A 72,089-nucleotide genomic window follows, 5' to 3' on the forward strand; every position below is an offset into this window, starting at 1 on the left:
TCTTCTTCGAATAACAATAATTCCTAGCAATCTTTGAGTTGAGCCCAAATTTTCTTCCCTCTCTCTCTCTCTCTCTCTCTCTCTCTCTCTCTCTCTCTCTCTCTCTCTCGTTTGGTGCTAGAAAATGAAAGTTGATGGTGTCAAAAACATGTATTAAGGTGTAAAAGTGGTCTTGCATAAGCCCACTTAATGGCAATCAAGTAAATAACTTAAGCTAAATTAAGTAGCATTTTTTTTTATTCTAATTTAATCGTTCCAAATCGAATTTTGATTAACCTTACCATAAAATTCTATAATTCCTAATTAACATATAAATCAAGTCAATTTCTGATTCTAATGCCGATAAGGCCTCCAATTCACAAACTGAAACTCAAACAAGAACAGATCTTTCTACGCTAGACAGATATAAGCACAAAATGATGCAATGCACATATAATTAATTGAGGATTTCTTCTTAATTACACATTTGACATACTTAAACATGAATTAGCGTTAATCATAGGTCGGGGTTGTTACACCTGGGGAGTATGAACCTATAGCGATCCCGGGTTTACCCTTGTTGTACAGAGATCCGGACATGTGTCCGTGGATGTTGGTAGTTGTTTATTATCTTGTTTGCATCCTTTTTACTTTGTATATTGAGTTATGGGATGTGTTGGGCAGGTTTGTTACAGGTTGGTTGTGTTTGGGAGCCTAGTGTTGCTGCCCAGATTTTTGGACCTTCGCTCGAGCGAGGAGTTGGTCGCTCGAGCGAGAGTGAGGTTCGTGTCTGGTGGGTCGAGCCAGGGTGGCTTCGCTCGAGCGAGTGTTGCGTCTGGTTCTGGACCTGAGAGTTGCCTTTCTTGGCTCGAGCGAGCTTCCTTCGCTCGAGCGGTCTGGGTTTTTCTTCGCTCGATCGAGAACTTCTTGGCTCGAGCAAGAGTTTCTGTGTCTGGTCGCTCGAGCGACAAAGGCTTCGCTCGAGCGAGAGTGTTTTATATCAGCGGACAGTAGCGATTTTGAACTTCAGTTTTTCACTTCTTTTTTTGATCAAACCCTAAATCCGAGACTCTCTCTCTCTAAACTTACACCCTCTCTAAGATTTGATCTCCCTAGAGTGTGAATCTAGCCTAGGGCTTTTGTTAAAAAGATAGAGGGCGTTGAGAGCTTTGATTTAATCTGAAAAAGTTTGGATTTGGAGCAAGTTGATCTTCGAGTCTTCATCTCCTTTTTGGCTCAAACTTCGAGGTAGGGATACCCTACTCCTCTCTATGGATTTTGTCTTTAAATTTTGGTATTTTGAGATGTTGGGCTTGGTTTGGTAATTTGGTAAAAGTTTGGTGCTTTTGTGTAATTTTACAAAAGTTGGGGTTTTATTCATAATACACCTAGATGCATGTTTGGCATAGAGAAATGGAATAAATGTTGAATCATTGATGAAAATGGGACCTAAGGGTTGAAATGTTAATTATGGGAATTGACCTAATTACATTGTTTAATTAATTGGGATAATTAATGGTGAGAAATGAGGAAATGAAATGTTGATTGAATATCCATTTGTGCATTTATTTTCTGTTTAGAAATAACTGCTTTGGGCTATCGGTGAAGGATAGTCGTGATTGTTGTAGACAATGCATGATGATTAGGCGAACTGAAACTAATCAATGAAATGTGTCATGAAACTTGACGGTTGATAGAATACAATAACTGTATGTATTGGGTGATTGTATATAGAACCAATGTGTTTATATACGTTATGTGTAGAGGAGGAGATGGGGGATGTACTCCGCGGTTTAGGGGAAGATAGGGGATGTACCTCTAAACCGGATAGTGTTGGGAGAAGATAGGGGATGAACTCCGTAGATACAGCTCATATGCTTGTCTAAAGAAGTGAAGATAGAGCTTATATGCTTATCTTTGTGATGTGTGGATATAGCTTTTATGCTTATCTGTGGATATTGTGGTTATACATATCTGTTGTAGAATGTGGATATAGCTTTTATGCTTATCTGTGGATATTGTTGTTATACATATCTGTTGAGAATGTGGGTAGTGCTTATATGCCTATCCGTTGAAAAAGGAAAAATGAAAGGTAACTTAGACTCATAAGTTGTATGACATAAATGTGTAATTTATGTGAATGTATCTGTGTTAGCCATCTATCAATTGCTAATCTTTTAGTCATTGTTCATGGTTGGTTTAGTATATTTCTACTGGGCTGTGGCTCACCCTATATGGGAATATCATTTTCAGGTACAGGTAGCATGCCACCTCCAAGGACATAGCTGTGAGGCTAGAGGCGGACATACTTTTGTCGCTTAACTTTTGATGTATTACATGTAACTTCAAGCCAAGGGCTTAATGTGTAAACGAGTTAGTACTCTTTTGTTGTAACCAAGTGTTAACTTGGAAAGCTGTAAGCCCGTAGGGCATTTTGTTTTGATGTTAACATGTAATACTTATGTAATGGAACTCTAATGAATAAAAGAATGTGGTTAGTTTATATGTAAATGCATGTCTTATCTGATGGGTTTAATGTTGTCTTTTTGAGGGCGTTACAGAACCTCCATTTTAGGGGCGAGGGCTACCCTCACTTCAGTAAAAGAAGCACTGGTGACAGGATGAGGGGATAGAGATTGCTCCATCCTAGGAGAATGGACATCAATAGTAAGGCCTGAAAAAATAAGACTAGAAAATAAATTAAGTACAGAATGGTCGATGGAAAAAGGAAACAAACATGTGGAAACATATGACATAAATAAGGCAGTAAATACCTTCATGTTGTTCTGGCATGGATTGTACAAGAAAAGTTATAGTAGGAGCTCTGGAAACAAGCTCAAGAATGATCTCAGAGCCAGCAGTTACACATGTCCCAATATGAAAGGGGGAAAGTAAGAAAGCAATGAATGTGAAAGGCAAGAGATAAGGAAATGGTAAAGAAACACACTTGGGTGTGGCAAGATATGCTTTGGAGGAAATGGGGTGGCAGGTTGAGCTGATTCACGGGTTAACTCAGCAAAGTCTGCCATAAGTTGCTCAGAAGTAGTGGCTGGTGTTACATTGAAGGCTTGCCTTGCAAAATCAATAAAAAGATCTTCAAGCCTAGCCTCAAAAGGGGGATCTTCAGTCTCAAGGCTGAAATGGGGAGTTTTCTCTTCTGGGCTTTACATTTCAGCTTCAGCACCAGCCTCAGCCATAGCCCTAGCCCCAGCCATCGAAGATGAAGCACCATCTTGTCGACGGAACCTCTGTCGATTAAGTTGGAGGGCTACATTATCACTACTTAAAGACTTAGAGCTAAAGTAGTGGTAGGCTCTGACCTCATCATTCCCAAGAGGAACGAATTGCAGAGGAGGAACAAGTACAGAAGTTGCAACATAATGTAGCAACTTGGTAACTATCTTTGCTATAGAAAGGACAACTGCATCCTTTTGTTGGGGGTTCAAGTTAGAAGATGGAGGAGCAAAATCCCTAGAAGAACTGCCGGTATCCTCAGTCACCAGCAACTTTCTCCTCTTCGACTAAAAAGAAAAAAAAAATAGAGGAGTTTAAATGGTGAACTAAGCAAGAAAGGAAAAAAGAGAAAGAAAGAAAAAATAAAGACCTGAGGGATTTTGGCCTTCTTGGCAGACTTTGCAAGAAGGGAAATGATAGGAACATTGTCCTCATCAGACGAAGGGTCTTTCTTGGAAGTGTCCACATGAGCTGTTGAGGAAGAAACAGCCTTATAGACCAGTTCTTGCTCTGGCAAGGACAGACCTTCAAGTACAAATCTTTGTACTTCAAAGGTGAGGTCATCTACATCAGGACCTTGGCCAGTCTCTGTGCCTGGGCCAGTTTTGCTAGCCTCATTTGAAGTAGTTGGTGCCTTGGAATGAGAAGGATTTTGCTTGGTTTTCCTCTTCTCAGTTTCTGCATCATAAGTCTTAAAAGTAGAAGCCATGAAGGAGTCATTCAAGGGATTCCTCATTCTTTTAGGCTTCTTGGCATAAACCTTGGGAGTCTTGTCATTTGCTTTACTAGAGGTCTGAGCCAGCAAAAGAGGTAGTGGGTAAGGAATATTAGCGGCACCAAGCTCTCCAGGAGTATCAGCTGATTAAGAAATAAAAGGCTGTAAACATAAATAAAAGAGTTGGTGAAAAAAAAAAAAAAAAGAACATGAGTAACTTACAAATTTGAGTCTATCGATGGGAAGGGGAAAGGCAGGATAAATATTACTCTAGTGACTTCTGGAATATGACTGCACTAAGAATAGTCCACTAGTCCTTAGACCTATTGCTAGCACTAGCATTGACCACAAAGGCAAAAAAGCTAGGCTTGTGCAAAAGTTTTTGGTTCTCTGTCAGAATAGCGTAAGCAGAAGGCTGCTCATCGATCTGGACCTTGACATTTACATACTCATGAATAGTAGGATGGACATAAGGAAGAGGAATGCTTTGGATGAGGCAAAATTGTCTGGCCCATTGACTAGGGTTGTAACTCTCAAAACCACAGGTAGAGTGCCTGTTGCTGGAAGTCTATAGTACAATTTGTTAAAAAATGTACGGTACATAGAAAATCAATGGCTAAGATTGAGCCACATCATTAAAAGTGACCTGCTAAACAGGTCACTTTTTATATGAGCCAAAATCATATTTCTTTATAACTATAATCAAATTGATCATAACTTAGTCATAACCACATCTCATAACCAATACCATTTTGTTCATAACTAATGTCATATATTTCACAAACACATCTCATAATCAACACCATTTTGTTCATAACTAATATCACATATTTCATAACCATAATCACATATCTCATAACCACATCTCATAACCAACCCTTTTGAGTCATAACCAACATCACATATCTCATAATCAACACCTTTTTTTTTTTTTTTTTATAACCAACATCACATATCTCATAATAACTAGTCACATATCTCATTACTAACACCATTTTGCTCATAACCACACTACTTTGTTCATAACCAATATCACATATCTTATAACCATTGATCACATATCTCATAATTATTACCCACATGAATCATAACCACATCTCATAACCAACTCCTTTGAGTCATAACCAACATCATAGATCTCATAACCACTAGTCATATATCTCATAACAAACAATCATTTTGCACATAACTACACCACTTTGATCATAACCAATATTCCATATCTTATAACCACTAACACATATAGCATAACCAAACACCCTTTGGCACCCCTTTGCTCATAAGCAAAATCACATATCTTATAATCACTAATCAAATATCTCATAATCATTACCCATATATCTCATAACCAACATCACATATATCATAACTACTAATCACATATCTCATAATCGCACTACTTTGATCATAACCAACATTACATATCTCATAACCACTAATCACATATATCATAACCAAACACCCTTTGACTTATAACTACATCACTCTACTCATAACCAAAATCACATATCAAATAATCACTAATCATATATCTCATAACTTTTACCCACTTATGTCATAACCACATCTCTTAACCAACACCATTTGCCTCATAACCAACATCACATATATCATAACCACTAATCACATATCTCATAACCATTACTCACATATAGGGGTGTAAATTTGGCCCACGAGCTCACAGCACACCCCAAGTCCAAAAATTACTCTCTCTCTCTCTCTCTCTCTCTCTCTCTCTCTCTCTCTCTCTATTTTGTAGTATACATTATACTACAAAATATATAATCACACCATTAATTGGCGGAATAAAAATATTTAAAATTTTGGAAACCACAAATATCATAATCAAGTCACAAAGTTTTGTAATATAAAACACAAAACACATAACGCCATCACTAATTCGCTTAACAAAATTGTTTAAAATTATAGAAAATCACAAATGTCGTAACTAATGCCCAAAATTTCGTATCATTAACCAAAAATTATGTAACTATCCACTAATTGGTGTAACAAAAACAGTTAAAAATTTTAAAACCACAAACGTCATAACCAACTCACAAAATTTAATAACATCAACTACAAAATGCATAACTGCACCACTAATTGCCATAATAAAAATAATAAAAAAATTTACAAATCACAAATTTCATAACCAACCCAAAAAATTTCATAACATCAATCACAAAATGTGTAACAACACAACTAATTGATGTAGCAAAAATATCCTAATTTTTTATAAACCACAAATATTGTAATCAAACAACAAAGTTTCATAACAATTATCATAAAATGACTAAACAAATCACTAAAATTCTTAAAATCACCAATCGAGATCTCTCATAGTACAGAGAAAACAAAATGTAATGACAATCATTAAATAATTTAATCAATGACTTAAAGCCATGGACCAAAAAATGAGAGTTAGAGAAGATTAGCTAGTAGAGCGAGAGGAAATGGAATACAAGAAAGAGAGACTGAACGGACTTATCGCCTGTGAAAATGACTTCAAAGGTGCTTTCGTTTCCGATAAGGAACATTGGAGATATCTACAATGACAGTAAAGAATGAGAAAGATGCTTGAGGGATAACACATGTACAAATTGATGATAACAAAATACAACAGTTCAACAAAATACGTAATATTCATTTTTCAACAGTTCTATAACACATGTACAAATTGATGATAACAAAACCTTTCAAATCATAACTACGGCCAAAGGTTTGTGCATGTATGACATATTAATGTGAAAAAGCTTGAGTTTTGAGATAGATGCATTTACTAGATAGAGAAATATCACCATAATGAATAGTATTGAAATAGACAAAGAGAGTAGTGACAAGTTCAACGATCTATTGCAGAGACACAAGAGTAGAGAGAGGAAGAATCCCGTAAGGAAGAACTATCAACAATGGTCGTTCAATAATTTGAGCGAAATAAAGAAGTCTAATTAAGAAATAGAGAGAGCTCAGGCACAACTAGAACAAATCAAGGGAAAGAAAATAGAGTAGAGAACAATACGAAGAAAAGTTGGGGAAAAAAATTAGGAGAAATATTATTTAGTAGAACAAAATAAAATCACGTCATAGATAATTTTTTCCAACATATTTTTTATTAGAATTTAGTTAAATTATATATATATATATATATATATATGTCTATAAGTGTATATAGATATTTTAAAAAGTATATCGCTTGTATATTACTATTTCTATTATATTTAATGAAGATACTATGACTAAAAATAAATATAAAATAGAGATAAGTGATCAATTACAATTGTCACTTAGGGATGACACTTCAAAATTAATTGAGAGAGTTGAGAGTTCGGAGATAATGAGAGCTTGAGAGACGGATTTGTCTGTGAGAAATAAATATAACTCAGGTAATCCCTAGGCCGATGTTTGCAAGTAGGCATATAAAGTACTACCAATCCCTACTTTATTGGCTCCTAACGGGAAGGCACGTGGTACCCACTCCGCCCATATTTTTAGCCTTTCACCCTAGATACTCAAGTAAATTTAAGCAATACCAAACTATACCTCTCTATCTGGACTTATCAACGTATTTACCCCAAAACCAAACTATACCTCAAGATCAATCAATTGTTTTCTCAAAACAATAAATTCATTTCCAAAACATAGCCATAATAATTAGTGTTCAAAGCTATGCAAATGAATGTATGTAAATGAAATTTTACAATTTTCATATTTTTTCAACATTATGTCTTCAATATAATGCAATTATCAACATCTCTCAATTTAATAACCAATAATTATATCCATGTGACATATGGCACAATCTATATTCACAAATGCTACACAATTTCCAATTATACCATGATCCAAGTATTCTCATCATACTATCCATGGCAATTTCTCAACAAAAATTCATCCATTACGTAGATGATTTAGCAACATAATAACATATGATCTTTCTTCTATAATTCCAACCTTTTTCCAAATTTCAAAATCTAGGGTTTCCACCCAACATGAATTTCTTTCATTTTTAAGAAGTGTTTTAACCAATGGACTTCCAAGAGTCACACATTTCATAAATAAGAATCAATTTCATGGGAGGGAATAGAAATACCCATTTTAAAACACATTCAAAACCCTCACTCAAATCCTAACTCATAACCCGAAGATAACATCAAGAAAAAGACTAGAACATGCCAAAATCATATATATAACTCAAAGAAATTTCCTACCTCAAGATTTGGAGAAGAAGAGAAAAGACATATCAAAATGGATGGTGTTGAAATTCAATTTCCACCGTACAAAATATGACCCCTGATGGGCTCTCCAAAATTAATGTAGAAAATTGGGTCAAATCTTCAATAGATTTGAAGAAATCAAGAATATATGGTGGTGAATGGTATTTGTAGAGAGAAGGGATAGGACATATGTTTTTAGAGAGAGAGAGGGAGATGAGAAGAAATGAGATACACTCAACCCAAGAAGAAGAAAAAAAAAATTGGACATTAGTATTTTCAGCACGTGTGGTACCTTCTCCGCACGTACAGAGCGTATTATTTCGCATGTGCGGTACTCACCCCCGCACGTGCAGTTATTTTAGCGACCAACCTCATAGAAACTCCACATCTCTGCACGTGCAGTGCTTATTCCCACACGTGCGGTTATTTCAGTCCCCAACTGCCAAAATCTCCTCCTTTCCATACGTGCGACTCCCCCTCTTGTACGTACGACACGTACAGCTCCAATCCCCGCACGTGCGATTTTGCTACCACTCAGGTTTCGCAAGCTCAACAAGCCTATGACCACCTGACTCCACTATACTTCCGAAACAAGAAAAACTAAACTTTGAAACAAAACAAGAGATGTAAATACGAGAAAGCTTTCAAGAGCGATGGACCTAAATGGCCGATGAGGCCTCAGATTAGTTCCCAACATCCCCAACACTAGTAAAACAAACCTGATTAAAGAAGAATAAGACAAGTTATATACCCGGACATCAAAGAAATGGATGTGAGAGAGAGAGAGAGAGAGAGAAGAAAGACCCAAATATGTAGAGAGAGAGAGAGAAGAGAGACCCAAATATGTAGAGAGAGAAAAAAGAAGAGAGAAAAGTGAGGGTAAAGTTATTATTTTTTTTTAATAAAATAGAAGTAAATGATGTAAGGGACCTTATCTAACAGATTTTATTTTATTTTTATTTTTTTTGTGCAGACCTTTCTTACTACCTAAAGTTAGAGAGGGCCGTTAAATTAATTTTTCCATCATTTTATATCATTACGAGTAACGTGTGTCTAAATTTTTTCTTTAGTTCTAGATGTCAAGAGCGGACTCTAACTTTTTCAAGGTGTCTATAGCACTAGTATTGAAAAAGGAAGTAACTTTGAGGCTTATACTAAGTGATTAGTGGGTATACTCTTCGTATAATTGTTTAGGATTCAGTTCTTAGGATCAAGTCATAAAGAATTTCTTATTTGACTAGATTGAAAAAGAATTAATCGAAATACACGTAAATTGATTTGAACATCTTTACCATTGAAAATAAATATATATATATATATATATATATATATATAAAGGTGGGTGTAACATTAATAGGCCCCACATGGTAAAACATCCTTTCCATTGAAAAAAAAAAGAAAAAAAAAAGAAAAAAAAGAAAAGAAAAGTGTAACATTGTAGGTCGAGTCTTGTCACCGGGTGGCCATCTATTTTTGAGATAGATATTTGTAAGTATACACTTTTAAATTTAAAATAAAATAAAATAAAATATCTTTGTAATATGTCTAGATTCTATACTGTCCAATTAAAGAATTTTCACTTAAAACAATCTTTGACTACCAGAAAAGTCAGCAATTTTTAAAATAATTTTTAATTTCTAAGTTATCTTCTAATCTAATCAATTGGGGCAGCTGTTCCAATTCATATCTAAAATAGTCTAGTTCGGCTCATTAAATCGATTTTTGAGTCTTTTTTTAATAATCAAAATTATTTATATTTTAAGATTTGTTAAGTATATTATTTTTATAAATAATTATGTCAATCGAATAACGAATATTATGTATTTGGATATTTTTGTTTATAAAAAAAATAGACGGTCAGAAAATTAACGACTTATAAAAAAATGATTTGAATACATAGTATCCGTTATCCAATCAATATGATTTTTTACAGAAATAATATACTTAACAAATCTTAAAATATGAATCATTCAAATTATCAAAAAAAAAAAAAAAAAAAAATTCCAAAAATAATCTCAATAAACCGGACTGAATCCCCTAATTTAAATGGTGGACTGATGTAAGCACAGCCTTTACAACTATTTATTTGTTTTCTGTGCACTAATCGGTTACTTTTCGCACTCCATTTTCTTAAACGGCGATGCTATGGCCTTGCCACGACAAGTCCTCTCTTCCAGCTTTTTTTTTTTTTTTTTTTTAAATTTTATTTTATTTGTTGGTGTTGGTTTGGGTGTTATTCTTTGGGAGCTTTTTTGATAAATTCATTTTCTAAGAGTTTTACTCTATCTAATTCATATTCTTTTTTACTATTCCATTAGGTCCAATTTGAGATAAGAAGACCAAAATACCCTTTTCATCTACTTATGTTCCATTTAGTTCACATTATTTTCTTATGTTTCAATAAGTCCTATGGGTGACATAATTACCAAAATACCCTTAATGTGAATGTTCACAACGTTAATATAAATGTTTATATTGTCAATGTGTAGGGGCCCGGCTCATGTCGATCCTCGTGGGTGCCCGGAAAAATTCGAGTCGGACCGGGCTGGCCCACAAGACAAAAAAATAGGCCCGACCCGGCCCGTTGATAATATGAATATTCACATTGACAAGTTAACATTCACATTGATAGGAGTGTAAAATTGGCCTGCGGCCCGTGGGCGGCCCGAAACCAGCCCGTCGCCCGGGCGCGGGCCCGGGCCAGCCCGTTCACAATATGAATATTTATATTGACATATTAACATTAACATTAACATTGACAAGAGTGTAAAATTGGCCCATGACCCGTGGGCAGCCTGAAGCCCGGGCCCGAGCCCGAGCCCGGCCCGTTGACAATGTGAATATTCACATTGACATGTTAACATTCACATTGATAGGAGTGTAAAATTAGCCAGCGGCCTGTGGCCAGCCCGAAGCCCGCCTGCGGCTCGTGGGCTGCCCTGGGCGGCCCCGGCCCGACCCGTTGATAATGTAAATATTCACATTGACATGTTAACATTCACATTGATAAGAGTATAAAATTAGCCTGCGCCCCGTGGCTACCCGAAACTAGCCCATGGCCCGTGGGCGGCCCGGGGCGAGCCCGACCCGGCCTGTTGACAATGTGAATATTCACATTGACATATTAACATTCACATTGATAAGAGTGTAAAATTGACTCGCGTCCCATGGGCGGCCCGGGGTGAGTCCAGTCCGGCCCGTTGACAATGTGAATATTCACATTGACATATTAACATTCACATTGATAGGAGTGTAAAATTGACCCGTGGCCCGTGGGCGGCCCGAAGCCCGCCTGCTGCCCAGGGCGGGCCCGGCCCGGCTCATTGACAATGTGAATATTCATATTGACATATTAACATTAACTTTGATAAGAGTGTAAAATTAGCCCGTGACCCGTGGGCAGCTCGAAGCCCGGCCCCGGGCCGACGCGGGCCCCGGCCGTTGACAACGTAAATATTCACATTGACATGTTAACATTCACATTGATAAGAGTGTAACATTAGCCCGTGCCCCGTGGCTGCCCGAAACACGCCCACGGCCCGTGGGCAGCCCGAGGTGGGCCCGGCCCGGCCTGTTGACAATGTGAATATTCACATTGACATGTTAACATTCACATTGATAAGAGTGTAAAATTGACTCGCGTCCTATGGGCGGCCCGAAGCCCGTGGGCGGCCCGGGATGGCTCGGGTTTGGGTCCGGGCCTACCCCGGGCCGCGGGCGAGCTTCGGGCAGCGGACAAGTTTTACACTCCTGTCAATGTTAAGGTTAACATGTCAATGTGAATATTCACATTGTCACGGGTCGGGCCAAGCCCATCTCGGGCTGCGATCGAGCTTCGGGCCGCCCACGGGCTGCGGACCAATTTTACACTGCTATCAATGTGAATGTTAACATGTCAATGTGAATATTCACATTGCCAACGGGCCAGGCTAGCCCTGGCCCGAGGTCAGGCTTCGGGCTGCCCACGGGTCACGAGCCAATTGTACACTCTTATCAATGTAAATATTAACATGTCAATGTGAATATTCACATTGTCAACAGGCCGGGTCTGGCCCGCCCCGGGCCGCCCACGGGCCGTGGACGGGTTTCGGATAGCCACGGGGCGCGGGCTAATTTTACACTCCTATCAATGTGCATGTTAACATGTCAATGTGAATATTCACATTGTCACGGGTTGGGCCAAGCCCGCCTCGGGTTGCGGTCGGGCTTTGGGCCGCCTACGGGCTGCGGGCCAATTTTACACTCTTATCAATGTGAATGTTAACATGTCAATGTGAATATTCACATTGTCAACGGGCCGGGCAGGGCCCGCCCCGGGCAGCGGGTGGGCTTTTGGCCGTCCATGGGCCGCAGGCCAATTTTATACTCTTATCAATGTGAATATTAACATGTCAATGTGAATATTCACATTGTTAACAGGCCGGACCGGGCTCGCCCCGGGCCGCTCATGGGCCGCGGGCGGGTTTCACCCCGCCACGGGACGGGGGCCAATTTTACACTCCTATTAATGTGAATGTTAATATATCAGTGTGAATATTCACATTGTCAACGGGCCGGGCCGGGCCGGGCCGAGTCGAGCCCGCCCTAGGCTGCTGTCTAGTTTTATACTCTTATCAATGTGAATATTAACATGTCAATGTGAACATTCCCATTGTCAACAGGCCGGGCCGGGCCCGCCCATGGGCCGTCGGCGGGTTTCGGGCAGCTCCGAGGCGCGGACTAATTTTACACTCTTATCAATGTGAATGTTAACATGTCAATGTGAATATTCACATTGTCAACGGGCCAGGCCGGGCCCGCCCAGGGCAGCGGCGCGGGCTTTTGGCCACACATGGGCTGCGGCCCAATTTTATACTCTTATCAATGTGAATGTTAACATGTCAATGTAAATATTCACATTGTCAACGGGCCGGACCGGGCCCGCCCTGGGCCGCTCATGGGCCGCGGGTGGGTTTCCCGCCGCCACTGGACGAGGGCCAATTTTACACTCCTATTAATGTGAATTTTAACATGTCAATGTGAATATTCACATTGTCAACGGGCCGGGCCCGCCCTAGCTCGCGGGCGGGTTTCGGGCCGCCCGCAGGCCAATTTACATTCCTATAAATGTGAATTTTAAAATATGAATATTCACATCATTAAATTGCTAATCGTTGAAAACATATTTATAAGGGTATCAAAATTAAATATAAGGGCATACGTGTCCAAGAAAATAGTGTAAATCAAGAAAATGGACTTTATGGAATAAAACTATACATACATGGGACTAAATGGGTTAAAAAATTCCTTCATGGACTTCTTGGGTTAAAACTCTAAATTGGACTTATCAATAAAAATCCCGTTTTTCTTTGTTTGCTTTTTTTTTTTTTTTTTGAAAGATAATTATGTGTAAGGATGTGTTAAAAGATTAAATATTTTGCATTAATTCAGCTTATGTTGAACTAGTTGGATGATAAAATTAACTGATTAGTTAAACTATTGGTTAAAAATTATTAATTTCTTATAGTTTTGTACAAGTTCCTACTAATTGAAATAAAAATATAGCAGGAATTCGTACAAAATTATATAAAATTAATAAATTTTAACCAACAACAAATTGATTTGTCAATTTTATCATTCAATCTAACTTAACTCACTCATCTTATTAAACAATATAGACTGAGTCAGTGTAGGGTGTTTGATTTTTTGACGTATCCTTATATATAACCACCCTTTCAAAAAAAAAAAAACCAAATCAACACAGTCCAACAAATAAATTAAATAAATAAATAAAATCAAACTAACACAGCCCCCCCCCCAAAAAAAAAAGAAATGGAAGCCGAGGCATTCGACCCTCACACTTCAAGGTGCCAAACATTCAACAATGCTAGAGGGCCACAATTTTAGTGGTCACAATAGCTCAAAACTGTCAAAACGACGTCGTTTTAAATGCAAAACATGTCAAAACGACATCATTTTGACAATTTTAAACTATTGAGATCACAAAAATTATGACTCTCAAACATTTTTTCCAAACATTTCCCTTTCTTAAATGTCATGCTTATGTTTTGGACATACATGTCTTTGTTCACGTCACCCACTACGTGGACATACAAGTCTTTGTTCACGTCACCCATTACGTTAGTCTTTTGTTCACGTTAAAAAAATATTAATAAAAAAATTCATAAACTTAAATGACTGAAAGTGAATTTATACCCGATTCTCCCTAAAAATATTGTTTTAATTGTTTATTTTATTTATACTGACAATTAACTCATGCAATCCCCACATGAAAGAAAAATTTTCAGAATAATATTTTATATAATTTAGTTAAATTATTTATGTGTATATATCTATGTATACATATGTATGATTATTTTAAAAATTAAACTTATGCAATACAAGGAAATAATTTTGAACCAGCTCTCTAATGTAACTTAAATAAATATATAATATAGTTTGTATAATGGTCAATTTAAAATAGCAAAGTAACACTCAGTGGTTATTTGGAGTGTCCTAAATAAGTGTACTTTTTGTCTTTTTAGATTAAAAAATTGAGGAAAAAAATATGAATGTTTGAGTTAACTCTTTGACTTTTTATGGAAAAATGTGTATTAAAAAATTGTATAAATTAGTGTGTAGAAAAAAATTAGGATTGAGAGTTGTACAGCCGTAATTTTTGACTTTTGATGAATAGTGATAACTTTTTAACTTTTTGAGTAACTTTTTGACTTTTTAACTTTTTTTCAACTTGCCAAACTTAGCCTCAATCTGACAGTAGAAAAATTGATTAAATTTGAAAAATAATTAATAACTTAAAATAAAAGAGTAATTCTAATTATTGAATAAATTCTTTTATTTTCTTTTTAATTAAGAGATAAATAGAACTTGAAAATACATATAAAAAAAATCATTTTAAGAAATTGATTAGAAAGTATGCTAGTATATATATATATATATATATGTGTGTGTGTGTGTGTGTGTGTAAAAAAAAGTCGTAGACTTATCTGTAGTATAGCTTTAAATAAAAAGTGCAAAGAAATTTTAGGGGAATTTTTTTTTTTAAAAAAATAAACAGAGTTATTGGCCCTTGTTAAAAAGTGAGAGGGAGATTTGTGCTAAACAGTGGCCGAACTACTCTAGCATGGATCCTTGCAAGGGCCGTGTAAGTTGAGCCTGGACACATTGCGGGGCCGAGTTAGTTCCGCACGGAACGTGGTGACACGTAGGTGCTTAACCGAGCTAAGATTACGCAGAACATGGTATCTGATGAAGTCCGCACGGATGCATTGGGCCGAGCTATGAATGGTTCGGACTGTAGATATGGGACTGAGATGGCCCCTAAGATCGCTGTGTGGCGTCGAGATACCGAACGGCGAGCCCCGTAACCGGCCGGTTCTGATGACCGGTTTGGTTTTGCTCAACAGTAGTTATCTGACGTAATTTTTATGTTTCACAAAGTAATAGCTCGGTTAATATTCCACGTGCGCCAATGATAAGAAGAGGGGAATCCACTCCTGGTATGCGTCAATACCGTTTGGCGGTGCGACAAATACTGTTTGGAGGTTTTGATCTCTACACGTGTAATATAGGTAGTGGGGAGCACAAGCACCTGTCCAGAGAAGGACAACAGAGGTAGTGCGCCCACAATCTCTGAGGCTGCATAGCCAGCCTTGAAAATGAGGAGCATACAGACGTTGGAGGTAAGCAACCTGAAGCAAAGGGGCTTTCTAGCAAAACCCACTCGCCGAGTAGCTCACCTTTGTTTTGTTCGCAGTGTGACAGAGTCTAAATGGAGTGAGACGAGCTTGGTAGCAAGGAGGTATGAAGTGAGGCGAATATTTCTCTCACATACAATTGGCACCGTCTATGGGAATCTTTGACAGACAAACCTTATTCTACAAACTCTTTCGACTCTTTTCCATGGTGAACATCGACGAAACACCGATATCCATCGTCGACGGTATCACTCCGGAGTCAGTCCGGAGAAGAGATGGCCCTCCCGCCGTTCCCACAATGGCGGGCATAGAGACCTTCTCAAGAGGGCTATCCAAAGACGCGTGAGATAAATGCGTGAGGAGCATTGATCATTCGTAGATTCCAGAGGGGCATCAGCGGCGAGGAGAAATGCACGCTCAGTGCCTAGAGCATAAACTTAGAGACCAGGATGCCCTCATTCGGAAGATGGCAGCTAAGATGGAGATGTTGAAGCGACAAATCAAAGGAAAGGGTGTTGCTGGAGTGAGAAACCACAGTGAGAGCACCCAACCCCGCTGCTCAGGCAGCCAGAACCAACGGGAGACACCCTCACTCTCCATCACCAGGAGCTATGGTGTTGGTGATTCAGACCCCCCAATGGAGAGGTCCCGCATGCGCGACAATAGTACCGTCCATCGCGTCCGTCGACGACGTTGAGATATTCTTACTCTGTCCATTCGGAGGACTTGAGGGACGTCTTGGAGGATCGCGCATGTCGTAAAGAGGCCTAAAGAATGCCAGTGCTATAGAGGCTCGGTTTCAGAATTCGTTGCAGCGAGGAAGTGGCCATGCCGCCACCCAGAATCATGGCTCTGGCATCGGTGGACAAGGATTTGGCACGACTCACGGCCACCATGTTATCTCCTGAGATAGAGAGCACACCCCTGCCTACCGGATTCCACTAACCTAAGTTCACGCTGTATGATGGCAAGACGAATCCGTACATGCACGTTAGTTATTACCGGCAAGTAATAGGAGGCCACCGGCACAACGATGCCTTGATGTACCTCATATTCCCAGCAAGTTTAAGAGAGCTGGGCTTGAAGTGGTTCGAAAGGCTTCCTGAAGGGAGTATCGAGTGGTGGCAACAGCTAGCAGAAGCCTTTGTCACCAGATTTAAGACCAACACTCGAACACCGAAAAAGGTCGACCACCTCCTGGGTGTCAAGATGGAGTCAGATAATTCATTGAAGGCGTATAAGGCCAAGTATTGGGAGACCTACAATGAGATACTCAATTGTCCCACCAATTTGGCAATCTCCCAATACAAGTGAGGCTTACCAGTCGAACACAGACTGCAAGACTCGCTTACAATGCTAACCATGGAGTCATTGATACAGCAGATAAATGAGCGTATTCGAGTTGAGGATGATGTCGCCACTGCCACCACAACCGAGAAGGCAAATCCGGTTGCGGCGAACAAACGCGTGCATGGGAAGTTTCACTCGGTAGGTGTCACGCCCCCAAACCGCCCCTAGTAGTTTGGTGCCGTGATGGCCAGTAATCCGAGATTACCAAAGGCCGACTTACAAAAACTCACACAATCAGAGTATAAAATATGGGGCTTACAAGTGCGGAAGCTACATATATACATATACAGAATCTAATAGTCCATGAGAGCCGTACTTAAGTCCAATGAAATGGCATACATCTTTATAAAGTCTTACAACTTAAATACAATAAGGAAATGAAATACAAAACACATCTTGACCAAAAGGCTTCTCAAGCCGACATATACAAGTACAAATGAAAAATAAGCCGAGAAGCATGATCTTCAAGACGGTACAAAAATGCTAATCCAAAACATGTCGGCAATGCACCCCAAAAACACATCGGCATCACGTTTAGGCCTCAATGCCTTCTTGTTCATCACCTACATATTTATAGAGAGGGTGAGCTTGGATACTCAGTGAATGATATTAGAAATAAAGGTTTTGCATGATTGATATCCAAGATTTCTTTCAAAACAATACATAGCATACTTTACAGTCAAGGGGAAATCAAGTTCTTTGCCGGCCTTTCAAGTTCTTTGGATGTTATTACATCTACTTAATACAAGAGGGTGATGACAATTCCAAGACAAGAGTGCAGTTGCATTATAGTCCCCTGCAACTAAGGACTTTCAAGACAAGAGTGCAGTTGCATTATAGTCCCCTGCAGCTAAGGACTTTCAAGACAAGAGTGCAGTTGCATTATAGTCCCCTGCAGCTAAGGACTTTCAAGACAAGAGTGCAGTTGCATTATAGTCCCCTGCAGCTAAGGACTTTCAAGACAAGAGTGCAGTTGCATTATAGTCCCCTGCAGCTAAGGACTTTCAAGAAATGTCATCAAAACAAGATAGTGTTTAATATACAAGTAGGGATAGTCATTCATGCTAGATCAAGTACTTTTCAAAACAAGGCAAGACGAGATTTATGAAAGCAAGAGTAACATAGCTTTATTAAAAATACCACTCACTTAGTTTTTTCACACGTCGGGGTCGAGACAAGCCCAAGTCCTACAAACACAGGGCAAAGCCTATTGAATGCACTTTCAAACAAGTCTCTTATGGATGCAAATGATCTCGGAAAAGCATGCTGGGCACTAACCAGGTCTAGGCCGAGGTTCCACACCTCCTCGCCGAGGTGTGTTCCCGAGGGCCACATGCAAGGAAAAGAGGTCAGGAAATCCTGGGTTTCCCTCTGCTGATGAACATGAAGAACATGAGTGTGAAAACATTAAAAAATACGAATGTTTAATCATAATCTGTTATCATAAATCTGGGATTTTCATGTTACGAGTTTGAAAACATGGACCTGGATACCCATAGTTGAAAATCATGCAAGAACAAACACAAAACATGAGTCTAGGCAAAAAGCTTTCGGATCAAAACATGATTTTTCTTGAAGAACACATGAATGTCATTTTCTCTTTCTAAAATCGAACTTCAAAACGATGCATGGCCTACAAATCATATCTGATCATGCAATGCAATAACATGAACATAGAGAACATCATGAGCAGATCAAGAATCTAACCTTAGAACACGGATCTAACGGTTCGATCTCTAGGAATCAAGCTTGAAGATCTACTTCCTCACTCTAAAACTCTTTCTTCCTCCTAGAGCTTCTCTCTCTCTACAAGGCAAGTTTATGACACCAAATGATAGTTTTCTATACCCGGTTCTGGGGTTAACCCTCTGCTGAGACACGTGGCGGCGACTGGTTGGGTTCTTCCTGAAAAGGTGGCTGACAGGCCAGACAAAGCATGGTGGAAGGGTGTTCCACAAGTAAAGCGGTATGGGCTCTCTGACGAGGCAATGACATCGGCTAACAACAAGGCGTATCTAACACGCTATACGGAATGGCACTCCGGCAAGGGATGACATCGGCTAACAAAAGACTTCGGCAACTAAGGTGACAATGACCTCGGCTAGGAAGGACAACACTTGACTAAGCTGTGCCACATCTTGGCCTAGATGCGCCACACCTCGGCCTAGGCCATACCACTCCAGGACGAGATCACTTGGGTGCAAGGTAACATCTCGGCTAATGTGGTTAAGGCAAGGACGGAGGTCAACAAGGGGTTCCAAGATACTACTACTAGACTAAGGATGACCTCGGCTTGGAATAACATCGGCTAGCATAACTCAGGCAAGGCGCGACCTAAGTTTCACATTAAGGAAGGAACAAGACAAGCATACTACACTTAGACAAATCACAAGGCTTCAAAACAAGGCATGGATCACATTAGCTCAAGCGAACAAATCACAAACATACACATGCAAGCTAAACAAGTCATAATCACACAGATGCTCATGAACATGATGAGGTCACAAAATGTGGGTTCCTACAGTCTACCCTCCTTAAAGAAGTTTGGTCCCCAAACTTAAGTTACCTTGTCCTACGAATAACTCCGGGTAACGGATTCTCATCTCCTCTTCCTTTTCCCATGTGGCCTCCTCGCCATAATGCTTCTCCCATTCGATTTTCACCATTGATATCGACTTGCTTCTCAACTGTCTCACTTGTCTGTCTATTATTCTCATCGGCTTCTCTTCGTAGCCCAAGTCTTCATTAACTACAACTCCGGAGTAATCTATTACATGCAGTGGGTCTCGGATATATTTTCTCAGCATTGAAACATGGAACACGCTGTGGACTTGGCTCAAATCTGGCGGCAAAGCGAGTCTGTAAGCAACGGTGTTAACTTTCTCAAGAATTTCAAACGGCCCAATGTATCGGGGTGCAAGTTTACCCTTCTTCCCAAATCTCGAAACTCCTGTCATCGGCGAGACCTTCAAAAATACATGATCCCCAATTTCAAATTCTAACTCCCTCCTTCTTTGGTCGGCGTAACACTTCTGTCGACTCTGTGCTGTTTTAATCCTCTGTTGAATGAGTTTGATCTTTTCAGTTGTCATCTGAACCAACTCGGGGCCAATTAGAGCTTTGTCTCCTACTTCAGTCCAACATATCGGCGATCTACACTCCCTTCCATACAAAGCTTCATACGGCGCCATGCCTATGCTGGCTTGATAACTGTTGTTGTACGCGAACTCTGCTAATGGCAAATGCGATTCCCAACTTCCGTGGAAGTCCAACACGCACAGTCTGAGCATGTCTTCGAGTGTCTGAATCGTTCTTTCTGTCAGCCCGTCGGTCTGGGGGTGGAAGGCTGTGCTAAATCTCAACTCTGTTCCCAAGGCTCCTTGTAGACTCTGCCAAAATCTAGAAACGAACTTCGGATCTCGGTCTGACACAATGGACATCGGCACACCATGAAGCCTAACGATCTCATTCATGTACAATTCGGCAAGCCGGTCGGCATTGAATGTAGTCTTGACAGGCAAAAAATGAGCTGACTTAGTAAACCTGTCGACTATAACCCAAATGGAATCCATACCTCTTTGCGTCCTCGGCAAACCCACTACGAAATCCATGGAGATGTGCTCCCATTTCCACTCAGGAATTGACAAGGGTTGAAGAAGTCCTGCCGGTCTCTGGTGTTCTGCCTTCACTTGCTGACAACACAGACACTGAAATACAAACTCGGCTATCTCTCTTTTCATGTTTGGCCACCAAAAGGTCCGCTTTACGTCCTGATACATCTTGGTGCTCCATGGATGAATGGCAAACTTAGAACTATGGGCCTCTTGCAAAATCTTCCTTTTTAACTCTGATACGTCGGCCACGCACAATCTTCCTTCAAACTTAAGCACTTGATTCTCCATAGTGTATCCCGGCCTCGGCTTGGTGACGAATTCATCAATTACCTTCTTGAGGAATTTATCCTCCCTCTGTCTGGTCTTCACTTCCTCAATGATGGTCGGTTCCACCGAAACCGCCGTCAGGCACGCCAAACTTCCAACTAGCTTCCTGCTCAATGCGTCGGCTACGGAATTTGCCTTACCTGGGTGATACTGAATCTGCATGTCATAATCCTTCAGTAGCTCGAGCCATCTTCTCTGCCTCATATTTAACTCCTTCTGAGTGAACAAGTACTTCAGACTCTTGTGGTCGGTGAAAACTTGGCAAGATGTTCCATACAGGTAATGACGCCATATCTTCAAAGCAAAAACCACGGCAGCTAGCTCCAAATCATGGGTAGGATAATTCTTTTCATTGGGCTTCAACTGACGAGACGCGTACGCTATGACTTTACCTTCTTGCATTAACACGCAACCCAAACCCTTATGTGAAGCATCACTGTAAATATGAAATTCCTCATTAGCTGATGGTAGTACCAGAACTGGTGCTGTAACTAACCTCGTCTTCAGCTCCTGGAAAGCTGATTCTCTTTCATTGGTCCATTCATAAGCCGCTCCCTTCATAGTCAGTTGCGTCAATGGCACTGCAATCCTCGAGAAATCCTTCACAAACTTTCTGTAATAACCTGCCAAACCCAGAAAACTACGAACCTCGGACACGTTGGTCGGCGTCGGCCAATTCACAATGGCTTCAATCTTACTGGGGTCAACTGATATACCGTCTTCATTAATCACATGCCCTAGGAACGAAATGTTGGAAAGCCAAAACTCGCATTTACTTAACTTGGTGTACAACTTTTTATCTCTCAAGGTCTGCAGGGCAAGCCTCAGATGATTCTCGTGCTCGCTCGCACTCCCGGAATAGATCAATATGTCGTCGATAAAAATAATGACAAACTCGTCTAGGTACGGCTTAAAGACTCTGTTCATCAAGTCCATGAATGCTGCTGGGGCATTGGTTACTCTGAAGGGCATTACCAAAAATTCGTAGTGGCCATATCTTGTCCGAAAAGCAGTTTTCTCAATGTCCTCGGCTTTAACCTTCAACTGGTGGTAGCCTGACCTAAGGTCAATCTTGGAAAAGACTCGTGCTCCTCGTAGTTGATCAAGCAAATCGTCGATTCTAGGCAATGGGTACTTGTTCTTAATGGTCACCTTATTAAGTTCTCTGTAGTCAATGCAAAGACGAAGTGTGCCATCCTTTTTCTTAACAAATAGAACGGGTGCTCCCCACGGTGAAGTGCTCGGCCTAACAAATCCTTTGTCCAACAATTCTTGTAATTGCAATTTCAGTTCTCTAAGTTCGGCTGGGGCCATTCTGTAGGGTGTTTTGGAGATGGGTTGTGTTCCTGACAGGATGTCCACGGTAAACTCTATTTCCCTGTCGACAAGGTGGCCAGGCAACTCATTCGGAAAGACATCGGGGAATTCCTCAACGACGGGTATGTCGGCTAACTCAACATTTCCATTCAAATCACTTAGTATACTGCATAAATAACCCTTACATCCCTTTCGGATCAACTTGTAGGCCTTCATGGATGAGATTAAGTAAGGTGGGGGTACTACTCCTTTACCCTGAAAAATGACCTCGGCTTGGCTTGGGGTCTTCAATGTGACACTCTTAGTAACACAATTAATGGATGCATGATTCGCCACTAACCAATCCATTCCCAATATAACATCGAAGTGAGTCATGCTTAATGGCATCAAATCAACTAACAACTCTACACTCTCAATCATAACAATACACGCCCTATAAATGGATGTAACAATCATATTTCTCCCAGATGGAGTAGACACAGATAATACATAATCAAGGGGTTCTAATTCTCTACTCAACTTCTCGGCGAACATAGTGGACACAAATGAATGCGTAGAACCTGAATCAATCAATACGTATGCATCTTGAGAACAAATTGAGAGGGTACCTGACACTACCGCCTCGGCATTCTGGGCGTCTCCTGGTACTAATGCAAAAACTCTGCCTTGCCTTGCCTGTATTTTCCCGACGTTGTTGTTCTGTGCAGAGCCCGAGGTGCTTCCATTCCTCTTTCCATTGTCAGTCCCTGCCTTCGGGCAGTCCTTCACACGATGACCTATCTCGCCGCACTCATAGCAAGCTCCTGTTGCCCAACGACAAACCCCGAAATGTAGCTTTCCACAACTCGTGCACATCGGCTTGGCGTTACCTTCCTGATTTGAGTTGCTGGAACTGTCTGTACTCATTCTCTTCTTGGCATTGAACGGAACTCGACGATTATCATAATTCTGTCTCTTCCTCTGACCCTCACTTGAACTCTGGTATCGGTTTAAATTAGCTTCAGCCAGGATGGCCTTATCCAGTACTCCAGCGTATGTCGGCATATTGAGCATATTGACCCTGTCTTGTATCGGTCCACGTAACCCACTTTCGAACTTTCTCGCCTTTCGGTATTCGTCGTCAACCATGTGAGGCGCGTATCTCGCCAGTTCAGTAAAGGCACGATCGTACTCTACGACTGTCTTGTTCCCTTGCATCAAATTCTGAAACTCCGTGGTTTTTCGGTCTCGGACGCTGAGGGGGAAATGCTTGTTGTAGAACAACTCCAAAAATTTTGCCCAAGTCAAACCCGGATTGCTTTCTCGGACCATCATCCACCACCTACGAGCATCGTCGTCTAACGTGAATGCTGCCAGAGATACCTTCTGGGCGTCTGTACTGGGGAAGATCTCAAACAACTTCTCCATTTCTAAAACCCATGTCTCGGCTTTCATTGGTTCTATGCCTCCTTGAAATCTCGGCGGTTTCATTTTCTTGAACTCTCTGATTAGGGTTATCGTGTCGTTCCCATACAAAGCCTGTTGTAAAGGCACTTGTGGCACTGGAGGGGGTGGAGCTGTATAACGGCCATTCGTCTGCTCAGCCTGCGTGGAAGTCGTACCAGTATCCTGTGGCCTAGGTTGTCTCTGCTCACGAACCAAGCCTTCGACTAACCTTTCCAATCTCTCCAATCTATCTTCTGAACGATCTCGGCCAACTGGAGGTCTACCTCTCCTCATGATGCTAGGATGATGCAAGATGAGACTTTAAAATAACTAAATAGATAATACGTATACAAGTAACAAATGTCCATGCCGAAGTGATGCACACGTAGTCAAGTAGCAAGCAATATGATGCAATCCTAACATCATTCTAAGGAAAATCCTATGCTCTTTAGGACTCAAGGTGTGTGAATAATGTATTATAAGGATCTTGTGCTCTGATACCATTCTGTCACGCCCCCAAACCGCCCCTAGTAGTTTGGTGCCGTGATGGCCAGTAATCCGAGATTACCAAAGGCCGACTTACAAAAACTCACACAATCAGAGTATAAAATATGGGGCTTACAAGTGCGGAAGCTACATATATACATATACAGAATCTAATAGTCCATGAGAGCCGTGCTTAAGTCCAATGAAATGGCATACATCTTTATAAAGTCTTACAACTTAAATACAATAAGGAAATGAAATACAAAACACATCTTGACCAAAAGGCTTCTCAAGCCGACATATACAAGTACAAATGAAAAATAAGCCGAGAAGCATGATCTTCAAGACGGTACAAAAATGCTAATCCAAAACATGTCGGCAATGCACCCCAAAAACACATCGGCGTCACGTTTAGGCCTCAATGCCTTCTTGTTCATCACCTACATATATATAGAGAGGGTGAGCTTGGATACTCAGTGAATGATATTAGAAATAAAGGTTTTGCATGATTGATATCCAAGATTTCTTTCAAAACAATACATAGCATACTTTACAGTCAAGGGGAAATCAAGTTCTTTGCCGGCCTTTCAAGTTCTTTGGATGTTATTACATCTACTTAATACAAGAGGGTGATGACAATTCCAAGACAAGAGTGCAGTTGCATTATAGTCCCCTGCAACTAAGGACTTTCAAGACAAGAGTGCAGTTGCATTATAGTCCCCTGCAGCTAAGGACTTTCAAGACAAGAGTGCAGTTGCATTATAGTCCCCTGCAGCTAAGGACTTTCAAGACAAGAGTGCAGTTGCATTATAGTCCCCTGCAGCTAAGGACTTTCAAGACAAGAGTGCAGTTGCATTATAGTCCCCTGCAGCTAAGGACTTTCAAGAAATGTCATCAAAACAAGATAGTGTTTAATATACAAGTAGGGATAGTCATTCATGCTAGATCAAGTACTTTTCAAAACAAGGCAAGACGAGATTTATGAAAGCAAGTGTAACATAGCTTTATTAAAAATACCACTCACTTAGTTTCTTCACACGTCGGGGTCGAGACAAGCCCAAGTCCTACAAACACAGGGCAAAGCCTATTGAATGCACTTTCAAACAAGTCTCTTATGGATGCAAATGATCTCGGAAAAGCATGCTGGGCACTAACCAGGTCTAGGCCGAGGTTCCACACCTCCTCGCCGAGGTGTGTTCCCGAGGGCCACATGCAAGGAAAAGAGGTCGGGAAATCCTGGGTTTCCCTCTGCTGATGAACATGAAGAACATGAGTGTGAAAACATGAAAAAATACGAATGTTTAATCATAATCTGTTATTATAAATCTGGGATTTTCATGTTACGAGTTTGAAAACATGGACCTGGATACCCATAGTTGAAAATCATGCAAGAACAAACACAAAACATGAGTCTAGGCAAAAAGCTTTCGGATCAAAACATGACTTTTCTTGAAGAACACATGAATGTCATTTTCTCTTTCTAAAATCGAACTTCAAAACGATGCATGGCTTACAAATCATATCCGATCATGCAATGCAATAACATGAACATAGAGAACATCATGAGCAGATCAAGAATCTAACCTTAGAACACGGATCTAACGGTTCGATCTCTAGGAATCAAGCTTGAAGATCTACTTCCTCACTCTAAAACTCTTTCTTCCTCCTAGAGCTTCTCTCTCTCTACAAGGCAAGTTTATGACACCAAATGATAGTTTTCTATACCCGATTCTGGGGTTAACCCTCTGCTGAGACACGTGGCGGCGACTGGTTGGGTTCTTCCTGAAAAGGTGGCTGACAGGCCAGACAAAGCATGGTGGAAGGGTGTTCCTATAGCGATCCCGGGTTTACCCTTGTTATATAGTGATCCGGACATGTGTCCGTGGATGTTGGTAGTTGTTTATTATCTTGTTTGCATCCTTTCTTACGTTGTATTTGAGTTATAGGATGTGTTGAGCGGGTTTGTTACAGGTTGGTTGAGTTTAGAAACCAAAACTAGTTGCCCAGATTTTTGGCCTGTACGCTCGAGCAGAGGTGTTGGCGCTCGAGCGTAGATTACGTCCATCCAGTATCTTGTGTGCAGTGTTGTGAGCTCGAGCGTAAGGTTGGGAGCTCGAGCGGAGGTCTGGTTCTGCAAAAGTGCTGGGCGAGTGCATTCTGCGCTCGAGCGGGAGGTTGGCCGCTCGAGCGGAAGTCTGTGAGTGGCCGCTCGAGCGGGGTGTTTTAAGCTCGAGCGGAAGACTGGGTTTAAGTCCCGAAATTGTGACTTTTCAAATCACTTTTTCACTTTCTCTTCTCTCTCTTACTTTTCCAAAAACACCATTGTTGAGCCTCTCACTCTAGACTCTACCTTCTCTCTAGGTTTTGATCTAGTAGGAGTGATTTACTCACCTTTGGCCTTTACAAAAAAGTTGTTGATCGTCGAGGGCTTCATTTTAATCTGAAAATCACGGGTTTTGGAGCACGTTGGGTTTTGTCGTCTTCTCCTTTGGGACTCCGAATTTGAGGTAGGGATATCCTACTCCTCTCTATGGGTTTTGTCTTTAAATTTTGGTATTTTGAGATGTTGGGCTTGGTTTGGTAATTTTGTGAAAGTTTGGGGCTTTTGTGTAATTTTACAAAAGTTGGGGTTTTATTCATAATAAACCTAGATGCATGTTTGGCATAGAAAAATGGAATGATTGTTGAATCATTGATGAAAATGGGACCTAAGGGTTGAAATGGTAATTATGGAAAATGGCCTAATTACATTGTTTAATTAATTGGGATAATTAATTGATGAGAAATGAGGAAATGAAATGTTGATTGAATATCCATTTGTGCATTTATTTTCTATTTTAGAAATAACTGCTTTGGGCTATCGGTGGAGGATAGTCGTGATTGTTGTAGACAATGTATGTTGATTAGGCAAACTGAAACTAATCAATGGAATGTGTTATGGAACTTGACAGTTGCTAGAATACATTAATTGTTTGTATTGTGTGATTGTATATAGAACCAATGTGTTTATATGCGTTATGTGTAGAGGAGGAGATAGGGGATGTACTCCGCGGTTTAGGGGAAGATAGGGGATGGACCTCTAAACCGGATAGGTATTTGGAGGAGATAGGGGATGTACTCCGTAGACAGAGCTCATATGCTTGTCTAGAGAAGTGAAGATAGAGCTCATATGCTTATCTTTGTGAAGTGAAGTGTGGATACAGCTTGTATGCTTATCTGTGGATATTGTTGATATACATATCTGTTGTAGAGTGTGGATACAGCTTGTATGCTTATCTGTGGATATTGTTGATATACATATCTGTTGAGAATGTGGATATAGCTTTTATGCTTATCTGAATGTGAGATATAGTTTTTATACATATCTGTGGAAATGATGATAGAGCTAGTATGCTTATCTGTTGTTAAAAGGAAAATGAAAAGTAATTGGGACTTGTAAGTCGTTGACATAAATATGTAATTTATGTGATTGTATCAGCGTTGACCAACTATCAATTGCTAATGTTTTAGTCATTGTCCATGGTTGGTTTAGTGTATTTCTACTGGGCTGTGGCTCACCCTATATGGGAATATCATTTTCAGGTACAGGAAGCATGCCACCTCCGAGGACATAGCTGGGAGACTAGTGGCGGGCATAGTTTTGTCGTTTTACTTTTGATGTATTACATGTAATTTCAAGCCAAGGGCTTAATGTGTAAACGAGTTAGAACTCTTTGTTGTAACCAAGTGTTAACTTGGAAAGCTGTAAGCCCGTAGGGCATTTTGTTATGAGGTTAACATGTAATACTTATGTCTTATCTGATGGGTTTATTGTTATTATTTTGAGGGCGTTACAACTTGGTATCAGAGCGTACCGGGTTCGAATACTTTGGGTACGTGGGAAGTGATTAGGATCACAATGGGTTTGTCTCGCTTGATAGAGACTTAGATGTAGTATCATATGCTATGTGCTCAATTGATAACATGCTTATGTGACTATGTGGGTATGGGATTTAATTTCTAGGATGTTGATTGGATCCTTGAGTTTCTGGGAGTCTTGTTGGAAAAGCACTTGATCAATGCTGTTTCTAACCGGAACTCTAGTAACGTCTCGGGACTATCATTATCCGGAAATGAAGTTCGTAAGTGCTTATGTGTTTATGTGCTTATGTGGAGTGAATTATAGTTGTCCATGCATTAGGACGCGAGTGATTAGTTTCGGCACACCTATGAATGTGCTAACGTTCTGTGTTGCCTTTATTAGGATGTCAGGACGAGGAAGAGGTGCTAGGCGTGGTAGACCTGCGAGGCAGGAAGTACCGTTACAGGGTGAGATTCCGGCAGTGCAGGAGGGAGTTGGGCAGGCCAATGTGGCCGAGCCAGTAGGTCAGCAGGCTATGGGTGCCTTGGCCAGAGAGATAGCAGGAGCTTTAGGTATTCTTAGAGCTGGGAATCAGGCAGCTGAGACAGGGCCTTCCTTCTTGAAGAGGGAGTTCTTTCGGTGTAATCCGGACGAGTTTATCGGGGATCCTAAAGAGCCGCTTAAGGCAGATGAATGGCTCGAACAGACAACGAAGACGTTTGAGATGCTTGGCATCGAGGACGGAGCACTGAAAGTGACCTTGGCATCCTTTCAACTGAAGGGAGATGCTGGTCAATGGTGGAAGTACGAGAAAGCTCGTGTTGGTGGTACTTGGGAGGCGTTTGTGAATGCTTTTCAGGAGAGGTTTTTGTCTGCAGTAGCAAGGGAGAAGCTGAGGGATCAGTTTAGCCGGCTTAATCAGCAGGGCTTGTCAGTGGCCGAGTTTGAGGCTACTTTTACCAGTCTGTCCAGGTTTGCACCTGAACTGGTGGCGTCTGAGGAACGCCGTTGCTATGAGTTTGAGCGGAAGTTGAAGCGGGGCCTCAAGTTGAGAATTGGTGGGTCTTATATTCGAGAATATAGACACCTAGTGGACGCTGCAGCTCATATGGAGCTTATGATGCAGGAGGAGGATGAGGGTCAGAGAGGCTCCAAGAGGAGCCAGGATAGTCAGGGTGATGGCTGGAGGCAGAGGGGTTATAACCCTCAGCAGTCTCAGGGTGCAGTCTCTAGATCGACCTTTCCAGTGCCGAGTGTAGGCTCCGGGAGAGGTGGTCAGGGGGATTTCACCTGTTACAAGTGTGGCCAGCTGGGTCACAAGATATCTGTTTGCCCGCAGAAGGGTGGGGGTCAGAAAGCTGCTTCTTCTTCAGCTAGACCGCAGAGTCAGAGTTTGGGCAGGGGGCAGCTCTTGATTTGTTATCAGTGTGGACAACCTGGGCACATGAAGAGGTTTTGCCCACAGTTGAGTGCCACTTCGGGAGCGTCTGGTTCTAGACAGACGCAGGGTTTTCAGCCAGCTCAGTCTGTGCAGGCCTCGAGGGCCAATCCGGGAGCTTCGTCATCCCAGTCTGTGCAGCAGTCTTTTGCTCCGAGAGGTGAGCAGGTAGACCAGGGGCCTACGGGGCGCGTGTATGCTGTTACCGCGCAGGATTTGGTACCAGCTCCATCAGTAGTGAGAGGTACTTTTCTGTTTTGCAACTCAGTTGCTAATGTGTTGATAGACACGGGTGCATCTCATTCTTTTGTATCTGCTGCATTTGCATCTGTTTTGGAATTGGAGTTAGCACAGTTAGCATCTCCTATTTGTGTGGTATCGCCTTTGGGCGGTGAGTTGATTCTGAAACAGGGTGTTAGAGGATGTGATATAGAGGTCGCCGACTATAGGCTTCCTTTTCCGTTTGTTGTCATGCCCATGAGGGGTTTTGATGTTATTTTGGGTATGGACTGGTTATCGTCATACCGGGCTGTTATTGATTGCTACCGCTAGAGGGTTACATTATGTACCTTGAGCGGGGAGTGGTTCCATTTCTTGGGAGACCGGGTTGGTAGTGTTTTGCCACCGGGGTATGATTCGCGAGGGCGAAGTGAGCTTAGTGGTCTACTTGCTAGCTTTGAGAGTAGTAAGTGTGATGAGACACTGATTGTGTTGCCGAGGGTGGTTTGTGAGTATTCGGATGTTTTTCCCGAAGATCTTGTTAGTTTGCCACCTCACCGAGAGATAGAGTTCTCTATTGATTTAGTGCCTGGTACGGCGCCGATTTCTATGGCACCTTACCGTTTTGCTCCAGCAGAGTTGGTTGAGTTGAAAGTTCAGCTCCAGGAATTGCTAGATAAGGGCTTTGTTCGCCCTAGTGTTTCACCGTGGGGAGCACCGGCCCTCTTTGTTAAAAAGAAAGATGGTGCCTTGAGATTGTGTATAGACTACCGGAAGTTGAATCGGGCTACGGTTAAGAATAAGTATCCTATGCCCCGAATAGATGATTTGTTTGACCAGTTGAAGGGTTCCCGTTGTTTCTCTAAGATAGACTTGAGATCGGGTTACCATCAGTTGAGGGTCAGGGAGGAAGATATTCCGAAGACGGCATTCCGTACGCGGTATGGCCATTATGAGTTTCTGGTGATGCCATTTGGGCTTACCAATGCACCGGCAGTCTTTATGGACTTGATGAACCGGATTTTCCGGGAGTTCTTAGACCGATTTGTGGTTGTCTTCGTGGACGACATCCTTATCTATTCGTCTTCTGAGGAGGAGCACGAGGCACACTTGAGAGTGGTGCTTGAGTTGCTTAGAGCTCATAGGCTGTATGCCAAGTTCGGGAAGTGTGAGTTCTGGCTGGAGGAAGTCAAGTTCTTAGGCCACGTGGTATCCGGGGAAGGGGTGTCTGTTGATACATCCAAGGTTGAGGCAGTGCAAGATTGGGCACAGCCTAAGAGTGTGTTTGAGATCCGCAGTTTTCTGGGATTAGCTGGGTATTACCGTCGGTTTGTGAAAGATTTCTCCAGGTTAGCGTCACCGTTGACTAGGCTGACTCGGAAGGGAGTCAAGTTTGTGTGGAGTGAGACTTGTGAAAAGTCGTTCCAAGAGCTGAAAGTTAGATTGACCACCGCTCCGGTGTTGATTATTCCGGAGAGAGGGTTGGGTTATGCGGTTTATTGTGATGCCTCACGAGAGGGTTTGGGTTGTGTGTTGATGCAAGAGGGAAAAGTGGTAGCTTATGGCTCACGTCAGTTGAAAATACACGAGAAGAATTACCCCACACACGACCTAGAGTTAGCAGCTGTGATCTTTGCCTTGAAAATCTGGAGGCACTACCTTTATGGTGAGAGGTTCGAGGTATTCTCGGATCACAAGAGTTTGAAGTATCTGTTTACACAGAGAGACTTGAATCTGAGGCAGAGGAGATGGATGGAGTTCATCGAGGATTATGATTTTGAGTTGCATTATCATCCGGGAAAGGCCAATGTTGTGGCCGATGCCCTTAGTAGGAAGACCATTAGTGATGTTGCTAGTATAGCCATCCGGGAATGGGTGATGTTGGGAGCACTTGGCGAGTTTGATTTGCTACTGGGCGAATCTGTCGAGGCTGCGGCCTTGTTTTCTGTTGTTGCGCAGCCTACACTTGTGATTAGAGTGTTAGAGGCACAGAGAGGTGACCTTGAGGTAGAATCCCTCCGAGAAAAGATCTCCAGTGGGAAAGTTGAAAGGGGTTTGACGGTGTATCCCGACCTGAGTGTGAGATACCGAAACCGTTTGTTTGTACCGGAGTCTTGCAGAGAGGAAGTACTCCGAGAGTTTCATCATTCGCGCCTTGCGGTGCATCCGGGAGGTACTAAGATGTATCAGGATTTGGGTCGCCAGTTTTGGTGGCGGGGTATGAAAAGAGATGTGGCTGTTTTCGTATCGAAGTGCCTTACTTGCCGCCTTACTTGCCAGCAAGTGAAGGCCGAGCATCAGAGGCCAGCGGGTTTGTTGCAACCCTTGCCTATTGCCGAGTGGAAGTGGGAGCATGTCACTATGGACTTCGTTGTAGGTCTTCCGAAGACTCAGCGGGGTAGTGACGCTATTTGGGTGGTTGTAGACCGGTTGACTAAGTCGGCGCACTTTATTCCTATGCGCGTGAGAGATTCGGTAGATCATCTTGCCGATTTGTATATTCGGGACGTAGTGAGATTGCACGGGGTCCCAGTGACGATCGTCTCAGATAGAGATCCTCGTTTTACTGCTAGGTTGTGGCAGAGTTTGCAGAGTGCCTTGGGCACTAAGTTGACCTTTAGTACGGCTTATCATCCTCAGACTGACGGGCAGTCCGAGCGTACTATTCAGATCCTCGAGGATATGCTTCGGGGTTGTGTCCTGGATTTCAGTGGGACGTGGGAGAGGCACTTGCCATTGGTAGAGTTTGCCTACAACAACAGTTTTCAGTCTAGCATCGGTATGGCACCGTTTGAGGCCTTGTATGGCCGACCGTGTAGGTCTCCAGTGTGTTGGGCCGAGGTGGGTGATGCACCTTTGTTGGGTCCGGAGTTGGTTAGGGAGACGACGGAGAAAGTTGAGCTTATCCGTAAGAGGCTTGTTACAGCCCAGAGTCGACAAAAGAGTTATGCCGACCGTAGGAGGAGGCCTTTGGCGTTTGAGGTAGGTGATCATGTCTTTCTGAAGATATCACCTAGGCGAGGCTTGATGAGGTTTGGGAAGAGTGGGAAGTTATCCCCTCGATTTATTGGTCCTTTTGAGATCCTTGAGAGGATAGGTGAGGTTGCTTATCGGTTAGCCTTACCGCCGCAGTTATCCGGAGTGCATGACGTGTTTCATGTGAGTATGCTTCGGAAGTATGAGCCAGATCCATCACATGTGTTGGATTGGACCGATTTAGAGGTAGATGAGGATGCCTCGTATGAGGAGAGACCGGTTCGGGTCTTGGATAGGCGGGATCAGGTCCTGCGTGGCAAGACCATTCCTTTGGTGAAAGTCTTGTGGAAACATCACGGAGTGGAGGAAGCCACTTGGGAACGTGAGTTGGAAGTCCGTGAGAAATATCCGGACTTGTTTGTTGATATGTAATCTTGTATTTAAAATTTTACATTTTGTTGAACTTAAGAGCTTTTATATATGTCTTAAGTTGTGAAACATTGAAAATGTTTTGGTTATTGAAAGTATGTTTTGGAACTTGCCGCATATGGAAGTTGAATGTGATACTATATGTGTTAAATATATTGTTGAAATTGGAAAGATAGTGCATAATGTTGATGCATGTTGATAATACATATGTGGTTTACATATTGTGATATGTCTCTTGTTAAAGGGATGGGATGACCGGGAATGGGTCGAATTGTTGAATGTTCAAGTGTAACATTGATTAAAAGGGAGAAAAACTTGTTTTGAAAACTTGTGCTTAATTTCGGGGACGAAATTCTTTAAGGGGGGAAGGTTATAGCGATCCCGGGTTTACCCTTGTTATATAGTGATCCGGACATGTGTCCGTGGATGTTGGTAGTTGTTTATTATCTTGTTTGCATCCTTTCTTACGTTGTATTTGAGTTATAGGATGTGTTGAGCGGGTTTGTTACAGGTTGGTTGAGTTTAGAAACCAAAACTAGTTGCCCAGATTTTTGGCCTGTACGCTCGAGCAGAGGTGTTGGCGCTCGAGCGTAGATTACGTCCATCCAGTATCTTGTGTGCAGTGTTGTGAGCTCGAGCGTAAGGTTGGGAGCTCGAGCGGAGGTCTGGTTCTGCAAAAGTGCTGGGCGAGTGCATTCTGCGCTCGAGCGGGAGGTTGGCCGCTCGAGCGGAAGTCTGTGAGTGGCCGCTCGAGCGGGGTGTTTTAAGCTCGAGCGGAAGACTGGGTTTAAGTCCCGAAATTGTGACTTTTCAAATCACTTTTTCACTTTCTCTTCTCTCTCTTACTTTTCCAAAAACACCATTGTTGAGCCTCTCACTCTAGACTCTACCTTCTCTCTAGGTTTTGATCTAGTAGGAGTGATTTACTCACCTTTGGCCTTTACAAAAAAGTTGTTGATCGTCGAGGGCTTCATTTTAATCTGAAAATCACGGGTTTTGGAGCACGTTGGGTTTTGTCGTCTTCTCCTTTGGGACTCCGAATTTGAGGTAGGGATATCCTACTCCTCTCTATGGGTTTTGTCTTTAAATTTTGGTATTTTGAGATGTTGGGCTTGGTTTGGTAATTTTGTGAAAGTTTGGGGCTTTTGTGTAATTTTACAAAAGTTGAGGTTTTATTCATAATAAACCTAGATGCATGTTTGGCATAGAAAAATGGAATGATTGTTGAATCATTGATGAAAATGGGACCTAAGGGTTGAAATGGTAATTATGGAAAATGGCCTAATTACATTGTTTAATTAATTGGGATAATTAATTGATGAGAAATGAGGAAATGAAATGTTGATTGAATATCCATTTGTGCATTTATTTTCTGTTTTAGAAATAACTGCTTTGGGCTATCGGTGGAGGATAGTCGTGATTGTTGTAGACAATGTATGTTGATTAGGCAAACTGAAACTAATCAATGGAATGTGTTATGGAACTTGACAGTTGCTAGAATACATTAATTGTTTGTATTGTGTGATTGTATATAGAACCAATGTGTTTATATGCGTTATGTGTAGAGGAGGAGATAGAGGATGTACTCCGCGGTTTAGGGGAAGATAGGGGATGGACCTCTAAACCGGATAGGTATTTGGAGGAGATAGGGGATGTACTCCGTAGACAGAGCTCATATGCTTGTCTAGAGAAGTGAAGATAGAGCTCATATGCTTATCTTTGTGAAGTGAAGTGTGGATACAGCTTGTATGCTTATCTGTGGATATTGTTGATATACATATCTGTTGTAGAGTGTGGATACAGCTTGTATGCTTATCTGTGGATATTGTTGATATACATATCTGTTGAGAATGTGGATATAGCTGTTATGCTTATCTGAATGTGAGATATAGTTTTTATACATATCTGTGGAAATGATGATAGAGCTAGTATGCTTATCTGTTGTTAAAAGGAAAATGAAAAGTAATTGGGACTTGTAAGTCGTTGACATAAATATGTAATTTATGTGATTGTATCAGCGTTGACCAACTATCAATTGCTAATGTTTTAGTCATTGTCCATGGTTGGTTTAGTGTATTTCTACTGGGCTGTGGCTCACCCTATATGGGAATATCATTTTCAGGTACAGGAAGCATGCCACCTCCGAGGACATAGCTGGGAGACTAGTGGCGGGCATAGTTTTGTCGTTTTACTTTTGATGTATTACATGTAATTTCAAGCCAAGGGCTTAATGTGTAAACGAGTTAGAACTCTTTGTTGTAACCAAGTGTTAACTTGGAAAGCTGTAAGCCCGTAGGGCATTTTGTTATGAGGTTAACATGTAATACTTATGTCTTATCTGATGGGTTTATTGTTATTATTTTGAGGGCGTTACAGTTCCACAAGTAAAGCGGTATGGGCTCTCTGACGAGGCAATGACATCGGCTAACAACAAGGCGTATCTAACACGCTATACGGAATGGCACTCCGGCAAGGGATGACATCGGCTAACAAAAGACTTCGGCAACTAAGGTGACAATGACCTCGGCTAGGAAGGACAACACTTGACTAAGCTGTGCCACACCTCGGCCTAGGCCATACCACTCCAGGACGAGATCACTTGGGTGCAAGGTAACATCTCGGCTAATGTGGTTAAGGCAAGGACGGAGGTCAACAAGGGGTTCCAAGATACTACTACTAGACTAAGGATGACCTCGGCTTGGAATAACATCGGCTAGCATAATTCAGGCAAGGCGCGACCTAAGTTTCACATTAAGGAAGGAACAAGACAAGCATACTACACTTAGACAAATCACAAGGCTTCAAAACAAGGCATGGATCACATTAGCTCAAGCGAACAAATCACAAACATACACATGCAAGCTAAACAAGTCATAATCACACAGATGCTCATGAACATGATGAGGTCACAAAATGTGGGTTCCTACAGTAGGGCAAGAGGATAATCGCCTTAATAACCAAGCTAGAGAACAACATTGCGATGCTAACAACAATGACAAAAATAAAGGCCGTGGGAACAATCGGCCTAATGTTCTCCGCAGTGAAGAGGAAGATGCCAAAAGAAAATTGAAGGCACAGATCGGCATCACCACTGTTTTTAAGATTCCAATTTACTGCATCCTCAGCGAAATCCGAGGTGAGCCATATGTTTGGTGGCCAGCAAAACTGGGCGATGCGCAGAGGGGCTTTAACTCTAGATATCGCTGCACTTTTCACGAAAAAAGGGGCATCGCACGGAGGACTATGTACCATTAAAACAACACTTGGAGGAGTTGGTTGCGGCTGGGCACTTGGACCAGTACATAGACGAAGGTATGCCGGCTGTTTCACAAGGGCAAGCCGAACCAAATGGCCTTTCCTTCTTGGATGCAGCACCCCAAGGAGTCATCAATGTTATTCATGGTATCATCGAGCTAGTGTGAGTTTGCGAGCTCAGAGGGATGATTAAGAAGGTTGAGCACATGAGGGAGGTACTCTCTGTTCAGCCTGCCGTGAAGAAGGGGAAGACCGAGGTAATAGACATCATGTCCTTTTCGAGCAAGGACTTGGAGAGAATTCAAACCCCTCACAATGACGCCTTAGTTGTGACACGTCGTATTAAAGATTTTGACATTAGGAGAATTTTGATCGACCAAGGAAGTTCGGTCGAGATCATGTACTATGACGCATTCAAGAAGATGAAATTAGAGGACAAGGACTTGGCCCTGCAACGTCTCCTTTGGTCAACTTTAACTCACAGCCATAATGGCCGATTGGGAAGATCATTTTGTAGGTCAAAGCTGGGACAATAACAAAGCAGGTGGAGTTCTGGGTACTAAGGGTCCCATCGACCCACAATCTGATCTTGGAAAAAGGCTGGATGCATGCCATGCAAGAAATAGCATCGACTTATCACTAGATTATGCACTTTCCTTCTCCAAATGGGGGCATTGAAGAGGTCTGGGGGGCCAAGTGATGGCAAAACAATGCTTCGTTGCAGTGAATAGTAGCCGGGCCGCTAAAGGCTTTGTCCAAATGATAAAAAGGCCAGAAGGAAAAGAAGTCGTAGAAGATGTGGGAAGAAAAGCTGCAGAAAAATTGGTTGAAGACTTGGTGGAGGTTCAGATTGATGAGAATGATCTAGAAAAATTCTTTCTCTTGAGCTCATCATTGCCTAGCACTGAGCGGTTAGACTATGTCAACTTTCTGGTCTCCAATATTGAGGCTTTTGCATGGACGCCTTACGATATGCCTGGCGTCAACCCAAGCTTCATTTGTCATCAGTTGAATGTCTTTTCCAACGCTTAGCCAGTCATCTAGAGAACTCGACGTTTGGCTTTGTACCACGCCCAAGCAGTGGCAGAAGAGGTAAAAAACTTACTCAAGGCTAGGGCAATTGAAGAAGTGCACTACCCCAAATGGATTTCTAACACCATCGTGGTGCCGAAGAAAAATAAAAAATGACGAGTGTACGTTGATTACAAAACAATCAACCATGCCTGTCCCAAGGATAGCTTTCCCTTCCCAAGAATCGACCAGCTGGTGGACCTTATAGCGGGCCATCAAAGGTTTAGCTTTCTGGACGCGTATCGCGGCTACCACCAAATTGCCATGTACGAACCAGACTGAGAGATCACTTCATTCACCATTCCAAGAGGCTTGTACTGCTATAAGCTCATGTCGTTTGGCCTTAAAAATGCCGAGGCAACTTTTCAAAGGATGGTGACCAAAATGTTCGCTCATCTTCTTGGCTACACTATGGAGGCCTATATTGATGATATGGTAGTAAAGAGCAAGGATAAATTCCAATACCTTGCCGACTTAGCAGAGATGTTCACCGTACTCAAACACTATTAGTTGCGCTTGAATGCCTTAAAGTGTGCTTTCAGAGTGGGAACTGGAAAATTTCTAGATTTTTTGGTCACCAACTGAGGAATCAAAGTCGACCCTTCACAAATCAAGGCAATTCAGGAGCTGGAAAGACCAAATTCCCCAAATGACGTGTAACATCTTGCCGAAATGGCAGCTGCGCTGAACAAATTTATTAGCTGGTCGTCAGATCATTGCAGGTCCTTTTTTAAGACTTTGAAAGCCAAGTTTTTCTAGGACATGGAATGCGACCGCGCTTTGACAGACCTCAAGGCATATCTCTATTCTACCTCTATCCTGGTCACTCCACAACCAAGCAAAAAGCTCTACCTATACTTGGCAGTATCACAACATGCAGTAAGCGCGGTGCTTGTCCGGGCTAAGGGAATCCAACATCTCCCTATCTTCTATGTTAGCAAAACACTAGTCCCAGCCGAATCGAGGTATTTGCCGCTTGAAAAGTTGGCCCTAGCTCTTATGATGGTGTCCAGAAAGTTGGCACACTATTTCCACGCCAACACAATAGTGGTATTGATCGAATTTCCCCTCAAGGTGCTCTTTGAGAAAGCGGATTTCATAGGTAGAATTTTGAAGTGGGCAGTAGAGTTGGGGTAGTACGACATCAGGTTCCAGCCACGCACAACTATCAAAGCTCAAGCCCTTGCCGACTTTGTGGCTGAGTTTGTCACTGGCACTCACCTTGTTTGTCCTATTGACTTAGCTAGTGCCGACTTAGCACAGCCCACGATTTTAATGACACAAAAAAAGGTGTGAGGAACAAGCAATAAAACGACAAGACAATACCGGGCTAGCAAGGGAGGAGCTGGTCGATTTACCGAATGACAAGCTGGGTGAAAATGTAGAAAAATATATGGTCGAACCAACTAGTACCTTAGGCTTGAGAAACTCTCAAAACCCCTCCGACTGCTGGAAATTGTTCGTTGGTGAGATGTGGAAGCTCTTTATAGATGGAGCCTCCAACACATATGGTTTCGGGCTGGGCGTCGTGTTAACCTCGCCAGATGGGCTGACTGTCGAGCACGCAATCACGCTTGGATTCCTAGTGTCCAACAATGAAGCAGAATAGGAAGCCCTCATTGCCGGCCTGAAGAGCGCCCTACGAATAAAGGCATCAGAGCTCATGGTATTCAGTAATTCCAAACTGGTCATCAATTAGGTCTCAGGAGAGTATGAGGCCAAGGATGAAAGGATGGCCAAGTATCAAGCGTTGGTACACGCTGAGGTCAAAAAACTTTCTGCAATAAGAATGGAACAAGTTAATCGTGAAGAGAATAGCCAAGTCAATGAATTAGCCGGCCTAGCGTCTATGCAAACAACCTTCCCAAATCCTTTGAAAATTGAATTCTTGCCCCGACCAAGCATCGAAGAACTAGAGGTGCTTGAGGTACTCTGTGCCGACTTGGGACCATCGTGGATGGATCCAATCATCACCTTCTTGAAAGATCGAGTCCTGCCCAATGGGAAAAAGGAAGCCAACAAGATAAGGGCCAAGTCTGAGCGATTTTGGGTTTCTCCATCCGGCGCCTTATACAAGAAGTCCTTCACTGAACCATACCTAAAATGTTTCCACCCAGCAAGGTTGAAGCTTTCCTCTTTGAAATTCACGAAGAAATGTATAGTAACCACATTGGGGGTAAATCGCTGGCATATCGAGCCATTTCTCAAGGCTATTGGTGGCCATGCATGCATATGTTCACAAATGTGAGAAATGCCAAAATTTCACTCACCATATCCTCTAGCCGACTAGAGAGTTGCTCCCCCTGACTAGCCCATGGCCATTTACATTTTGGGGGCTAGACATTGTTGGACCACTCCCAACGGCTCTGGGCAACCGCAAGTTCTTCATCGCCACTACTGATTACTTCACTAAATGGGTGGAAGCTGAACCATTAGCCAACATCAAGGAGAAAGATGTAAAGAAGTTCGTCTAGCAGAATGTCATCACCTGGTTAGGCGTCCCAAAGGCCCTTATCTCGGATAACGACACGCAATTTGATGGGAAACTCTTTTGTGGATTTTGCGAAGAATTGAAGATTAAGATCTAGAATTCCACGTCGACCTACTCTCAGTCAAATGGTCAAGGCAAGACTTCAAACAAGAGCATCTTGGATGAGCTGGAGAAACGGCTAGAGAAAGCTAATGAGAGGTGGGCTGAAGAACTCTCCAATGTGCTCCGGGCATACTGAACTACCTCGAGGCGCTCGATCGGGAAGACTCCATTCTCCCTAGCTTATGGCATAGAGGTAGTCATACCCCTTGAGATTGGCATGCCAACCATCCGATCTGAAAACTTTAAGCCTGACTTGAATGGTGAGGATATTGCCTTGGAGTTGGACCTGGCTGAAGAAAGAAGGGAACGAGTGCTAATCCATATTGCGGCTTATCAACAAGATCTCTCCAAGAAATACAATATGAATGTGCATCCACATATGTTCAAAGTTGGGGACTGGGTCTTGAGGAAGGTGATGGGCAACACGTTGGTCTTTGGAGAAAGCAAATTAGGTACGAATTAGGAAGGGTCGTACAAGATAGTAAGCCTGGCTGGCAAAGGGGCATACCATCTGGAAGACTTGGATGGCAAAGCCATACCAAGGTCATGGAATGCGGCCAACCTCAAGCTATTTTATTTTTGAAAGTAATCTTTGTTCCTTTTCACTTGAAACTTGGCCTTTTAACATTACATGTTATGTTTGATATGCAATGGAAAAAAGCTACTTCTTTCTCTTGTATTATATGTTTATGTATTAAGGTATCTAGCTACTGAGTGCAAGGGGCAATTCGGCCTCAGCTGCAATGGTCCACCGTGTAGAAAATTAGCACGCAAGACCGGGCTGACTTCGTCCAATTCTGGCTGATTTTGCCTCCTATGCAAACAGTTGGTGTTATCCCCAACCGTGTTTGCTCATTCTGAGCTGATTTTTGCTCGCCTCCTTCGAGCTGTTTTTGCTCGTAACAAGGGCAACTAATATTTTTCCAAGCTGATTTTGCTCGCTTCCTTTAAGCTGATTTTGCTCGAAAAAAGGGCTGGCATCCATTGAGCTGATTTTGCTGGCCTGGGAAGAAGATGGTGTTCAGCCCAACTTCTGTGTTTGGACTGAGCTGATTTTGCTCATAAAAAGGGATGATGTCCTCCAAATCGGTTTTGTTTACCGGGGAAGAAGTTGGCATTTTGCACAACTTTTACTATAAAATCGAGTTGTATTTGCTCATTACCCCGAACTGACTCTACTCACCAAGAAATGAGTTTGCAACTTGCCCAACTCATGGATTGACTTTACCCTCAATCTAAGCTGAATTTGGTCACCGAGGAAAACAGTTGTGCTTTCCCATTTTTGAAGGGAAATTTTACATGTGTGCAAATTCAAAAGTTTGACCGAGTAGTTTTATCTCGGCAAAAATTAAAGCTACAGTTAACATCATTCAGCCAAAGTAGACAACTTGACAAAAGTGAAAAGACAAATATGTACGGCGACCAAAAAGTAGCTGATCTTCATTCATGAAATAGTGCGTTACAAAATTGGGGTTTTCAGGTCAGTTACAAAAAAAAAAAAAAGAAAAAGATGCTACGCCGTAATCAATGTCTATGGCGTCTTCTAGATTGCCCACCTCCTCTTCAGCTACATTCTGTGCGGTTTCAGCACCAGAATCCATGCCTTGTTCGGCTGTTAGCGGGTCCTTGTCACTGCTCGGTGACGCCTCTTCGAAAATGGCCGGCAGTGGGGTCTTGTTCGTTGTCGGGGGAGTTGGCTCCTCTTCTGTGTTGGCTTCTCGAGCCACATCTATTAGTTTTTGCTGCACAGTGGCAGCATACGCCTGCATTTAGGGAGGAATGAAGGCTGGTGGGGGGTTGTTGAACACCTCAGACTCCGGCGTTTGACCAAGTTTCTCTGCGGCTGCTTTCCAGTCGCATTGGAAGAATATGTCTTTTGTTCCCGCCACCTGCCGTTCATAAACCCTTTCGCCCTCCGCGAAATCGCAGTCTTCTACTTCGTCAACTTTTCTCTTCAGCTCTGCCTGGTGAGCAGCACGGTGCTTCTGTAGCTTGGCCAAATACCTTGCCTTCTTGGCTTGGACAACCTTTTGCTTATCCTCCTCGGTCTTGGCAACTCTTTCGGCCAGTTGGTCCTGCTCGGCCATCATTGTCTCATGCGCAACCTTCAGTTTATCTAACTCAGTAGTCTTGGCCTTGTTATCAGCGATGGCATCCCACAAGTTTTTCCAGACAGGGATCATGCGCTCGTGGGCCAAATAATTCTTTTGCGCGGTCTGCAACAAAGCCAAAGTCAAAACATTGAAACCGAGCAATAACTTGTAAGAAAATGGTACTTCTATTTACCAGCTCAATGGACTTGGCAGTTGTAATGACCCCAAAACATGTGTCATATTTATCAGTAATTAATTATGTGTTTATGCGAATTAATTGAAGAATATCTGTTGAGATGAGAACTTTGGGACTGAAATTGATGACTGTAATGGGTTCAGAAAACGAAATTGAGCACGCCTATGTGATACCGGGAATTTTTAGAACCATTTGGGAAAATAAATTGAGGACTGAATTTCGTCTGAATCGCTAAGCCTTGTTTGGCTCATGTTTATGGCATAATTCTATATTTATGATATATAGATAAGGATAAGGAATATGTTGACCATGTATTGACTCAACCAAAGAGGAAAGAAAATATCTAAGAGAGAGAGTTCGTGAGAAAGGGAAGAAAAGGGGAAATCAAGCTTAAATCTTCCTCAATTAAAGAATCAAGGTAAGGATCTTCTCTAAATTCTTGAAGTAAGGTTGATGCATCGATGATCTCATATTAAATAAGAGGATTGAAAGGGGAAATATGTTTAATTTGAGCATGCATGGCATGAATAGATGATTTATGGTTATATTTGTCACATTTTGAGGAAGAACCTCCATGGATTTAAGAATGAAGCTTTTATGAACATGTTTTATGATTTTTCATCTTCAATCAAGGTTGGATTTTGTATATGATGCATTTGGGTTTGTTTAGAAGCTATAATGTTTCATTCAAGTTGTGTTTCAAGTGTTTTGAGACTTGGATTTCATAAATGTTGAAGTGGTTTTGCAAAAAGGAAAGATCCAAGCTTTGGAAGATTTCAAAATTTCGGATTTTGCATGGTCCGCTCGAGCGAAGGGATTCTCGCTCGAGCGTGAAAATCGGCCTCCCAGCAGTTTTGGAAAATTGTGCAGTCCGCTCGAGCGGACAAAGTGGCGCTCGAGCGGGGGACTTATTTTAGGAAATTTTGAGAAGTTGAATTACATGATTTTCACATGTCATTTGCATCATTTAGCAGCTCATAAGTAAAGAAAGGATAGTATGGCATGAACACTTGCTTCTATGATAATGTGTTCTAATGTTCATAATTGCAGGTCAAGAGGCGAAGACCGTGCAATCGGTTTTGGAAACCCACTGTGAGTAACATTTCTGTAAAGATATGTTAGTATGATCTATGTGTAAAAGTGCTACGTTATGCTATGGTTTTGAAATGATAAATGTTTTCTGTGAACGAATGTCCAGTTTGCGAATCTAGTATGGCATCCATAGATAGTCCTAAGTGGGCCAGTTTACGAGATCTCGGTATGTGTTTAATCGGTGTCCGGGACCGGTTACTCTAGTCGTTGGACGACAAATGTTATGTTTCATGGAGTATGCCATTATGTATGTTCTGATATGAGATGAATATGTTTATGAATGATTTATTTTATGGATATATGAAATGTGGAATTCGTTCACTACCCATTTACTTTAATGTCACTTGCTGAGCTTTAGCTCATTGTTTGTATATATGTATTTATATGTGAGCACTCTGGGAGTCAAGCCTAGGCGGAGTCCGAGCCGAGCCACCGTTTTGAAGCCTACCCGGTGTTTTGGTGCCTCCGAGTTGGGGCTAGGCCTAGAAGGCCATTAGGAAGCTTGGTTTTGGTTGTACATGTGGCGTGAACCTATGTTTTGTACATGAATTTTGATTATATGTGATGTAATGTAATGGGTAAATTAACATTTTTGACATGTAATGTATGTTCATATAAATGCACAGCTCTTTGGACTATTAGTGTTTTGTTTTCACTTCCGCAAGCCCCGGTTATGTATGTTTTGTACAGAAAGGCCTGTGGTAATCTAGGATTACTGGCCGGTTACGACGCCAACCTTCTCGGGACGGGTTTGGGTCGTGACAGCAGTCGACCTCAAAACTTTCAGGTAGAAAAGCTCTTCATGCCTCTTCATATCTGCTGGCAAGAGCGGACCCTTGGCTATGTTAAAACCAAGGAAGTAATCCTTATAGGCATAAACCGAGTCACTGGTGGTCACTGCTCGGCCCTTATATTTGAGCTCGGGCGACCAGACTAAAGAGCCTATAGACCGTGTGGACTGCTCAGCTAAGGGTTGTTTAGTCTGGTCCCCCAAGTTGGTAGAAAGTAGCTCGGTTGAGTCTTTATTGACCAAACGCTGCCCAGTCGAAGTTTGCCTGGGCCTCTTCTTCGACCGACTAGCAACTTGCTCACTGGCAAGAGCCAGCACTGGTCATTCTTTGTCCGCGACTTGCTTAGAAGATTGGCCTAGAGTCGTTTCGGCCTGCTGGGAATTGCCCAACTCACCTATGATCATGGACTTTATAGCACAGATCTTTGTCATTTCTTGCTCAGCAGTTAGAGATACAAGTCTGATCGACAGAAGATTTGGATCTAGCTCTGGAGAAGGGGCACGAAGAAAGTCGGTGACCTTACTCTTGTGCGATGCTGTATGACGGTAGCTCGGTTTGAATCTGAGAAACTTTTGGGCCTTACGCTCTTAGTCTGGATGCCGTAAAGCAACTCTAATAGCCTTTTGATTAGCACAAGAGTAATCGTTTGCCAAGAGTTTATAATCTGTAAAAGCAAGCCAAGTGTTAGATCAGCAAAGACAGATCAAATATAAAAATCGAACCATGCTATGTTACTCACTAGCCTTCCCGAAGTCTTTATGAATATACCAGCCCAGTATGGGTGCCTTGGTGTCTTCATAATTGCCAGACACCCATAGCAAGTCATCGTCGTTTATTTCTGTATTCGGGTTACCCTCAATGAGTTTTGTTCGGTCCTTCTTAACTTTAGGATACCAACAAAAATAGCCTTTATTCTTGCTATGTGTATACAAGTGAAATATCTAGGCAAGCCCGAGATTAAGACCGAGGATTTGGTTTAGCGCGGCCACACCATTTATTATCATATATATATTGTTGGACACTTGGGTCGAACACAGTCTAGTCTGCCAAAAAAATTCACAGGGTTGGACCGGGAAGCGTAGGCTACCTTCCATAATTGACACTACCGTGAAGGGGCATTCATCTAATTTGCCCTAGGGAGTATCCGTTCTCTTAGCCAGCTCAAGATGGACGTCATCTGGAATGTTGAATTCCCTTTGGAACTCGGCCATGGCGCCTAGAGAACAAACCATAAATCGGTATTTTCCCATTGTAAACACCCCATTTTTGATCGCCCTTAAGATTTGGGCACTACTGATTGCTTACTTGATGGTGTAGGCTATGCTATGCAAAGGTTCGATTTCTTTGGCAAGGAGAGTGTCAAATCCAAACCTCACACCCCATTTTTTGACCAAAAAGATTTTAGATCTTAAAACGCTCTCTTTCAAAATATTTTTGAAACAGAGTTCCTATGATGTTCCGAACCTCGCATTTCGTTAAATGTTGCGCTTTTCGATAAACCGAGCAAGGACAAAGTGGAATGAATGCAAGAGAGGTGAGCTCTTCAAAAAAATCTTCCAAAACATCTTGTTTAGAGGTTTGGGGTTGAAGAAAAGAAGAGAAGAGGAAAGAAACTAGTTTGGGAGAAGTTCGGCATGAATCCGAGTAGGACGGAAATTGAGCGTCTTCACTAAAATGAGCATAACTTTTTTCACACTTGGAATTGTGATGTGAGACTACTACCATTGGAAAGCTTACTTCCGGGGCTTCAATTTGGATACAAGAATGACCTAAAAAGGAGTTCATATGAAGGAGATATGCCTATTTGAAATTTGACCTGCAGAACAGATTTTTGCTGTCGGCCAGAAAAGTAGCCGGTCGGCCACTTGAGGTGGCCGGCCGGCCAGGAAAGGTAGCTGACCGGCCACTTGTGTCCGAAAGTCAGATATTTACCTCCAGGTGTCTTCCACAAGCTCCAGCTATCCTGTAATCAGATATTTTGACCTTGAGCTCATATATTGCTATATATAGAGGCTATATCTCATATATTTAGAGGTTAGCAATTTTGGGAGCCTCTCTCTCTAAAAAATTCTCTCTCTCTAGAAAATTTGTGAGCAAAATCCTCCCTCTATCTCTATATTTCTTTCTCTCTCTCTCTCTTGTCCTTTTGTGTATAGAAGTAGAGATACACAACTAGTTTGCCAAGGCATCCTTAACCAAAATTACTTGTCTTTGTGCTAAGATTCCTTGGGACTTTGTTTGAGCTCCAAAAGGTGGTTTTAGCTTGATTTGGTGCATTATTTGTGCCTAGAGTGCTCTTTGATTCAAAGGTATAATACTTACCTTCTTTAAGCTTGCTTTGAACACTTGTTTTGCCATCTTTTCAAACTGTTTTTGAGTTGGTTTTCAACTGAAAAAACTCTGTTTTTCAGTCCTTAAAATGGTGGTTTAGAGCCATTTTGTGCTAAGGGGTTGTATCCCCTTTCTTGTTGCCTAATTGTTAAGCTTTTTGCATAATCTCTTAGCATGTAAAAGTCAAACCTTTTGGGCCTTTAAACCACTGAAATTCAGAGTTATTTCAGTGGTAAAAAGTGTGTTTTGAAGTCCAAAAATGGAGGGGATGGCCTCCCCTCCTTGTCTCTCCATGCCTTGCCTAGTTAGCATTACAAAGTAACATGTTTTTGTGGCTTGTGTTGGTTTAATTCAAGCATTTGTTAGGCTCTAATTTAACATGTTTTAACTCTGTTTTTGGCTGGTTAGGTCATTTGTTGCTTGCATCTTGCACTTGTAGTGTAATTTTGGTTACTAGCCTAGCATGCCTAATGAGTTAACCCATCATTCTAGCATGTGTTAGCTTGACTCTAACACATTTTTGCTAATGTTTTAACATGCTTTACCTCTGTTTTGAGTGGTCTTTGACATATGTGCTTTGCTTTGTATAGCTATAGTGTCAATGGCCTTTACTAGCTTTGTGATTTAAGACTTATAGCATGCTTTGCTTGGGTTGTTTGCATGCCATAGCATCATTTAGCATGTAATTTTAGAGCATATATCAATGTCACACTCTCACAGATTCCACTCTTTCATTGCTTTTGAGAGTTATGCTTTATGCCTTGCTTGCGAGCGAACATGCAAACATGTTTTTCTTGCCACTTGTGCTTCAATTTCAGCATGTTTTAGCTACTGATTCGGCATCCTTTAGCTCTATTTTGAGTTGGTTTGATCACACGAGCTTTGTTCTGTATGCTTGTAGTGCAATTGTGCTAAATTGCCTAGCATGTTCTATTGTTTTGGCCTCTTAATATAGCTATTCTTAGCTTATTTCAAGCATGTTTTAGAACTCTATTTAGGGTGTTTTAGGATTGTTTTGGACTGTTGGTCCCTTTTGAGCTTTGTATTGCATGCCTCTAGTGTTGTGTCCTTCACTAGTTTCAATGCATTGCCCCCTAACATGTTGTGCATGTGTTGCTTGCATGTTGTAGCATTACTTGTCATGCCATTTCAGCACTGAAACATCTGCAACCTCCCCTATTTTTTCATTTTTCAATTTGTTTTGAGGGTTGTTTGGCCTTAAGTTTGTGTTTAAGCATGAGGTAGGGTTTGTGCTCAAATGGCTTTAACCCTCTTTTGAGGGTTCCTCCTAGTCAAAGGCATAATCCCTCTCATGTCCTAAACCACCCTTTTGGTTGACCCCTCTCATTAGAGGACAATCACTTGGACTTAACCGGTTAACGAATGGCTCGGTAATGTAAAATGTGTAAACAAGAAATGGACCAAGTAAAACATGAACAAGATAAGCATTCGCGTTGCATTGCATATGTTTGGGTCGGACGTTAATCCAAACACAAGAAATGTGGGACGTTTCACACTCATAGTGATGAAACGTCTTGCATTTCTTGGTTGCTATCACCCTTGATCATGCAGATAGGGTGGAGGCACTTTGAGTCTTATGTGCGCATTCACCAAGCTTGTACAAGCTTGGTTTTTGGGCCATCATGCATTGAGATGCTTGATTGGTGGCTTGAGAACCAAGCGCCACACTCCTTTGAGCTTGAGAAATGATGAGGAGTGTGGCAGTACATACATTACCTGCAAAATGCATTGTCTTGGCTCTGTTGTTCTCTGTTGTAGCAAAGCCAGGAGTTTGGGAAATGAGGTAGCCGACCGGCCAGTGGAGGTAGCCGACCGGCCACATACACTAGCCGATCGGCCAGTTGAAGTGGCTGGTAGCCACTTTTGGTGGCCGACCGACCACCAGTCCAGTGTTGGTGCAAAAATGTTCTTGTTTTGAAGCAGAAGCAATATGCAAGATTGGTTCAGTGTTTAGAAAACAGAGGCGAGTGTAAACAGAGACAACTGACGCCAAGACGATAGATTTCCAGGACAACGCCAACCGAACATGCATGTCTCTCTCGCTCGCGAGGCCATTTAATTGCTTTAATTAGTTAAGTGTTTAATTAATTAAATCGGTGTGTAATTAATTAGCTTAGTGTAGCTAGTTATCTCAATTTGTGTTGTAATTAATTAGCTAGAATAGTTAATTAGTTGGTTTGTAATAATTAGCTTAGCTTAGCGTAGCTAGTTAGCTTATTTATTCGGTCCCTCCTTCGAGAGGGCACACTGTTGTAATAAGTGTGCGTGTGTGTGTGCATGTCTTCCAACCCCACGTCTTTCTCCCTTTTCTTTAAACCGCTTAAGATAGTTAGTTTAGGGCATGTTTTGATTAGCATACCATATGCTTGCATGTTTGCATCATTTATTTGTTTTGCATGCACCGGACTCGGCGCATCATTCAAACTGCATTGTATTTTAATACTTCTTTGAATACATGTATCAAATTATTGCATTCATATGCCATCTTAGATAGCTGAGCCTATTAGTTGCATTATTGCATGAGTTGCATTAGGCATTGTTAGCATAGTTAGGGTCATGCATTGTTTCTAACTAGTTTTCTGTTTTGGCTTGGAGTACACTGTAAGTTTTACGCTTTAGCATACTTGCATGAGTGTGAGTGTTGCCATGATATCATGCTTGCCATGAGGCTATTTGCTTAAGTGATTAACTGCATGAATGCCTGTGGATAAAGGCTTTATTGCTTGAATTTGGACAATTCATCAAATGTATATTTTAAGCCCACTTTGCGAAGTGGCAAATCATGTTTTAAGCCCATCTTGTGAGATGGCAAATCCGCACTTTAGCCCACTTTGAGAGTGGCATTTTCAAACCATTTTCGAAAACAAAAATGAGTTGTTTTGTTCCAATTCTTGCGATTTTAGTCTATACTTGTATGCTGTGCGCATCACATAGTAAGTTAGCTAATAATTGGAATAAGAACACATGTGTTTTTAAAACAACATATCATGCTTGGTAGAGGCCGATCCTTTGATCGGGCGAGCGGGGGTGCTCATTTCAGGACCTTCCCCTCTCGTACCCAAGTTCTCAAGCTGAGGCAACTTTGTTGATGACGGACACGTGGCCTTTGGCATGAGTCAGGGTTTCCTAAATTTCCCAAAAACAAAATATTTCGGTGGCGACTCTGTAATCTGCCAAAGCAGTCCAGTTTGGCATTATTTGATTTAAAAATCTGATTTTCCAAAATGATTTGCCGGATTGGACTCTTTGGTGTTTATCAATCTGTAACGCCCTCAAAATATCAACATTAAACCCATCAGATAAGACATGCATTTACATATAAACTAACGACATTCTTTTATTCATTAGAGTTCCATTACATAAGTATTACATGTTAACATCAAAACAAAATACCCTACGGGCTTACAGCTTTCCAAGTTAACACTTGGTTACAACAAAAGAGTACTAACTCGTTTACACATTAAGCCGTTGGCTTGAAGTTACATGTAATACATCAAAAGTTATGCGACAAAAGTATGTCCGCCCCTAGCCTCCCAGCTATGTCCGCCCCTAGCCTTCCCGCTATGTCCTTGGAGGTGGCATGCTACATGTACCTGAAAATGATATTCCCATATAGGGTGATCCACAGCCCAGTAGAAATATACTAAACCAACCATGAACAATGACTAAAATATTAGCAATTGATAGATGGTCAACACTGATACAATCACATATTTATGTCATACGACTTATGAGTCCAAGTTTCCTTTCATTTTTTTCCCTTTTTCAACGGATAGGCATATAAGCACTACCCACATTCTCAACAGATATGTATAACAACAATATCCACAGATAAGCATATAAGCTATATCCACATTCTACAACAGATATGTATAACCACAATATCCACAGATAAGCATAAAAGCTATATCCACACATCACAAAGATAAGCATATAAGCTCTATCTTCACTTCTCTAGACAAGCATATGAGCTGTGTCTACGGAGTTCATCCCCTATCTTCTCCCAACACTATCCGGTTTAGAGGTACATCCCCTATCTTCCCCTAAACCGCGGAGTACATCCCACATCTCCTCCTCTACACATAACGTATACAAACACATTAGTTCTATATACAATTACTCAATACATATAATTAATGTATTCTATCAACCGTCAAGTTCCATGACACACTTCATTGATTAGTTTCAGTTTGCCTAATCATCATGCATTGTCTACAACAATCACGACTATCCTCCACCGATAGCCCAAAGCAGTTATTTCTAAACAGAAAATAAATGCACAATGGATATTCAATCAACATTTCATTTCTTCATTCTTCTCAATTAATTATCCCAATTAATTAAACAATGTAATTAGGTCAATTCCCATAATTAACATTTCAACCCTTAGGTCCCATTTTCATCAATGATTTAACATTCATTCCATTTCTCCATGCCAAACATGCATCTAGGTTTATTATGAATAAAACCCCAACTTTTGTAAAATTGCACAAAAACCCCAAACTTTTACCAAATTACCAAACCAACCCCAACATCTCAAAATACCAAAATTTAAAGACAAAATCCATAGAGAGGAGTAGGATATCCCTACCTCGAAGTTTGAGCCAAAAAGGAGATGAAGACTCGAAGACCAACGTGCTCCAAATCCAAACTTTTTCAGATTAAAACAAAGCTCTCAACGCCCTCTATCTTATTAACAAAGGCCCTAGGCTAGATTCACACTCTAGAGAGATCAATTCTTAGAGAGAATATAAGTGTAGAGAGAGAGGGTCTCGGATCTAGGGTTTGATCAAAAAGAGAAGGTGAAAAAGTGATGTTTAAAATGCTACTGTCCGCTGATATAAAACACGCTCGCTCGAGCGAAGCCTTTGTCGCTCGAGCGACCAGACACAGAAAACTCTCGCTCGAGCCAAGGAACTCTTGCTCGAGCCAAAAACTCAAAAGTGCGCTCGAGCGAAAGAATGCTCGCTCGAGCCAACAACTCGAACCCTCAGGTCTACAACCAGAAGCACGCTCGAGCGACAGACCTCTCGCTCGAGCGACGAACAAACCAGACCGCTCGATCCAAGAAAAGCTCGCTCGAGCCAAGAAACACAACTCTCAGGTCCAGAACCAGACGCCATCGCTCGCTCGAGCGAAGCCACCCTGGCTCGACCCACCAGACACAACTCAAATCTCGCTCGAGCGACAAACTCCTCGCTCGAGCGAAGGTCCAAAAAAAAATCTGGGCAGCAACACTAGGCTCCCAAACACAACCAACCTGTAACAAACCTGCCCAACACATCCTATAACTCAATAGACAAAGTAAAGAGGATGCAAACTAGATAATAAACAACTACCAACATCCACGGACACATGTCCGGATCACTGTACAACAAAGGTAAACCCGGGATCGCTATACAGTCTCACATTGCACTTTGTGAGATTAGATTCAGAACCGTGACAGGAGTCCGAACTGTAGGAGATCAATTCGCGCCTTCTCCGAAAGGGGGACGCGGGGAGAAAGTCGGGTCTGCACCCATTTATCCCAGTTTCATTTTGTATGTAAAACAACTCGGTCAAAATTGGGTAACCCTGGTGATTGTTTGCTTAGTCTTTGAGCCTCACCGACTGTGCTGTTGAATGTGCCTAGTTGGTCCTAGTCCGCTCTACATTATTAAAAAATAAGTGCAAGTATTAGCGCGGTAGAAAATGCACGGCTATGGAGCCTAAGAAAGTTCCGTTATCCTCTAGTTTTAACTCAGTTCACGTTTTAGTTCAGTTATGGAGCCTAAGATGTTTGGCTGGTTTTGGACCTTCATCCTAATCTCTTCTCAGCTCAAGGCCCCTACAAAACTCTAACACGGTCACCGCCCCATGGCAGAAACTTGTTTTAGCTTGGTCTGACCGTGTTTTCGGATCTAAAAATGGGATTTTGTTTGGTTTTTCCCAAGGTTTATTTTATTCATCCTAAATGTGATGTTCATACATTGAAACTAAGGATAATAAGAGGTATGATGGCCCCGTGTGCATTTTCAATTTAGTTTCACCTAATTTCTACAATTGCCTATCAATTTTACCCCACAAGAGAGGCATCGACAATGTTTCAACAATCCCGAATGAAGAAAAATGAAAAAACCCAAAGAACAACAATGGAAAAAAATCAGAAGCAAGAAGAACTTACGGATTGGGAGTCAAATCAAGGTTCAATCGACCTTGCCCTCTGTTGCAATAACCTAGACAATGGAAAACACTGGGCACAATGTTGACAGGAGCAACGGTAGTGATGACAGTGCTGGCAGAAGTTTACGGGTTTAGGGTTTTAGACAAGGAAGAAGATGAACAGTGATGGGGGTCCTTAGTCCTCTTGCGCGTATATATGGGGGGAAAAATGAAGGGGCGGCAACCTTTTGAATTTTTGACATAAGGATGAAAACTATGGGGTTGCACGAAGCAAATGGAAGAATGCCACGTGGCATGGAGGTGACGGACTGTCAGTACGAATGATGGGATGTCAGTGCGGCCGACTGATGGATGACAAGACAACCAGCACAAGTCTCATCGACTGGCCAAAATGAATAGCTCGGTCATAAAAGGTAATCCCACTCACGATCTGCTTGGATGGGATTAAGGGGCAATTGAGAGGGAGATTTGTGCCGAACTGTGGTTGAACTACTCTAGCACAGATCTTTGCGGGGGCTGTGTAAGTTGAGACTGGACACATTGCGGGGCCGAATTAGTTCCGCACTGAACATGATGACACGCAGGTGCTTAGCCGAGCTAAGATTACGCAGAATAGGGTATTTGATTAAGTTCGCACCAATGCATTGGGTCAAGCTATGGATGGTTCGGACTGTAGATATGGGACTGAGATGGCCCATAAGATCACTGTGTGGGGCCGAGATACCGAACGGCGCGCCCCATAATCGACCAGTTCTAATGACCGGTTTGGTTTTGCTGGGCAGTAGCTATCCGACATAATTTTAATGTTTCACCAAGTAATAGCTCGGTTTAATATTCTACGTGGGCCAATGATGAGAAGAGAGGAATCCACTCCTGGTATGCATCAATACCATTTGGCCATGCAACAAATATTGTTTGGAGGTTTTGATATCTACACGTGTAAAATAGGTAGTGGGGAGCACAACCGCCTGTCCAAAGAAGGACAACAAAGTTAGTGCGCCCACAATCTCTGAGGCTGTATTACCAGCCTTGAAAATGAGGAGCATACAGACGTTGAAGGTAAACAACCTGAAGCAATCTTGAATTTTCTCTCTTCTAAGAGTGCTCTGCCTTTTCTCTTCTCTAAAATAAAGCTAACCTGATCATCGGAGGGGTTTTCTGGCAAACCCACCCGCCAGGTAGCTCACCTTTGTTTTGTTCGCAATGTGACGGAGTCCTAACGGAGTGAGACGAGCTTGGTAGCAAAGAGGTACGGAGTGAGGCGAATATTTCTCTCCCGTACAAAAAGTTATTGGTAATCGCACATGTGAAATTTTTTTTGCAACAAACAAATAATATATTATATGATGGACATTTTTTTTTCCCTTTCTAAAAGTAGTGAAATTTTATTAGAAAAAATAAAAGATTGGTCTCTTATGTTGATTATTATAATTTCTTTAAGTGAATCACTTATAAAATATGATTATATTTTTGTACTAATTTATTTTAGTAAATGTATCTAGTTAATAATAATTTTTTTTTTTTTTTTTGTGTTAGTAAAAAACTATCCATTTAATAGTGATACTATTCCAATTTTTTTGTGTGTTGATAAAAATCAATATTTTAATTTTTTTATCCCACCTTCTTGGTGTTCCCACATAGTTAAAATTTGAATTAAAAAAATTAAAATTTGAAAGTCTAATAAAAACATACATAAATTACATTAAATTCATATTATAATGAGATCAAAGCGCTAAGAAGGGCGAGATAGAGTGATAGGATATAGAATATGTATACAGGATCTAAAATTTAGGTTAGGCTACATGATACACCCCTATTTGTGTATACCGTGTGCATATACTATTACTAGCATAAAATTCGTGCCATGCACGGGAGTGTCAAAATTTTATTTATAATTAAAAAATAAGGAAACCTTTTAAAATATGTGTATTTTGCACAATTTTAATTTATATTTCTCGTTGTTTTTAATATTTTATTAAAAATATTTAAATTTGTTATAAAACTAAAATTTGAAAGATAAAGAGAGATGTGAATTTAGTTGTGGTGTGAATATAATATGATGGTGTCAGTAGATTTTGATATAAGGACCCAACAAGATAAGGCCTATAATATGTGGCAATTTGTAGCAGTGTAAGATAGATTTAAATATGGGAGAAAATCAGTAGTAGTATAAGGTAGATCTAGATATGGGAGAAAATCACATTTTTAGTATCGTTTTGGGCTTCAGTGGCTCTCCCGTTTAGGGGGATTCCGCCTTTCTTAATTTCTAGTGATGGGAAGTCTGTGTGTGAATCTTAGATTTTTGTTTTCTGCTTTTGAGGACTTCTTTGTCCTCCTTTCTACATCTTTTCTTTTTTCTTCTCCTTTTTTGATAGAAGTTTTCTTTTGTTGCTGATTAAAAAAAGAAGAAGATAGATTTAGATTAGTAGTGATTCAAGATTTTTGATATATCAAAATTAGGCATTATCTTGTTGGGTCCTTATGCAATAAGAATTTTTTTAAATTTTTTTAGTGAACCTTGGGTGACAGGATAAATACCCTAATGGTTATGAAAAATTTAAATTTTTTGTATTTATTATATTTTTTTATAATCAAATAGTTATGATTGAAATATAGTCAAATATCAGACCCAATTGATCATGACCACATATGCCAATTAATTTAGCTAATATTCAATTAGGTGTTTTCACCATCTAGAAAAAAAAAGTTAGATGTTTTTATTTTTCTAATTTTTTTTGTAGTAGAATAAGATAAGTATTTTTAATGTTCAATTTTTTTTATATATAAAATTTAATAAATAGTTATGATTAAGTTACCGTCAAAATGTTTAACCCAATTGGATTCTGCCCCATGTAATAAATGTTTATTTTTAATTTTTAAAATTTTAAATTAACTAAACATGATTAAATGATGATTCAATACGAACCAAATTAATACTAATAGTTGATCAGTTTTTACTATAAGGAGTCTCAAGTTTTTTCGAAAAAAAAATAAGATTAAGAAGAAAAATATTTTAATATAAAACTAATCATTTAATAGAAAGAGCCATAACGTCTCCTACTTAAGCTAAACAATATGAATAATTATTCAAACTAAATATTGATAATTTTTATACCACACAATTTATTAATAAAGTTCTCATATAAACAATACAATAGACAAAAGTTAGAATAAAAATAATACCAAAAAAAAAAAAAGAATAGTAAAAAGTCATATATCAATTAAATAATTGCAATCAATCATTAAAATGAATTTTTAAAATATCATATAGAACTAATAATTAGACCAATAGAGACTAAAAATGTATAGTAGTAAGTTATACCAAATATTATAGGACAAATGATATATTTGAGAAACATGCATTATATATATATATATATATATATATTATAGTAAGTTAAAATGAAGTGGTTAACAATTGTAATATGCATGAATTATTCAATAAAAATTCAAGTATTGTCACAAATTACATGCAATGATCTATAAATCTAGAGCAATTGCATGGAAAATTTTATAGACCTACGTTGATTTTATGTAAAACTATATAAACCTTATGTAAAATTATATGAAGTTGAACAATTGCTTAAATGGATCTATCATTAAATAGATAATAGAATAAAAATGGAAAAAAATTGCATGGAAGTTTTATGGCTCTAAATAGATTTCAAGTAAAAAAATGATGGACCTTGAGAGATTGCTTGTAAAACTCTATGTATATTACAATCTTCTCAAGAGAGGGAAAACAAATAAACTATTGGAGTCAGAAGATATAAAATACTAATACCTTGAAAGATATTTTTATGATCATGACTGCATTAAGGAAAAAACAAAAAACAAATAGTGTTGTTGAGGTTTGTTTCCAATGTTGGGTTTTGTTGGTGAATGCTTTTATTTATATGGAAACTTAATTTAAGGATAATGTGTTTTTGAGGTTTATTTAAATTCAAATTTAACCTTGGGAAGGAGCTAAATATATCATAGAAAATTTAAATTTAAATTTTTAACATCACATTTTGTTAAATAAAAATCAAATTATTTTATTTTTTAAAAAGCAAACATGAATCAGATAAATGTTAACACTTAACTTTTTTTTTTAATTTTATTTTATATAATAGGTGGGAATAAGAGTTGTGAGAGTTGTGGGTTCCTGTTTCTTTTTTTTTAATTATTTAAATTTACGGGATACAGTGATAGACATGTCGGGTTCTATATACATATATATATCGACAACTTCCATGAAAGATATTACCTGATTTTCTTAAATATTTTTTTTTATATAAGGAGACAGTGGGAATGCACCAAAAAAAAAAGGAAGAGGCAATTAGAAGACTTGAATAGTGGGAAGGGAGGTGAAAACGGATGCCACGCATTTATTTTATTTTTCCAAAATTATGAGAATTTAAGAATGAACAGTTGGAAACTTTTGACATAACACTACATTTGCTCATATATATACTAGCGGTAATCCGTACTATGCACGGGTAAGTAATAAAAAGCGAACAATACTAAACATGTTAAAAATTAAGCACTAAATACTATGATATACTAATTTAGATGGTTATATTTGACTGATCTCACTATGTATAAAATAAAAAAAAATAAATATAATCTAGTTTAAATTTGAAGATAAATTATAAAAATAGAGCAAGAAAAAAATTAGATGAATCCTTAAAAAAAGTGGTTGAAAGAAATTCAATAAACGTCAAATGGAGATTGAAAAATAAAATAAGATAAACTTGAAAAATCAAATATAGTATAATATAACTCTAATAATACAAGAATTGGACAGCGTAGTAGCTTAAAAATTGGATAAGAGTGAAATGCTATCTATATTTTTTTAAAATTTATAAATAATAAAAAAAAACTCAAAATAAGAGAAGAACTGAGGTAGTAGATTAAAAATTAGAAAAGACTGAAATGCCACTTATAGTTTTTTAAAATTTAAATTTACTAACTACAATGACATTGTCACATCATTCTTACGATATTTTTAATATGAATTTTATATATGTATAGCATTTTTCAATCATCAAATGTAAATTCAATCAAAATATGTAAACACACCTGAGAATATATAATTCTACTATTTTGTCATAGATATCCAAATAAATTTGTTTTTCATGGAGTACCAAAACTATTTTCTATTAAGTTTTGTTTTTTGTTATAGCTAATCAAAAAATTAATAATAGATGAATAACTCAAGACAATATCTTTTATAATTGTATTCATTTTAAATATGTGTTTATTCCGTACATAGTATGGTTACACTACTAGCATCAATTATTAGAAATATTTATAGTTATGTAAATTTTACGACAAACAATGATTGAAACTCCCATTTTTGTAGACTCCCACAACTTCTTTGGATCTCCACCATTGATGGTGTGAGCCCCATACATACATGAGTTGGTCTCATACATACATCAATGGTAGAAATCTAAAAGAGGTTGTGGGGGTCTTCAAAAAATAGGGGTTTCAAGCATTTTTGATTTTACGACTGTAGAATGATAATCCATGATGACATAGATCACAGAGGAGACTCAATTCTTGGTAAATTGATTCAATTTGGACATTTTGGAGCCAAAAATAAACAACAACAACCAAAAAAAATGAAAAAGAAAAAGAAAAAAAGAAGAAGATGTGCATAGATTGACAATTTGACTTCAAATGTCCTGCTCTCAAAAAAAAAAAAAAAAAAAAAAAAAAAGCTTCTTGGTGTGCACTTCTATATAAATATAGTTGTTTGTAGATATAAATTTGAAACTGTAATCAATTGTATAAATTTAAAGAGTGTGCAATCCTTTGCAATCTTTATAATCAAAATACAAAATCACAAATGTTTGGAATAAAAAATAAATTATTAAAGCAAAACAAAAAGAAAAATCAAGACATGTATTCGATGAGTCTTGATTGGTGATTCGAGAGGCGGGGTGGTGGGTGGTGGTCACCATCAACCACATTGAACTAATCATATGGCCATTGATAAGGAGTTGATGAAGTACACGTATGGATATTTATAGTAGTGGACTGCTGGGATTATTTGCAGTAGTGTAATTATGTATGGAAAGGAATTAAAGGATAGATGAGAGGTTTTAGAGGATATGGATAGATGTGTGGGGTTTTTTTATTTTTTATTTTTATATCTATCTATTAGTTTTATTTTTTGTTATAGAGATGGATAGACATAGCACGTTTGTGAAGAGTTTCAATTTTAGTGAAAATTGTGGAGATAGAGATGAGTGTAATGAAAATCACGTATAAAATCGTGAGTTTTTATTTTAAAAGAAAACTTAGGGAAGAGGAGTGCCAATAGATTTAAAAATTAGTTTAAAACAAGTGCCACGTAATTTTTTGTATTTTTAGAATTTATAGAAAATTAGGAATTGGGATTTGAAAGTCTATGAGACTCCACCACATTTGTATATAAATATAGTAAATATAGTATCGATAGTTATATATAGTATAGATTACTTTGGCCATAACCAAGAAGTTGAATTCATTGTCCACTGACCTCTCTCTCCCCTATGTTGCATGTATTAGATTGCTATGAATCATGCATTGATTTCAACATGAAATTGTGGTGTTATATTGCTAAGTTCTTGATGCTTTCTTGGTACTTTTCTTTGAAGGAATACATTATAAAAGCTTGTATGTCACTCATTGAATGTGATATTTATTAACATTTTGATTCTTAATTGGACGGTATATGTTAATAAGTGTCCCTAAAACATTATTTGATGTTAGAAATAAGGTAAAAACTATTTTAAAATTGACGAAATGGCTGAAAAAGTTCTGAAATCAATGAAAAAAGTCTTGAACTTAGTGAATTTTGTCTTAAATTTTTTATTTTATTCTTGTTATGTTTTACCCTTGCTAGCAAGCAAAACCCTCACTAGAATAGCATTGAGTAGACTCACCAAGTCCACCTGTTTGGGTTATTTATTAGCAACTGTCACTATACACACCATATATAGTATGCACCTACAATTTGAGCCATAATAGTTCACAATTTACCAATTCTGGTCATAATAACAAAATGAAATTAATTTAGAACAAAACCTCATAAGACCACTTTGATTCATAACCAAAACACCACAAAATCTCATAACTAAAATTGACTTAGTCATAACCACAAATACCACAAAAATTTCATAACCAACCACCACAAAGCTTAATAATTAAGTACAACACAAATTTGACTACTAAAAAATTTTGCAACTACACACTAAGATGATCCATAGCCATAACTAAAGCTTATGGTATACATCTAAAATTTTCCAATTTAGAATTCGTGGTTCTTTAAGATTTTCTATAACAACACGTGTGTTGAAAATAAATTTGAACAAATACAATTTGTTGAAGTCCTTGAAGATGGAAATCAACTACCAAATATGGCCTAATTTTGGGTATATCATCCTGAATTAATTGCAAGAAATTTTTTAGTGTACATAACAGAGCATACGTAAGTGCAAAACGTATATTAATTTTGAGGGAGAGATTTGGAAAAGGAAAAGGAAAAGGAAAATGTGTGTGAAACTAGATGAAATATAGGTATATTTTATTCACATTTCACCTAACTTTTTCCTTTTCCCCTTCCAAATCCCTCCTCAAATCCCCCAATCAAACACAGCGTTAATCAAGAACATAACCATGTTTTGTACAATAGATTCTATGTTTCGAATGACATCCATCAACAAATATGACATCCACCAATTTTGGACCCATTAAACAAATGTAGTGATGATAATTCACATAATAAACTACATATGATTTAACAATATGATCATTGTAAATATATGCTCTTGACATGCCCAACCCAGGCTCTTATTGGCTTCTCACGTGTGTTCAAAATATGTGATTAAAGAATGCCGTTTAATTATGAGGTTTATGTTCTTGGGGTGGGTCCAAAGAATCCTGCCTGAAACATGATTCCCGGCTATAATAATAATAATAATAATAATAATAATAATAATAATAATAATAATAATAATAATAATTGTAACATTATTGATAAATTGTAGCTATTCATAAGTGTTGTGCATCCTGCTAAGACTAGTGACCTCAAAAAACAAAGTATACAGACAAATAAATTATTTTAAATTTCAGGAACACCCACAAATTGGTGAACACTTTCTCATATAGTACTTTTTCTTCTTCTTCTTTTTTTCTTTCGTTTTTTTTTTTGGTGGCCAAAATGTAGTACTCAAAATTAATCACCAAATGAAACTCCTCATATTAATTCAAACACCAACATAAATGTGACGATCCCACCGTATTAAACCAATCAAAATCAAGAAAAACACCACATAAAAATACCCAATAATTACTCCAAAAAACTCACACTTTAGATTCTCATATCACTACTAGTACTGAGGCAATCAAAGATAACGTCAAAATAGAAATAAAAAAAGAAAGTGTCACCAACTTCGATTTTCAGTGAATTTCAAGACAACCCTTTCCCTTAAGTGGTTTCAAGAATCTCTTGTCCATTCCACACCCTGTAACGCCCTCAAAATAATAACATTAAACCCATCAAATAAGACATGCTTTGATATGTAAAAGTTCCACATTCTTCCATTTAACAGAATTCCATTACATAAGTATTACATGTTAACAACAAAAGCAAATGCCCTATGGGCTTACAGCTTTCCAAGTTAACACTTGATTACAACAAAAGAGTACTAACTCATTTACACATTAAGCCCTTGGCTTGAATTTACATGTAATACATCAAAAAGTAAAACGACAAAAGTATGTCCGCCTCTAGCCTCCCAAGCTATGTCCTTGGAGGTGGCATGCTACCTGTACCTGAAAATGATATTCCCATATAGGGTGAGCCACAGCCCAGTAGAAATACACTAAACCAACCATGAACAATGACTAAAAGATTAGCAATTGATAGATGGCCAACACTGATACATTCACATAAATCACATATTTATGTCATACGACTTATGAGTCCAAGTTACTTTTCATTTTCCCTTTTTCAACAGATAAGCATATTAGCTCTATCATCCTCTCAACAGATATGTATAAAAACTATATCCTACATTCACAGATAAGCATATAAGCTATATCCACATTCTCAACAGATATGTATAACAACAATATCCCACATTCACAGATAAGCATATAAGCTATATCCACACTTCACAAAGATAAGCATATAAGCTCTATCTTCACTTCTCTAGACAAGCATATGAGCTGTATCTACGGAGTTCATCCCCTATCTCCTCCCAACACTATCCGGTTTAGAGGTACATCCCCTATCTTCCCCTAAACCGCGGAGTACATCCCCCATCTCCTCCTCTACACATAACGTATACAAACACGTTGGTTCTATATACAATCACTCGATACATATAGTTAATGTATTCTATCAACCGTCAAATTCCATGACACATTCCATTGATTAGTTTCCGTTTGCCTAATCATCATGCATTGTCTACAACAATCACGACTATCCTCCACCGATAGCCCAAAGCAGTTATCTCTAAACAGAAAATAAATACACAATGGATATTCAATCAACATTTCATTTCCTCATTTCTCACAATTAATTATCCCAATTAATCAACCAATGTAATTAGGTCATTTTCCACAATTAACATTTCAACCCGTAGGTCCCATTTTCACCAATGATTCAACATTTATTCCATTTCTCTATACCAAGCATGCTTCTAGGTTTATTATAAATAAAACCCCAACTTTTGTAAATTAACACAAAATCCCCAAACTTTCACAAAATTACCAACCCAACCCCAACATCTCAAAATACCAAAATTTAAAGACAAAATCCATAGAGAGGAGTAGGATATCCCTACCTCAAAGTTTGAGCTCCAAAGGAGATGAAGACCAAAATCAAAATGCTCCAAAGACCAAGATTCTTGGATGAAAACGACGCCCTCGGCGATCAACACGACTTTTACAAAGGCCGAAGGTGAGGAACTCACCCTAGCTAGATCAAAATCTAGAGAGAAGGCAAGATTTTAGAGAGAGGAGCTCTCAAAATGGCTTTTAGAAAAAAGTAGGAGAGAAAAAGAAAAGCAAAAAGTGATTTGAAATCACCCAGCGGATAACTCATATACGTATGACCCGCTCGAGCGGAGAACACGACGCTCGAGCGCCAAGACACAAGAATAAAGTACTTCTGCTCGAGCGCGAAAACCAGTCCGCTCGAGTGTGGATTTCCCCCTCCCAAAACTTATACTCTGGAAGTACTACCCGCTCGAGCGCCCACCGACCCGCTCGAGCGCCACCGCTCGAGCGTAAACAAACCCGCTCGAGCGTAAAAATCACATCTGCAGAACTTTTGCAGAGACACGAAATACTGGAAGTGTGTAATCCCCGCTCGAGCGCAAGAAGACCCGCTCGAGCGGACAGGCTAAAATCTGGGCAACTAGTTTTGGTTTCTAAACTCAACCAACCCATAACAAACCTGCCCAACACATCCTATAACTCAAATACGAAGTAAAAAGGATGTAACAAGATAATAATCAACTACCAACATCCACGGACACATGTCCGGATCACTGTTCAACAAGGGTAAACCTGGGATCGCTATAACCTCCCCCCCCTTAAAGAATTTCGTCCCCGAAATTAAGCACAAGTTTTCAAAAACAAGTTTTCCTCCATTTTAAACAATGTTACTTTTTAACATTCAACAATCCGACCAATTACCGGTCACCCCCTCCCTTTAACAAGAGGCATTTCACAATATGTAAACAACATATGTACTTTCAACATGCATCAACATTACGCATTTCCTTTCCAATTTCAACAACATATTCAACATATATAATGTTACATTCAACTTCCACATGAGGCAAGTTCCAATAAACCAAACATTTTCAATGTTCCACGACTTAAGACATATATAAAAGCTCTTAAGTTCAACAATAGTTCAAAATCTAAATACAAGATTACATATCAACGAACAAGTCCGGATATTTTTCGCGGACTTCCAACTTACGTTCCCAAGTGGCTTCCTCCACTCCGTGATGTTTCCACAAGACTTTCACCAAAGGAATGGTCTTGCCACGCAGGACCTGATCCCGCCTATCCAAGACCCGAACCGGTCTCTCCTCATACGAGGCATCCTCATCTACCTCTAAATCGGTCCAATCCAACACATGTGATGGATCTGGCTCATACTTCCGAAGCATACTCACATGAAACACGTCATGCACTTCGGACAACTGCGGCGGTAAGGCTAATCGATAAGCAACCTCGCCAATCCTCTCAAGGATCTCAAAAGGACCAATAAACCGAGGGGATAACTTCCCACTCTTCCCAAACCTCATCAAGCCTCGCCTAGGTGATATGTTCAGAAAGACATGATCACCTACCTCAAATGTCAAAGGCCTCCCCCTACGGTCGGCATAACTCTTTTGTCGACTCTGGGCTGTAACAAGCCTCCTACGGATAAGCTCAACTTTCTCCGTCGTCTCCCTAACCAACTCCGGACCCAACAAAGGTGCATCACCCACCTCGGCCCAACAAACTGGAGACCTACACGGTCGGCCATGCAAGGCCTCAAACGGTGCCATACCGATACTAGACTGAAAACTGTTGTTGTAGGCAAACTCTACCAAGGGTAAGTGCCTCTCCCACGTCCCACTGAAGTCCAGGACACAACCCCGAAGCATATCCTCGAGGATCTGAATAGTACGCTCGGACTGCCCGTCAGTCTGAGGATGATAGGCCGTACTAAAGGTCAACTTAGTGCCCAAGGCACTCTGCAAGCTCTGCCACAACCTAGCAGTAAAACGAGGATCTCTATATGAGACGATCGTCACTGGGACCCCGTGCAATCTCACTATGTCCCGAATATACAAGTTGGCAAGATGATCTACCGAATCTCTCACGCGCATAGGAATAAAGTGCGCCGACTTAGTCAACCGGTCTACAACCACCCAAATAGCATCACTACCCCGCTGAGTCTTCGGAAGACCTACAACGAAGTCCATAGTGACATGCTCCCACTTCCACTCGGCAATAGGCAAGGGTTGCAACAAACCCGCTGGCCTCTGATGCTCGACCTTCACTTGCTGGCAAGTAAGGCACTTCGATACGAAAACAGCCACATCTCTCTTCATACCCTGCCACCAAAACTGGCGACCCAAATCCTGATACATCTTAGTACCTCCCGGATGCACCGCAAGGCGCGAATGGTGAAACTCTCGGAGTACTTCCTCACGGAAAGACTCCGGCACAAACAAACGGTCTCGGTATCTCACACTCAGGTCGGGATACACAGTCAAACCCTTCTCAACCTTCCCACTGGAGATCTTCTCTCGGAGGGATTCTACCTCAAGGTCACCTCTTTGTGCCTCTAACACTCTAGTCACAAGTGTAGGCTGCGCAACAACAGAAAACAAGGCCACAGCCTCAACAGATTCACTCAGAAGTAAATCAAACTCCCCAAGTGCTCTCAACATCTCCCATTCTCGGATGGCTATACTAGCTACATCACTAATGGATTTCCTACTAAGGGCATCGGCCACAACATTGGCCTTTCCCGGATGATAGTGCAACTCAAAATCATAATCCTCGATGAACTCCATCCATCTCCTCTGCCTCAGATTCAAGTCTCTCTGGGTAAACAGATACTTCAAACTCTTGTGATCCGAGAATACCTCGAACCTCTCACCATAAAGGTAGTGCCTCCAAATTTTCAAGGCAAAGATCACTGCTGCTAACTCTAGGTCGTGTGTGGGGTAATTCTTCTCGTGTATTTTAAACTGACGTGAGCCATAAGCTACCACTTTTCCCTCTTGCATCAACACACAACCCAAACCCTCTCGTGAGGCATCACAATAAACCGCATAACCCAACCCTCTCTCCGGAATAATCAACACCGGAGCGGTGGTCAATCTAACTTTCAGCTCTTGGAACGACTTTTCATAAGTCTCACTCCACACAAACTTGACTCCCTTCCGAGTCAGTCTAGTCAACGGTGACGCTAACCTGGAGAAATCTTTCACAAACCGACGGTAATACCCAGCTAATCCCAGAAAACTGTGGATCTCAAATACACTCTTAGGCTGTGCCCAATCTTGCACTTCCTCAACTTTGGATGTATCAACAGACACCCCTTCCCCGGATACCACGTGGCCTAAGAATTTGACTTCCCTCAGCCAGAACTCACACTTCCCAAACTTGGCATACAGCCTATGGGCTCTAAGCAACTCAAGCACCACTCTCAAGTGTTCCTCGTGCTCTTTCTTAGTAGGCGAATAGATAAGGATGTCGTCCACAAAAACGACTACAAACCGATCCAAGAATTCCCGGAAGATCCGGTTCATCAAGTCCATAAAGACTGCCGGTGCATTGGTAAGCCCAAAGGGCATCACCAGAAACTCATAATGGCCATACCGCGTACGGAATGCCGTCTTAGGAACATCCTCCTCCCTGACCCTCAACTGGTGGTAACCCGATCTCAAGTCTATCTTAGAGAAACAACGGGAACCCTTCAACTGGTCAAACAGGTCATCTATACGGGGCATAGGGTACTTATTCTTAACCGTAGTCCGATTCAACTTCCGGTAGTCAATACACAATCTCAAGGCACCATCTTTCTTTTTAACAAAGAGGGCCGGTGCTCCCCACGGTGAAACGCTAGGGCGAACAAAGCCCTTATCTAGCAATTCCTAGAGCTGAACTTTCAACTCAACCAACTCTGCTGGAGCAAAACGGTAAGGTGCCATAGAAATCGGCGCCGTGCCGGGCACTAAATCAATAGAGAACTCTATCTCTCGGTGAGGTGGCAAATTAACAAGGTCTTCGGGAAAGACATCCGAATACTCACAAACCACCCTCGGCAACACAAGCTGTGTCTCACCACTCTCACCACTCTCAAAGCTAGCAAGTAGACCACTAAGCTCACTTCGCCCTCGCAAATCATACCCCGGTGGCCAAACATTACCAACCCGGTCTCCCAAGAAATGGAACCACTCCCCGCTCAAGGTACATAACGTGACCCTCTGGTGGTAGCAATCGATAACAGCCCGGTATGACGATAGCCAGTCCATACCCAAAATAACATCAAAACCCTTCATGGGCATGACAACAAACGGAAAAGGAAGCCTATAGTCGGCGACCTCTATATCACAACCTCTAACACCCTGTTTCAGGATCAACTCACCACCAAGAGGTGACACTACACAAATAGGAGATGCTAACTGTGCTAACTCCAATTCCAAAACAGATGCAAATGCAGTAGATACAAAAGAATGAGATGCACCTGTGTCTATCAACACATTAGCAACCGAGTTGCAAAACAGAAAAGTACCTCTCACTACCGATGGAGCCGGTACTAAATCCTGTGCGGTAACAGCATACACGCGCCCCGTAGGCCCCTGGCCTACCTGCTCACCTCTCGGAGCAAAAGACTGCTGCACTGACTGGGAAGACGAAGCTCCCGGATTGGCCCTCGAGGCCTGCACAGACTGAGCTGGCTGAAAACCCTGCGTCTGCGTAGAACCAGACGCTCCCGAAGTGGCACTCAACTGCGGGCAAAACCTCTTCAGGTGCCCAGGCTGTCCGCACTGATAATAAGACAAGGGCTGCCCCCTGCCCAAACTCTGACTCTGCGGTCTAGCTGACCCCCACCCTTCTGCGGGCAAACAGAAACCTTGTGACCCAGCTGGCCACACTTGTAACAAGCAAACTCTCCCTGATTGCCTCTCCCCGAGCCTGCACTCGGCACTGGAAAGGTTGATCTAGAAACTGCTCCCTGAGACTGCTGAGGGTTATAACCCCTCTGCCTCCTGCCATCACCCTGACCATCCTGGATCCTCTTGGAGCCCCTCTGTTCTTCCTCCTCTTCCTGCATCATAATTTCCATATGAGCAGCAGCATCTACCAGGTGTCTATACTCTCGGATATAAGACCCACCAACTCTCAACTTGAGGCCCCACCTCAACTTCCGGTCAAACTCATAGCAACGGCGTTCCTCAGACGCCACTAGTTCCGGTGCAAACCTGGACAGACTGGTAAAAGTAGCCTCAAACTCGGCCACTGACAAGCCCTGCTGTTTAAGCCGGTTGAACTGGTCCCTCAGCTTCTTCCTAGCTGCTGCAGACAAAAACCTCTCCTGAAAAGCATTCACAAACGCCTCCCAAGTACCACCAACACGAGCCTCCTCGTACTTCCACCATTGACCCGCATCTCCCTTCAGTTGGAAGGATGCCAAGGTCACTTTCAGTGCTCCGTCCTCGATGCCAAGCATCTCGAACGTCTTACTCATTTGCTCTAGCCACTCATCAGCCTTCAGTGGCTCCTTCGGATCCCCGACAAACTCATCCGGATGTGACCGGAAAAACTCCCTCTTCAAGAAAGAAGGCCCTGCCTCAGCTGCTTGATTCCCAGCTCTAAGAATACCCAAAGCTCCTGCTATCTCTCTGGCCAAGGCACCCATGGCCTGCTGACCCACTGGCTCGGCCACATTGGCCTGACCAACTCCCTCTTGCACTGTCGGAACCTCCTCCGGTAACGGTACCTCCTGCCTCGCAGGACTACCACGCCTAGCACCTCTTCCTCGTCCTGACATCCTAATAAAGGTAATACAGAACGTTAGCACATTCACAAATGTGCCAAAACTAAACACCCACGTCCTAATGCATGGACAACTGTAATTCACTCCACGTAAGCACATAAACACATAAGCACTTACGAATTTCATTTCCGGATAATGATAGTCCCGAGGCGTTACTAGAGTTCCGGTTAGAAACAGCATTGATCAAGTGCTTTTCCAACAAGACTCCCAGAAACCCAAGGATCCAATCAACATCCTAGAAATTAAATCTCATACCCACATAGTCACATAAGCATGTTATCAATTAAGCACATAGCATATGACACTACATATAAGTCTCTATCAAGCGAGACAAACCCATTGTGATCCTAATCACTTCCCACGTACCCAAAGTATTCGAACCCGGTACGCTCTGATACCAAGTTGTAACGCCCTCAAAATAATAACATTAAACCCATCAAATAAGACATGCATTGATATGTAAAAGTTCCACATTCTTCCATTTAACAGAATTCCATTACATAAGTATTACATGTTAACAACAAAAGCAAATGCCCTATGGGCTTACAGCTTTCCAAGTTAACACTTGGTTACAACAAAAGAGTACTAACTCATTTACACATTAAGCCCTTGGCTTGAATTTACATGTAATACATCAAAAAGTAAAACGACAAAAGTATGTCCGCCTCTAGCCTCCCAAGCTATGTCCTTGGAGGTGGCATGCTACCTGTACCTGAAAATGATATTCCCATATAGGGTGAGCCACAGCCCAGTAGAAATACACTAAACCAACCATGAACAATGACTAAAAGATTAGTAATTGATAGATGGCCAACACTGATACATTCACATAAATCACATATTTATGTCATACGACTTATGAGTCCAAGTTACTTTTCATTTTCCCTTTTTCAACAGATAAGCATATTAGCTCTATCATCCTCTCAACAGATATGTATAAAAACTATATCCCACATTCACAGATAAGCATATAAGCTATATCCACATTCTCAACAGATATGTATAACAACAATATCCCACATTCACAGATAAGCATATAAGCTATATCCACACTCCACAAAGATAAGCATATAAGCTCTATCTTCACTTCTCTAGACAAGCATATGAGTTGTATCTACGGAGTTCATCCCCTATCTGCTCCCAACACTATCCGGTTTAGAGGTACATCCCCTATCTTCCCCTAAACCGCGGAGTACATCCCCCATCTCCTCCTCTACACATAACGTATACAAACACATTGGTTCTATATACAATCACTCGATACATATAGTTAATGTATTCTATCAACCGTCAAATTCCATGACACATTCCATTGATTAGTTTCCGTTTGCCTAATCATCATGCATTGTCTACAACAATCACGACTATCCTCCACCGATAGCCCAAAGCAGTTATCTCTAAACAGAAAATAAATGCACAATGGATATTCAATCAACATTTCATTTCCTCATTTCTCACAATTAATTATCCCAATTAATCAACCAATGTAATTAGGTCATTTTCCACAATTAACATTTCAACCCGTAGGTCCCATTTTCACCAATGATTCAACATTTATTCCATTTCTCTATACCAAGCATGCTTCTAGGTTTATTATAAATAAAACCCCAACTTTTGTAAATTAACACAAAAGCCCCAAACTTTCACAAAATTACCAACCCAACCCCAACATCTCAAAATACCAAAATTTAAAGACAAAATCCATAGAGAGGAGTAGGATATCCCTACCTCAAAGTTTGAGCTCCAAAGGAGATGAAGACCAAAATCAAAATGCTCCAAAGACCAAGATTCTCGGATGAAAACGACGCCCTCGACGATCAACACGACTTTTACAAAGGCCGAAGGTGAGGAACTCACCCTAGCTAGATCAAAATCTAGAGAGAAGGCAAGATTTTAGAGAGAGGAGCTCTCAAAATGGCTTTTAGAAAAAAGTAGGAGAGAAAAAGAAAAGCAAAAAGTGATTTGAAATCACCCAGCGGATAACTCATATACGTATGACCCGCTCGAGCGGAGAACACGACGCTCGAGCGCCAAGAACAAAAATCTGGACACGCTCGAGCGCCAAGACACAAGAATAAAGCACTTCCGCTCGAGCGCGAAAACCAGTCGGCTCGAGCGTGGATTTCCCCCTCCCAGAAGTTATACTCCGGAAGTACTATCCGCTCGAGCGCCCACCGACCCGCTCGAGTGCCACCGCTCGAGCGTAAACAAACCCGCTCAAGCGCAAAAATCACATCTGCAGAACTTTTGCAGAGACACGAAATACTGGAAGTGTGTAATCCCCGCTCGAGCGCAAGAAGACCCGCTCGAGCGGACAGGCCAAAATCTGGGCAACTAGTTTTGGTTTCTAAACTCAACCAACCCATAACAAACCTGCCCAACACATCCTATAACTCAAATACGAAGTAAAAAGGATGTAAACAAGATAATAATCAACTACCAACATCCACGGACACATGTCCGGATCACTGTTCAACAAGGGTAAACCCGGGATCGCTATACACCCTGAGCCTGTTCCTGTTCCTGTAAAAAATTTATGAAACAACCCTCTCAAAATATATCGATGGCAGCAAAACAATGTATACATAAATAGATATAGTGGTAAAAAATAAAAAGTAAAAAACTTACCAACGCAGGAGGACATATCCAGCTCTCACTGCTCCACCATCATCATTTACAACTTCAATCTGTACAATTTTTAGTGTGGCTGCTTAGAAGACTCGATGAGAAATACAATACAGAGAATGTCAAATTTTGGGAAAAAAAATTTATAGTCTTACAAATTTTACTCCCAAAAGATTGCCACAGTTGTTACAGTAAACATATGAGAGAGTGCGTGCTCCAACCGTTCAATCCTGCTCTGGACTGAGCGTGTGCACATTCACACTGCATATATATGATGCACATAGTTTTTTGAAGCTAAATGTAAGCTATATTAGTCATTTGATTAATTTTTGAACTTACTTTTTTCAAATTTTTTTCAAGTCCACAGGTGCACACGTGTTTAGATATTGGATTTGTAGAGAAAGAAAAGAGAAAACTGGAAATCCAAGATCGAAACACAATATTAAGGTCTCGGCCAGTGAAGGATTTTCATGAAGCTTTGATGAAATTTTCAGAACCAAATTGCAACAAAGTATAAATGGGAAACAAAATAGCTTGTGCTAATTTATCTATCAAAATCAAAACCATTGTTGCTTTCAGAAGTGATTGATAAGTTCTTACACATTTCGAAAGACACCTCCATCCAACTCATTGTCCTAAAAAACATATTGAACACAATCGCTAGAATATGAAATTCATGTATAGTTTCGAGGTAATTGCGTTAGCTTTAGTACAAATTAAAAATCCAATTGAACACAACCACAAACAACACAGGACATAGAAAAAACAGAATAGGCTACAGAGAATGAGTGGGATCAATAACCCAATTTGGAAAGTAAAGAGCCTCTTTATGTGCATAAGGGACACTCTAGGAGGCTGATACCAATTTTTTTGACGCTATGTTTGTTTGGGGCATTTGAAAAGGAATTTGGAAAGGGATTTGAGAAGGAAAAATGAAAAGGGATTACGTAGATGGAGAGCACTTCCAAAGCTTGCTAGACTCAACAGGTGTGGATAGATTTGCAGATTAAGGTGGCTAACTATCTTAGGCCCCATATCA

The sequence above is a fragment of the Camellia sinensis genome, chromosome 8 (genome assembly GCF_055761805.1).
Source record: "Camellia sinensis isolate YWXY chromosome 8, ASM5576180v1, whole genome shotgun sequence".
Lineage (NCBI taxonomy): Eukaryota > Viridiplantae > Streptophyta > Magnoliopsida > Ericales > Theaceae > Camellia > Camellia sinensis.